This window comes from Patella vulgata, chromosome 3, assembly GCF_932274485.2.
Source record: "Patella vulgata chromosome 3, xgPatVulg1.2, whole genome shotgun sequence".
Classification (NCBI taxonomy): Eukaryota; Metazoa; Mollusca; class Gastropoda; family Patellidae; genus Patella; species Patella vulgata.
Window position 1 is genome coordinate 50,688,553 of NC_065881.2, and position 60,948 is coordinate 50,749,500.

At 34.5% G+C, this 60,948-nt stretch overlaps 1 protein-coding gene across 4 annotated transcripts; it reads left to right on the forward strand.

Moving 5' to 3' along the window:
- The first annotated feature begins 10,133 nt into the window (after positions 1-10,133).
- LOC126815550 (protogenin B) lies at positions 10,134-60,716 on the forward strand. 4 transcript variants are annotated; one of them, XM_050541245.2, is made up of 19 exons: positions 10,134-10,270; positions 17,519-17,830; positions 33,811-33,955; positions 34,322-34,491; positions 41,261-41,389; positions 41,763-41,909; positions 42,137-42,288; positions 44,829-45,072; positions 45,985-46,140; positions 47,856-48,047; positions 48,505-48,630; positions 48,913-49,101; positions 49,573-49,947; positions 50,899-51,066; positions 51,689-51,841; positions 52,408-52,522; positions 52,993-53,197; positions 54,260-54,400; positions 55,447-60,716. In XM_050541245.2, the coding sequence occupies exons 1-19, from the start codon at positions 10,204-10,206 to the stop codon at positions 55,987-55,989; spliced, it is 3,729 nt and encodes a 1,242-aa protein (XP_050397202.2). In that variant the 5' UTR covers positions 10,134-10,203; the 3' UTR covers positions 55,990-60,716. The 4 variants fall into 4 exon arrangements, with proteins under 4 accessions (XP_050397202.2, XP_050397203.2, XP_050397204.2 ...); XM_050541246.2 differs by having other exon boundaries at positions 55,450-60,716; XM_050541247.2 differs by having other exon boundaries at positions 53,011-53,197.
- Positions 60,717-60,948: the final 232 nt, after the last annotated feature.

Consider the following 60,948-nt stretch of genomic DNA (forward strand, 5'->3'; position numbering starts at 1 on the left):
CCGTACGCGTAAAAGAACCCTCAACGTTTTTGAAAATTGAATACAAATTGTGACTTCTAGCGGGTCCACAAGCTAAAAATTTGATTTTTCGAACAATCAGGGGCCATAATCCAGGAAGTTACGTTCGGATCTTCGCAATTATCGACAGGAACCAAGATCTTTATGATATAAATATAGATTTAAAGTTTCATCAAAATCGGATCGAAATTGTGGCCACTATAGGGTCCACAACCTCGATATACCATATATTTACACCACTTGCGTACGAGGGGCGGCCATTTTGTCCGGCAGTTTTGGTCCGATTTTCACGAAATTCGTACTCGCCCATCATTAGGGTGTAACAGTGATATATTCAAACTATTTTTAAATCGGATAAAAATTGTGACCTTTATAGAGGGACCAACACGTTAAAAATGCGATTTTTCGTACAAGCAAGGATCATAATTCAGGATGTTATGATCCGATATACGCGAATATCGAAAGGAACCAAGATCTGTTACTTATAAACATGTATTTCTATGCCATGACAAACAAAACCCATTGAAGCCACAATTGTGCAAATTAATTTTTAAGATAACAAAATCGAATCCAAGATCAATGGACGTACCTCGTTTTTTCGTGCCATCTGAACGACTAGACGCTTTTTCCTCAACACGCCCTCCGTCCTTGGTATGGTGAACTAGGGCTATCACTAAGCTTCCGCCTCAATAAACGTACCTTTACTGGACGTCTGTGTCCTTAAATTTCTACGAAGCTGCCCTTAAAGAAATAATGTTTGACATCGTATTAAATCTATGAACATTCATTTTTTAAAATAAATATTCACAATGAAGGGAGTGTAACGGAATAGCGAAAATCACATTTAAGGGAGTTAACTCCTGCTGGCTTACGTGTTACCGAGTCAATACCAATATAAGGACCGCAATTAATATCTCATTGACTACGAATAGTTAATTATGGTGGCTGATTGGTATCATGTCGTGATGTCGGGTTGTCGCGGTGTCGGGTTATCGGTCATATTCTTCTCAATACTATGATTATGTACACTGAAAGTTTCCCGGGATTTTGCAGCGTGGTTTCTCCATTGTAGATGGGACAAAAAAAAACCAAGCTCCTGTGTACACATTTGCGTGCACATAAAAGAATCCTTCACAGTTGAAATTCGATGAAGAAATGCCACGGTCCATTGAAAATTTCCGATATATCACTCTGCATAACGTATGCCTATCTTCAATAGTCCGATTGAAAAGTAGGAAAATGAAATGAAATGAAATGGGCTTTAACGTCCAACTGTTTTGCTCCGGTAGCCACAGTGGCTAAGTGAGTAAGACGCTGGTTCGCTAGCCGTCATATCACTCTGCGTAGCGTATGCCTATCTTCAATAGTCCGATTGGTCCGGAAAAGTAGGAAAATGAAATGGAATGAAATTGGGTTCAACGTCAAACTGTTTTGCTCCCGGAGCCACAGTGGCTAAGTGAGTAAGACGCTGGCTCGCTAGCCGGCGTGGTTCCCCCTTGTCATGGGTACAGGAAGGAGGGCCTGGCAGCTGTCTAGTCGTTCGGGTGGGACAAAAAACCGAGGTCCCGTGTATATATTTGCGTGCACGTAAAAGATCCCTTGGCAATTGGAATTCGTTATAAGAGTAGACCGTAGCGCCGCTGTCCGGGCAAAATGTCCCTAATTACACACTGGATGTTGTAAGCCCGTCGTCATTAACCCAGTCGGAGCAGAACACTAGGACGTTAAACTCCATTTCATTTCGTTCTGCCCCGACTGGGCTAATAAAGACGGATATGCCCTATACAGTGTACTATGAGGGAAACTTTACCCGGATAGCGGCGCTACGGCCTACTCTTATATATTGAATTCCAACGGTCAGGGGTCTTTTACGTGCACGCCAATGTGTAAATGAGGCCTCGGTTTTTCGTCCCATCCGAACGACTATACGTTAAAGAGGAATCATTCCGGAAATGGGGTTTAATGTCCTACTTTTCTGGTAGTCACGGTGACTCAGTGAGTAAGACGTTGGCTCGCTGCTAACGTTAGGGTCTCGTGTTCGATCACTACGTTGGCCGAGAAAGCTCATCGCGAATTTTCCGGCGTGATGCCTCTTTACAGTGGTACAGGACGGAAGACCTGGCAGGGGATAACGTATAATCTTTTAGTCGGGTAGACGGGACGAAAAATCGAGGTTCCGTGTACATGTTAGCGAGCATGTAAAAGATCCCCTGACAGTTGGATTCAATATAAAAGCAGGCCGTAAAGCGCCGCTATCCGGGCAAAGTTTCCCTCATAGTACACTGTATAGGGGATGCCCGTCTTCATTAGCCCAGTCAGAACAGAACAGTAGGACGTTAAACATAATTTCATTTCATTCAATTTTCCTACTTTTCTGCACCAATCGGGCTATTAAAAATAGGCATACGCTATGCAGAGTGCTATGACGGAAATGTTCAATGAACCGTGGTATTTCTTCACCGAAATTCAACTGTGAAGGATTCTTTTATGTGCACTCCAATTTGTCCCATCTACACAACTAGACACAATACATTGCCAGATCCTTTGCCCTGCACTACCGACAGGGAGAAACCACGCTGCAAAATCCCGGGCAACTTTCTTGACCAACACCAGGATCTGTGTATATAATCATAGTATTGAGAGGAATATGGCCGATAACCCGACACCGACAACCCGACATCACGACACCACGACATTTTCACCCGAAACTACGACAATTTTACGCGACATTACGATATTATTTATGTCGTGGTGTCGGGTGAAAATGTCGTAGTGTCGGGTTAAAAATGTCGTGATGTCGGGTTAAAATGTCGTGATGTCAGTGGTCGCCTTATGAAGCCACCATAGTTAATAGTATGCCCATTGAAGCGAAACTATTTCTAGCCATTTTAGTCACTTTTTATTATTTATTTGAAAAACCCTTTAGGTGGATAGTGCAGCACGGTGACACAATTTTTCCAGCGTCGCCAAATCACGATGGTCGCTTTTCATCCAACCCAATTCCGATGACTATGCATACGAACATAGTGTTGCCAGGATTTAATATGCGCCTTCCAACAGCATTGTGTGGGGCGGCAAAGAGATACTGTTAGTCGAGGGGCAATAATTCGAGTCAAATAAATGTTTACACGGGGTCTTCCCATATCGCCGACTCACCGAGTTTTGGAAAGTCGACCGCGGCACCCTTTGATTGACTTTTTTGCCGAAACAATTATTAAAATTCGTGAAAAGTTTATTGACTCCCCCCTTACACTGACATCAATGTCCCACCCCAGTGTAATATCTCTGCTTTTGAGCCATTGAATGTTTATGATGTAATATCAGTGGTGTGTCGAATGAAGTGTAAGTCATGTGCTCTGGACCCAATTCCTACAAAACTATTACTAAAGGAGTGTCTGGATGAAATAGCACCAGCTTTGACGATTATTATAAATGATGTGCTCTCCTCTGGTATTTTTCCGGATGATTGTAAGGAGGCCATTGTAAGACCTCTGATTAAAAAAACAAGTATTGACCGTAATGCACTCAAAAGTTATAGACCAGTGTCAAATATTTCATTTTTAGCAAAATTGCTTGAAAAGATCATTTTATCTCAAATAATAGATTATCACACGGTTTCGCAGAGTTGGAATAACGCTATGTGGACATCTATGACTGGCTATATAATCCCCAAAAAATTTGACCAGTTGAACATTTACAAGCTTTCTGTGATGGGGTGAATAACTGTGTAAAATCGATGCATGTAACATATTTTTTTAACAATCCGGCGATCTATATAGCCACGTGAGGCCTGCATATCATGTGCGCAATTATCTGATAAAATTTGGCTTCTTATATCTTCTAATGACCAATGCGCGTAGTCGAATTACTGAAATAAAATAAACCGCTACACGTCATGTCTTAGACTGCATGCACTCTCTGGGCTTTAACGTCTTGCTGCTTCGGCCAACCGGGATATAATGAAGACTGGCATACGTCATGAGGTGTGCTATGGGGGAAGTTTTTCTCTAACAGCAGCGATACAGTCTCGCGGTCCACTTTTACTCCGATTTCCAATTGTCAGGGGATCTTTAATGTGACCTCGGTTTTTACGTCACATCTGGACGAATGGCCGCTTTTCCATTTCCGACTGGGCTAATCAAGACGGGCATACGTAATACTGTATGCTATGACTACTATGAGGAAAACTTTGCCCGGACAGCGGAGCTAAAACCTACTCTTATATCAAATTCCAAATGTCAAGGGTTCTTTAAATTGTGTAGCAGGATTGGCGGACAGACTATCCACCTTTCCAGGTCGTGGGTTAAACCAAAAGAGACAAGACAGGAACACAGTTTATTTAAAATACACAGAACACGCACACAGGAACAAAACGGGCAGTTATTTACAGAAAGAAGAACAATTAGAAGAGCACTGAAATAATAAAATAACTATATTAGCAAATATATATACAGAAAAATATTGCTTAGATATTTCTTCTAATGATAAGTGTAACTAATACATAGAGATATATTGCCTATTACATGTAACAATAAAAGATTTAGGGCTATTATACACTATTATATACATGTACATATAATAATAAAATTAGAAACTAACTAGAAACATACCCTGAAAAAGGTACTCTTATTAAACGTGGATAATCGGGACTATGTTTTTATCGTACCGAAAATTCAATTGCTAAAATCTCGGTTCAGAGTGGATCAATTTGACTGAAATTTTCAGCAAATTCCCATTACATTATCTGGTTTTTAACTATTTATTATAGTGAGAACTGTCAGCTCTTTATCTAATCGCCAATACTGTATCTTTAATCGAAGAAATAGAGAACTATATTATGTCGTGAAAACCATATACGAAGTACAAAAGACCGGAACACCAAAAGATAAATCAAACACCAAATTAGACATACATTTTAAAATATAACTTATTACTTTTTTTAGATTGAATATATTATTTTGTTTGTAATTTATATCAGACTAAAACAGTGTTTAACTTAAAAAGGAATTGTCTGATATTATATATTGTCACGTCAATTTAAACAAATATAAACCTACCTGGCGTAGTGAATTCGATGTTGTGACTGAAAATGATGCATCCAAGATGGAGATTTAGGAAAAAGTGCCTCAAGGTGAAACATAATGTGAGGGATAGTAGCTAAGTTACGGATTTCTACTCACTGCTTGTATAAGGTAGAAACTGCAGATGACATGGAAAGGCAAGACCATGTGAAGAGAGAGAGAGAGAGAGAGAGGGGGTTTAACGTCCACTAGACACAAACTAGGTCATTTCGGGACTAACATATGATTTAATTTTATTTCAATAATTCGCTTGCGCGTAGAGGTCTTTAGCAGTGGGAGGAAACCGGAGGACCCGGAGAAAACCCACGAAGTTGGACAGGCGACCCAACTCCTTGCCACGTACAACCGGGGATTCGAAACCACGCCAGTTGACTCAATGACAGGCCTTATGGTACAGCACGCACGTGCTAACCATTCTGCCATCCAATCCCCCGTGAAGAGTCTGGTTGAACAAGACTATTTAAAGAACTGATTGACTAAATAAAGTAAGACCCAAAAAAGGATGAAAGAGGCTACTTCTAAAAGACTATTATATATATATAAAAACTGTAAACCAAATATACCCTACTACACTTGCAAGTCAACTTGTACACGGGAACCCGGTTTTTCGTCCAATCCGAAAGACTAGACCCTATCCTTGGCAAGCCCCCCGTCCTGCACCATTGTCAAGGGGAAACTCTGAAAATCCCGAGGAACTTTTTCGACCTACACCAGGATCGAACCTCGGACCAGCTCATAGATACATTGTCCAGCTGGTTATAGTGAACCAGTACCTTAATCAGTGAGCCACCACGGCCCCCACATTGTTTATAGAGAGAGAACGGTTATTGGCGACTTTTGTTGTATACGTAGTTTATATTATTTATTATAAACAGTACCGTTCCGAAAATATAAACGAATCTTGCGTTGCTTAAAGATTTATTGTTTTGAGAACCTAAGCTGTAATAGCGATATTATCTATGGAAGATTAGATAAAGAGTTGGCAGTTCTCACTATAATAGTAAAATGCTAGATAATGTAAAGGGAATATATTGAAGTCGGTATGATAAAAAAAACATAGTCTCATTATCCTTTTTTGTATTAAATCATCAATGAGCGTGGGGCAGCAAATCGGATTCAAATCCAGTGAAAATCCGACGCATTTATAAGATGGCATCGACAGTTTATTAAGGTCTTTTCGTGTTAATAAATGTCTAATTAATAGTTTGTAAAACATCTCTGGCCCAAAGAAAGGCCTGCAATAGGAAGATTTAGCTCTTGAAAAATGTATGTTTAAACTATACTAAAATAAATTTAATAGCTAGTGGGTAACAGTGGCGTGAATTTCAAATAAGTACGCCATTTGCCGTTTTCAAGGTCATAGCCGGCACAGTGCTGTAATTACGATAATAATATATCTAAACTACTAAAATAATAATTTCTATTGTCATAAATTTAATAGCTGGCGGGCAACAGTGGTGTGAATTTTAAATAAGCACACATTATTTGCAGTTTGCAAGATCATACACCGGCGCATTGTTATCTTTTTTTATCTCGCCGCTGTATTCAATTGGCTTCCATCTTTGACTGGTTGACAGAATGCTAATGTTAATTTCACTTGTTAACGACATAGTTTACACCGGGGTTAAGTAAGGAGGTGTCCTATAGGTAAATCCGGCACTAGAAATAAGAAACAAATGAAATGAAATGGGGTTTAACGTTCTACTGTTCTGCTCCGAACTGGGCTAATGAAGACGGGCATACGCCATACAGTGTGCTATGAGGGAAATTTTGCCCGGACAGCGGCACTACGGTCTACTCTTATATCGAATTCCAACTGTCAAAGGATCTGTTACGTGCACGCCAATGTGTACACGGGACATCGGTTTTCGTCCCATCCGAATGACTAGACAGCTGTCCGTGCCAGGCCCTCCGTCCTGCATCGCTGACAAGGGGGAATCACGCCGGAAAATCTGGATGAACTTTCTCGTTCAATGCCACCCCGTGACCCTCGACATCAGAAACATCCAATAGAAATATTATTAAACTCAATTAACCCAATACACAAACGATTTTTTAAAATTTTTCATGGCATTATATTGGTTGCTTAAGTTAGTGCTTGGGTGTGTCTGGTACAAAAAGACCGGAATAAGTGACAATGATATCTGTCATAGCGACGTCCGAGAAAAGGGTCTCCCCTCTCAGGGTTTAGGGGGTCCGGGGGTCCTTCCACGAGAATTTTTTTTTTTTTTTTTTGAAATTTCGACCTGAAATGGTGGCCTGTGGAGTATATCCCGTGTGTGGGGGGGGGGGCATATACTTAGTTCTAAGCAGAAAAAAACTATCGCAGAGAGCGAGGGGTCCAGTGGGAAAGGGGTTCGCGATTCTTGTCAAGCGAGCTGGTTGAGTGAAAAACGGGGGCCCGACGAAATATTGGACAATTAACAAGACCGCTACCTGTCAACCAGAAATAATATTTCGGGTTTTAGGTTATGGAGACATTTCTGATATCAACTTCTAGCTGCCAACCCAACCAATGTGGAATCCTTGATATCGTTTTTTTTTTCTTCTAACCGATGCCCCTTGGTGTCTCCCCTACCTAATAATATCAAAATTCATCGAAAAAAGGCCACTATGTTTCACGATTTTTGGGAAATTGGTCTTCATTATCTTTTCTACGAAATATAAAAACAAAAAATATTTTTTGTCACCAAACCGCCGGGCCCAAGGCATTTGCCTCTGTTGCCCTCGCCATGATCCGTCACTGCTCCTCCCCTGGAACATTTTGAAAATTGGACGACCGCAAACGCATTTTCTAGCTCAGAAAATCGTTCTCTCGCAAACTCTGAACATAAACATGGACCCCACGACAGTGGGCCATTGGGCAAGTCAGTACAAAATATATGGCAGATAGGTGTCAGAACAAAATATATGGCAGATAGATGTCAGAACCAATAATATGAGACTGGGTAACACGTCCCCAAATTAATACTCCACATGATGATCCCTGACTGCTGTCTATTACAAACAGTAGGTGTTTTAGAACTATGGACGGCTGGCTACAGGGCTGATACACGTAGGTCTCTATATTGCGATTTTGCCAGTGTGGAATTCACAATTATTAATTTGGAATGTTCGTAAAAATATGTGTATACAAAATACATGTCGCATTTCATCTCTTTATTATCTTCAAATTTACCTAAATTCATTTTTCATCCATTTCAAAACCGTACACGCATTATCAATGCTCTTCTTCCAAATACTCGTTAAATATTCGAATATAAAACTATTCTACAATGCTATTGTATATAGACTTTTTGGAGGATCACGGTGGCTAAGTGGGTAAGACGTTGGCTCGCTAGCCTGGAGGTCGGGTGTTCGATTCCTGCATTGGTGGAGAAAGTTCATCCAGATTTTCCGGCGTGGTTCTCCCTTGTCAGTCATGCAGGACGGGACGGGACGGGGCGGGGCGGGGCGGGGGGCTGACAAGGACAGTTGTCTAGTCTTTCGGATGGGACGAAAAACTGAGGTCCCGTGTACACATTGGCGTGACAGTTGGAAGTCGATATAAGAGTAGGCCGGTAGTGCCGCTGTCCGGGCAAAATTTCCTTCATAGCACACTGTATGGCGTATGCCCGTCTTCATTAACCCAGTCCGGAGCAGAATAGTAGGACGTTAAACCCCATTTAATTTCATTTTATAGAGACTTTGGGTTGTTTTTTTTTTGGGGGGTTGTTTTTTTTTTTGGGGGGGGGGGGGGCTATTTTATATAGTTTATGAAACCTATAAGTCATACTATTATAACGTCGTGGTTTATATGAATACAGGACTATTATTATGAAATCAGAGAGGCGCCTTCTGGTACACTCCGGAAATATTTTTAAACCAAGGAACAGTTAATGTCAATCGGACTCCCCAGTTCGCGTGTACCTCGATGTGATATATCGCTCAAGGAAGGGAAATTTTGATCAAGAATATAAAGTGTCATCCGACAATTACTGATTGATCGCCGAATGATCCATAACTCATTTAATGTGCCGGGTACAGTAATCTGGACAGAACATATAATATATGTTACATTTGTGGAATAATAATAAACCGTATTCTGTAGATAAAACCGCGTCAGTGCATCGCTAATTTGGTTTTAAAATATATCTACGGCAAATTGTCTCTTTAAAATTACTAAAAGACGAAGTTGTACAAAATATCACGCTTTAACACCCGCTGATGAGATATACTGTGCAATACCATTGATGTTCCACATTCGTCTTCTGTGCGATATTGTAGATGTGCGTGGCATATCGGACTGATAATACCCAGTTATGTAACAGAATTGAATGAGGAGAAGCGTTATGTAATTAAAGTGGCCATGGGTGTAAACGTTGGTCAATAAATCATCTCTTGCTTAACGCACAACGATCTGCAAACATTAAAATGCGAAATGAGAGATTTTAATCTGCTCCTTTCCCGAAATTAAATAAAATTCCAAATTTCTTTTTGATTCATCCAATAATTAAAATGGAATTTTTAACAGAAAAAAAGAATATATCTTTTGTAGTATTGTGTGTTTATTTCCTTAACAGATCCCACGTACATACTGTTTACAATAAAAAGAGATCGGCACAGAATATATATACATGTACGTAAACTGTTAACTTTTGTGTGATTCATTGTCAATTAATTGGTTATTAGAGCGTTTTTATTTATCATACGTCAACGGTGTCGCAATATTTCCGCGGGAATAAAAGTATACTTGACCTCATATAACCGCGGCCATTTCAAGGGTTGACCTTACTCCCCCGACATAAAAAAATCACAACATTGGAACTCACATGACAAGTAATGAAGATTAATAAACATCATGGTCCCAACATCACATATATTTGTGGATGTTTAGGTTTTTACTCTAACTACCCTAATTTTTCACTTCTGCTGCTTCTAGTGTCGTTATATTGACGGAATTACCCAAAAAGAGAGCGAACTTGAAGCAACAGCGTAAGGTTAAACAGATTACAGGATGCAATGCGGTTCAATGCATGTATTCATGCTCTAAGCTTTGCAGTGGGCAGGAGAATGGTGTTATTAATTGTACACATGTGAACTTTGTAGTTCAAAGTCCAAATATATGGCTTTTATACCAAAATACCTCAGTTTTCACCTTGCGATCGGGTTAATACTACATCTTGTGCAAGGTAAGTCTTTTACTCATTCTTCACCAAAATCACCAATGTTGAGTATAAAAAAAAACCCTCCGCGGTTCTCTAGAAAACATGGCGCATGCCCCGGACTATAACGAGGGCATTTAGTGGTCAGCTATAGTTTTGCCAAAGCTATTGTCCACGGTATTATTGTTGCAGTCGATTGTCTAATCACCGCTTAGTAATTTCATATCAGCTCACATAAAAGATTAGGTTATTTGTAGTGTGCTAGAAAACGAGAAAGCTGTCATTTTATTGCTGATATCTTTAGTGGGGGCGTGTTAAGAAAATATGCCTTTTTTAACAAACAAATTCTTTTTGGCCATTTTTACTGACCCAGATGAGCTGCCAAATAGTTCATAAATATTAAAATGTATTGTTGCTGTTACCAGTTGTTTTATATCATGCGTTGTTATTGATATTTACGTGGCAATCTTGAGCTGTCATCTCACTGAACATAATGATAATGTAATCGTTCGCATGTTTTGATTATATTATTCGGTAAAAACCTACAAATTATTCTACATTTTGTATAATAAATGGTAGCTACGTTTTATGGGACAGTTATTGAAGGACCTTTATATATTTAGTTGTTCTTGAAGGCGTTTTATGTGGAGAAACAACAGGATTATGTAGGTCGAGGCTGAAGCTTCAACATTGTTTTCGCTCTATTTCCTCTTATTCATTGATTTGTGCGTGACCTCGGGGAAGCCATGTTGGTTCCTGAACTGTTTTTTTTTATTCGTTGAAGACTTTAATAATCAGCTATATGAATTCTTCCATGGCTTGTCATTGAATGTGCTCTATCATTAATCACAACCCATTTTATTTGTACATATTGATGATTAATGAAAATAAAAAAAAAACGAAGCAGGGCTCCATTTCTGGTAAAACCAGCCTATAGAGTGCACGGCAAAGTTGCTGACCTCCGTTGCTCGGCGCACGGCCGTGAGGTCACTGTTCATCATAAATAACGAAGAAAATACTCGATAATTTTGGCAACCAAACAAGAGCTTAAGAAATACTACAAAATGTTTGTCATGAATTTAATAAAACGAACTATGCTTTGTAATTAACAGTAAATGTATCTCTTAAAAGCGAAATTATATTATGTCACGTTTGATTTAGGAAAAATGTGACCTTCACTTTGAGTGTGACCTAAATAATATAAGAATAAAAAAAAACCAGTTGATACCCAATACATTATTCTTTTCACATTTTACAGCACATATTTTATTTTCTGAAATTAAGAAACCATACATGCATCTCTGTAGATTTGAAAAGATTGATTTAGTTTTAATGAAATATAAAGGAGACAATAAATGAAAAATTGAGTGTGTTAAATTAACATATTCCCATCATAGAATAAACATTGTATAATAACATGTAAAAAAAATATTTATAGAATATCATTTCTATTGATAATAATATATTTAAATATAGTATAGTATTATGATGCATAATGCATGTCAATATTATGCGAAACATTTAAATCATTAGATTTGCACAGTATGGTGATAAGATTTATATACCATATTTATGTACATGTTTACTTTCATTTAATTGATCTACATGTATATATTTATATGCAACAGAACAACAGAAACCGTTAGTATGACAATTGTTGTCGTTAGTATGACAATTGTTATCGGGTGTTCTTAAAATAATTTTACCCTGCCAATAACACAACACCTGTTACTACATTAATTACATGTATAGCAACATAATACATGTAATATACAAGAAGTGTTTGAAAGTATATTATTGTATTGATTATGCATCTATGTTTTTTTCTGATATTCAATAAATTGTGTAATTTACAATTATATCTTGAACAGAAATCAGAATAGAGTTATGTAATAAAAGAGATTTCATCATATTATTATGTACATGTATGGTTATGATTTTCATATTCCATAAAGATACTGATTAAAAATTAGTAAATATTTATTATTAAACAATAAATGAAGTGATAAATTCCATAGGAGATTTTTAGGAAAATTGTTTACTTTGCAAAAGTATTAATGACTAAATACTGTATTAAAGATTTTTAGACATAATTTGATTGTGTTTTTGCTAATAGATACTACATGTATTAAACTTATACATGTAGTGAAATATAGTAAGGGCAGAGGATATTCGCCATTCGAATGGCAAAGATATTTGCCATTCGTTTACGTTATTTGCCATTCGTTTTCGTTATTTGCCATTTGTTTTCGTTATTTGCCATTCTTTTTTTTAATTCGATATTCTCTGTCCTATCACGATGTCTGGTCGAGGGGTAATGCTACCAACCACTAAAACTAGTTTAACTTCGTCATACAAAATGCACATACATCATTTTCGTTGCAGTAAAAATGCGAAAATTACTACTACAACAAACCTTGTTTGACACAGTGCCATTGGAGGTCTATTTATAGCCTAGCGGTGACTACCCGAAAAAGTACTGTACTTTATGACATGTCTTTGAAAGGTTTAAATAAGACAAAATAGTCTAAAGGCCCCTACGCGCAAGGGAATTATTCAATTAAAAAAAAATGGAACCCTATATGTTAGTCCCGAAATGACCTTCTCTCTCTCTCATTCCAGTTTCATATGAGGAAAATTTTGCCCGGATACGCCAATGTATACACGGGTCCTCGTTTTTTTCGTAACATCCGAGCGACTACACAGCTGTCTTTATCAGGCCCTCCGTCCTACACCACTGACAAGGGGAAATAGCCAAAACAAATTATGATCTTGCTTAAAAAATATATTGTTTAGAGTAGGCTACACAGCAGAGACGCTTAAACAAACATTCATGATTCCCGAAAAAAAAATGTCACTGTGTATTAAACTGACATTAAATGTTCTAAATTTTATGCCGAATTTTAATCCCTCAGTCAATTTTAAGAAATTACGATCTCATCCCTGGCTGGACGTACGCCTATGTGAGTAGATGTAAATGAATTATATGTTTGACAATAAAACACACGGTTGAAAAAGTAATGTAGGCTATGAGTAGCAAATGAATACGGGATGCCAATAAAGAAATGGCGGGGGGGGGGGGGGGGCAATGGTTAGCACGTGTGCGCTGTTTCAAAAGGTCTGTCATTGAGGTCTCTCTCTCTCTTTCTAAGGGGGGTTGGATGCCCGAATGATTAGCATGTGCGTGCTGAATCGTACGACCTGTCATTGAGTCAACTGGCGTGGTTTCGAATTCCCGGTTGTACGTGACAAGGAGTAGGGTCGCCTGTCCAATCTCGTGGTTTTCTCCGGGTCCTCCAGTTTCCTCCCACTGCTAAAGACCCCTACGCGAAAGCGAATTATTGAAATAAAATTAAACCGTATGTTAGTCCCGAAAAGACCAAGTTTGTGTCTAATGGACGTAAAACCCCATTTCTCTCTCTCTCTTTCTAGTTTGAAATGGAAGGTATAAATAGAAATATACGGGTGGCAAATATAACAGCAGTTGGAAATGAAATGAAATGGAGTTTAATGTCCTACGATTCTGCTCCTAACCTGGGCTAATGAAGACGGGCATATGCCATACAGTGTGCTATGAGGGAAATTTTGCCCGGGCAGCGGCGCTACGGCCTACTCTTATATCGAATTCCAACTGCCAAGGGATCTTTTACGTGCACGCCAATGTGTACACGGGATCTCGGTTTTTCGTAACATCCGAACGACTAGACAGCTGTCCTGGTCAGGCCCTCCATCCTGCATCACTGACAAGGGGAAACCACGCTGGAAGAAAAGTAAAGAGTGCCATCTACTAGTACATAGGGGACAACATAGATCAGTGAATTTTCAGTTCATTTTTAATATTGTCGTTCCCCTGTCCGTCGGTCGGTCCGGCTCTAGGGCTCAAGTTAATATCTGTTTGATTTTACATTTATACACAGTATTTAAGGTCATGAGACGAAGAAAATTGCTGCTAGAGTTATGACCCTTGATCACTTTGAAAAATCTTGTGGATGCTCTAGAGGCTAACTTTAATATCCGATTGACTTTAAATTTATACAATGTTTAAGGTCATCAGACGAAAAGTCCTGTTGATTTTCAAAAATTTCCGAAAATTGCTGCCAGAGTTATGGCCCTTGATCACTTTGAAAAATCTTGTGGATGATTCGATATAAGAGTAGGCCGTAGTGCTGCTGTCTGGGCAAAATTTCCCTCATAGCACACTATGGCGTACTGTATGCCCATCTTCATTAGCCCAGTTCAGAGCAGAACAGTAGGACGTTAAACTCATTTTCATTTCATTTCACTTTAGAGACCATAGTTACATGTACATTGTAGCCCAAAATGGAAATTTCTTGGATTCTGATTGGTCGAAAAGTGGCGTGGAATGAGTATAACAGTCCTCTAAATTTCCTGGGCGACTCACTGCGAATGAATATTTTCTGGGTGCTAGACTCGGTTTGCAGTGGCCAAAAATTCTACACCTTAAAACTTTATTCCAGGAAATCTTCATGATTTTTTTCTTGTATGTCATCAACAATGAAATTCAACCATTGGCTTATTGAAACACACACCTGAAACACACACAAAAAAAGTTAGTGAGTGTATTTGAAAGATAATAAGTAAATTTAATTTCAAGGCTGGTCTGACAATAATAATGGTTGCTATGGACAGTATGGTCACTCGATCATAATCAGACTGGTCAAAATCGAAGATTTTCAACAAGTGAATAAATATACTACAATTTATTGAACTCCCTATGGACCGTAATATATTTTTAATAATATACAAATCAGGCTGATACTACTGATATGAATAGGACAGAGACTAATTTTCATACAGATACACAGGCCAGGGTTTTTTTGCGAAGAAGAAGCATCATATTCACAGCGTCGAAATGACAACGTAAACAAGCATACATGTAGCAACCACATGCGTACGCTACACAGCATCTATCTACACTGTCACACGAGTTTATGGACATTTATCAAACATGATATGCAATTTATTTCGAACCTAGTCACTGCTGCAGTTTAAAATCATTTAAAAAGTACATAAAATACACTTACGTTTTCTGTTTAAATCTTTAAAATTATCGCAGAGTGACCTCCCTTTCCAAACAGACACACATATCCAGTCGCTTTGTGAACCAAATAGAATGGAAATGAGTGTTCATCTTATTACGTCACGGATATTTTCATTACGTCAAAATTGTTTTCCTTGGTATTTACGTCATTAAAACCAAAATACTACCATCAACTATCGCCAAAGAAAGAATTCCAAGAAAAATGTTAAATATTTTGGGCTACAATATCGATAAACACCTCCCGTTTAGAATTTATCGGACTGTTATTGTCCATTTGATACCACTTAAATTTTTCATGATTTAAGCGGTATCAAATGGACAATAACAGCCCTCTAAATTCTAAACAGTCGGTGTTTATCTCCTAATTGTATCATCTGATTGATTTTATATTTATACACCATGTTTACGCTGACATGTATATATAATTGTTTCAATTGACTTTAGGTTGATACACAGAGTTTAAGGTCTTGAGACGAACAAGTACATGTGTATTGATTTTCAATGATTTTTGATAACTTCAGCAGCTAAATCCATGATGTATACTGATGATTTTCGGATAATTACTTAATGAGTTGTTACTCTTAATCAGATTTTAGTGTATTGTAAATGTTTCATTACCGACAAAAGTAAAAATATGCAACAACTCTTGTTGACTGCCCGGGCGATTTAGCTGCTGTGGGCGTAGGTTTTGTTGCCTGGCAACCATCTTTGTAAATACTGAATAGTATTAACCATTTTTGGACGGATATTGCTATTAAATTATTGCAGGTTTCAAAGGATTCCTTTATCGCTCAAATCACGCTCAGGGAACTTAATAAAATCAACAAAGATAGTGAAAAAACGAAAAATCCCTGCCAGACAAAATGACAGGCACCAGACGGGATGGTTGTGACAGGTGCTTTATTGTCAGGCTTGGTTTTGTAGATTATATTTAATGAACAACTCAATTTTGTTATGTAATAAAAGTACATATATTAGTCAGTATAAAAAGATAGTTGCAATTTATTACATTACATCAGAACAAGGCTATTAGTCAGTGATATTTCATTTTCAACCTTTTTTTGTATACAAATAAAGTGACCATATCCTATTGTTTTCCTGATCATGAGCAACTGGGAATCTTTTTGCAATGGAGTCGATCTGTTCCTCGAATAAGAGGCCTGGCCATGAAACGCAGTCATCTGACAAATTAAAATCGTAGTAAAGAGAACTACAATGTACATCATGTTTGGAACCAAACCCGATATACATGTACATCAATAACTTACAAAATACATACATGTATGTCAGTATTTATGGAAACTTGAAATAAATGTCCAAGTTCCAATTAATGTTAGTAGCCTTGTTATCCAAATATTTCCTGTACTGGTTTGTTTATTTAAACAACATATGTATTATTCTAATTGGTAAAACAAAGTCACTTATTGAATTTCAACAAATCCTGTTAATTACTTCAAGAGTTATTGTCCTTGGCTTCACTTTGTAGGTTCTTGTGAACACTCTTTATGATCACTCTTTATGATTGCACTTGCTCACTTTGTAGAAAATAAAAGTCATCAGCTGATCTACAAGTACTTTAAATTTTTCTCTTGCTTTTGACTATTGCAATGAATAACAGTTGTAACAATTTCTGACAATTGTTTGTTACATTTCGAATGATATTATACATTATAAAGGTTTTACGTTTTATTTACATGAAGATTCACAATGTGACAGCCTTAATCTTGCTTGGACAACATAGCTGCTGTGGGTGTATATTTTGCTTTCTGGCAACCTTCTTTATATTGTATTGTTATGTATACACATATATACAAACATCCCAATGAGGAAAAGGTTTAGAATACAACTATAGCATTCTGCTTTACTCTCCTTCAGTTTAACGATGGGGGGAAAAATGGGTATGATGGGTTCAATCAAATTCTTCTTAAAGCGTTTTCTTGTACACCAGATTCAGCACTCGGGATGCAATTAAAAGTGACAGAGATTGAATCAAGTAAATGACGCTCAGTACATGTACTTCATGTCCTTCAGTTGCTTATCACAGAAATGAAGCACATGTAAAAGATTGTTGTTTTTTTTCGTGTTTGGTTGTAGTGATCCTGGAGTATTTTCAGTTTTGAAATTGATAACTCTGCAAAAGAAATTTTTCAAGATGGTTTTCCAGAAACGTACATGTCATGCATTCCAATAATTGTTTCTGTGTATAATTTCAGGAAACGAAGAAATCAGTCTTGGTGTTGACTTTCATCCAAGCAAATATGTAGAAATAGCTGTACAAAAAAGTTCCTTCACTTTAAACTGTTCAGTGACTTCGACGGACAAAAATCGTCCGCTAACATATATTTGGCATAAAGATGGAGTACCCCTGACCTCACAGCAACGGCCAGTGATATTAAACAATGGATCTCTGTATATTAAAAGGATCCGTAAAAATAAAAAGTGGAATGATGAGGGGAAATATCAGTGTATTGCCAGTAATAGTATTGGTAAAATTTTAGCTCCTGTGATTCTGTTAAAAATCAGAAGTAAGTATAGTGTTTTTATATATTTTTAAAAAATAAAACATTACAGTGTGCAATATACATAACATCTATGTACAGTATTTGTTGAATTCAAAGATGATTCCAACTAATGATATTGACTGCATTTTATTTATCCACAATATGAATATCATTCTTCCATTTAAGTGTATCAGAACTTCCTATGATTGCCATCATTGGGGATTGCTTGGTAATTATGCGTATCAGAGGATTAATAACATGTTATTGTATAATAAACAGTATAATAATCAAAAAGACTGACCGATGTATAATCCAATATTGTATATTTACACACCACATCAAGGGTATTGACCTTAAATCAGTGAATACAGTGGGAGTTTTATCCAACATTCCTAGTATAAAAAACATTACTCTTTTAGAAGCTGTAGTGATATTCTAAGAGATTATTTAAGATGTACATTTACATGAAATGTACAGTGTACATCTATACAGTACATTGTTCTTAAAGATGTGTGTCATTGCTTTAACTTTGGTACAATTATTTAGTATGTAAACTATACAGTGTACATATGTAGAATTAAAGGACAATATTGGTGCCAGTCATTATCACATATGTGTTAGAGCTGGTTAAACACATTCCAAATATATTTTTAACACAGAGATCATTGCTACGATAGCTGAGTAATACAGGTTTCCCGTATCGGAAGTGACGAACGTCAAAGGAAAACACGAGTCGCTGCTCTATATAACTGACTGAAGCGACGAGTGATAACAGATACACGGCCGAATTTCTACTCACTAATAATTCCTTCCAAGACCAAAAGTTGTTATATGGGACTGTAAGAGGATACATGTATCTGACAATTCATTACAGTAATTGAATGTCATTAGATAAGAGAACACGAGAAAAATAGAAATGGTCCGTACATTTCCTTGTTTATATTCATTCTATACCTTATAAAAACATGGTAATGCACAGACTTTTTCTGTTTTTATTACGTGTTCTCTTATCTAGTGGCAGTCAATTCTTTTTATGAATTGTCAGATATCCTCTCGCAGTCTCACACAACAACTTTTGGTCTTCGAATGAATTATTAGTGAGCAGAAATTCGGACGTGTATATGTTATCACTCATCGCTTCAGTCAGTTAGATAGAGCGGTGACTCGTGTTTTCCTTTGGCGTTCGTCACTTCCAATACGGGAAACCTGTATTACTCAGCTATCGTAGCAATGATCTCTGTGTTAAAAGTATATTTGGAATGTGTTTAACCAGCTCTAACACATATGTGATAATGATTGGCACCAATATTGTCCTTTAAAGACATTTATATATCATTGCTTAATCTGACAATACATCATTAATTTCTTTGGAATGCTCATTATGATAACATATACAGTGGACTCTGTCACTTCCAACATCAATACTATGGAATTCTGTGAAATCCCTCATTTTCATGTCCCAATTTATTTCCTTATTACTTCAACCCAAGAAATTTTGAGTAATCCAGATTCTGAATATTCCAAATTACGACATCAATTGGCGGTCCCATCACACGATTTGCGTACAATTAACATTGGATAATCCGGCCTTCAATCAGTGGGAATTAACGGACAAGCAGTCACCAATCAATTAACTGTGAGCATAAAACACCTGTCGGTCTTTGTTGATTACCTTGATGATTTTATTTTATAATCTCTTGGTAAAAGTATTCAATTGGCCGTACTGCAGTATCCAACATTTTAAAGCGAAAAGATGAATGGTTTAAGGGCATGTACAAACACAACCTGTCGGTCAATTACATGTAGTTGGCCAATTGTAAGGCTTGGATGAAAAGTGCTATTTAGTCAACTTTAGATGATTATATATATTCAAAGTAAATTGTTACGCAATTGTTTGATATAATGTAATAAAATTTTGAATGTACAGAAAGCGTTATCAAATTTTAAGTGCTGTGTATACGAGCGTGCATAATAATAATACTTAGGTATTCGAAGTTACAATAATAATTCCAGTATAATTAATCCGGCATACATGTATTGTATCGATCCTGTACAATGTCGGAATTGACAGTCCACTGTACACGGAAAACTGGTACAAAGTTGTTAAAATGCTATGCGAGGAAAATACACATCAATGTCCATAACCCCCAAAATCATAAATAATGATTTTTAGCAATCAAAATTCACATTATGATACTTAAGGGTACTTACATGTACAATGTACATGTTTGTCTGAATCTTGTGTGAGAGAGAGACAGACACACACACACACTGAACACAAACTGTACAAGTACAAGTACAATTAAAAAAAATGTACATGTATCTGTATAATTATTTATTTCAATAATTCACATGGGTGCAGTGATCTTAAAAAATTGAGGGAAACTGGAGAAATCCAAGAGATTAGAAAGGCAATCCTGCAACTTTGCATATTACATACATGTACCAGCATGATATTAAAATCACATTCACATGGATTGATGACTGGTCTTTTGATCTAAAATGCACGGGGGTTGGATGGCTGAATGGTTAGCGTGCGCGCGCTGTATCATAAAGTCTGTCATTGAGTCAACTGGCGTGGTTTCGAATCCCCGGTTGTACGTGACAAGGAGTAGGGTCGCCTGTCCAACCTCGTGGGTTTTCTCCGGGTCCTCCGGTTTCCTCCCACTGCTAAAGACCCCTACGCGCAAGCGAATTAATGAAATAAAATTAACCATATGTTAGTCCCGAAATGACCTAGTTTGTGTTGAGTGGACGTTAAACCCCATTTCTCTCTCTCTCTCTCTAAAATGCACATACACAATGTATCAGACCACTCGATCATTGAAACCCCTTGTTATTTAAGACAAAGCACTTAATGCAGTTATCATTCAATGGGATATATATTTATAAACTGAGTAACTAACCATGTCTATAACTCTGGTCTGTTCTTGAGGTTTCATCAAAAATATTTTTACTGTATAATATTAAAGTAGTAGTCTAGGTTATACAGTGGAGTACAAACTGCCCAACAAAAATAACAAAACAGCATGTACATGTACATGTGATATACAGTATGTTGCATCAAACTACTGAATTTAGATCCATATTGTAATGATTGAATTTGTGATCAGATTTACTAATTATAGAATAATTAAAGGAATAGACGTTTCAGAGGGGAATTAACATGAATATTGCCCAAAACCTTGGACCCTGGTCACTATCTTATAGTTTGGAAAACTGTTAAGAACAACGGTGGGTACAATGCCATATGGTCAGAGCCCTACACTGGCTACCAGACATACATGTAATAGACATATGAAATGGTGTTTAACGATTTTCAACTGTCAGGGGATCTTAAACGTGCTGGCAATGCCAGTGGTATACAAAAGATCTCGGTGTTTCATACCATCCTTGCCTTTAAAAGAGTTTATTTTTAGTAATTTGAACTTAGTACATGTACTCATCTTAAAAAAAATTTATGTACATGCATCAAGGAAAAATAGTGATGTCAAGATAGTGAAGTACAGTGTTCCAGAATAAAAAAGCCCAATCAATTGTACGACTAAGCTAGTAGGATACAAAATTCACTGTTTTTATCATACTACATGTACATGTATCTACAAAACCCATATTAAAGAGTTTATTTGTAGTATGAAATTGGTACTCCACTTGAAAAAAATTGAAATGTATGCACCAATGAAAATATGAGAGGGTCAAGACACTGGAAAAAGATACCAGAATGAAAAAAAACAACAATTGTTCGACTAAACTAGAAAGTTGTAGAGTTTCCCTGTGTTTATCATACTCTCTACAATATAATACACACATTGAGAGTCTTTGGAAATTGAATTGCTTGTAGGTTTGAGTTATAAATAGTATCTGGTTCAGGCCAACAGCTTACTCATGAAGGATTGCTGGGATGAGTTGGCAGAATGCCAAATGACCACAGCACTGACCAATAAATGATGGTCTTAGATTATAAATGAAATCCCATATGAGATCTTGACCATTATTCCAGCCAGTATTTGGATTCAGTAGATGTAGATTGAGATAATAAATATTGTTAGGATGTTGTTTGAAAGGGGGTAGAGAATCCCAGATATAAATAAATGTAGGGCAACTTTGTTCGGACTTAGTTTGAGTTCACATAGTCAACATATTTTAGATGTAATTTTATGTTAAGAAGAATTTGTAATATTATATATCTGTATCAAACAAATATTGAATTGACAGGTTGTTGGCTTATTTGAATCTGAAGAAGACTGGGACTTGGGAGGTCTATGTTGGGGCAGTTTAATCCTGATTCAGTTGCATATTTACAAAAGACGATTTTATCAACCCCCAAAATTTTTTATACACACACATTTAAATTTGGTTATCTATGGTTGTGACCCATTGTGGGTGCTCTGCGGGTTAAAGTTATCATCCAATTGACTTCATTCAATTTATGCAGTGTTTTTGTTCATCAGATAATTACTGTCACAGTTATGCCCTTGATCAATTTCTTTTTTTTAAAACCTACTGTCAGAGTTATCACCCTTGATCAATTTGAAAAATCTTTTGCACACGCTAAGAGTATACATGTACATTCTCATATTGATACACTGCGATGAAGTTGTCTTTCGATTTTTATACGCCTACAATGAAATGTGGTTGTATATTGTCGTCACCCCCGCCAGCCAGTGGTCTGACATCCACAATTGCTTGTGAACGTTCTAGAGGCTAAAGTTAATATCCGATCGACTTTAAATTTATACACAGTGTTAAAGCCTATTGATTTTCATTGATTTCCGATAATAATTGCCAGAGTTATGGCCCTTGATCAGTTAGGAAAACATTGTGGATGCTCTCGAGGCTAAAGTTAATATCCAATTGACATTAGATTTATACACAGTGATTAAGGTCATGAGATGAAGACGCCTATTGATTTTCAACTATTTTCAATAATTACTGCCAGAGTTATAGCCCTTGACCTCTTTGAAAAATCTCGTAGAAGCTCTTGAGGCTAAAGTTAATTGTCCCCCGCAGGGGACCATTAAAATGGGTTCGTCCATCTGTCTGTCAGTCACACTTTTTTGGACACAAAATCTGAATTGAACTAGAATGTTCAAATTGGTGTAGGTGTTTATTGGGTCAATGCCTTGATGGAGTTCGAAGATGAGCATTTTCTGCTTAGAGTAAGCAGAGATAAAGAATTTGATTGGTTGATGCTTTGGGACACGATAACTTTAATTCTAATTAAGTGAGAGTCAGACACTTTGTGTATAGTTTTCACATCAATTCAATACCTTGACTAAATTCAATAATGAACATTTTCTGCTGATGGTAAGAAGAGCAATAAGCAATTTGAATTGTCAAGACTTTGGAACACAATATAACTATCCTTCTAATTGAGGCAGAATGTTCAAACTTTGTGTAGGCGTTAATTAGGTGAATGCCTTGATGGAGTTCGATGATGAACATTGTCTGCTTACGGTAAGCAGAGATAAGCAATCTGATTGGTTGATGCTTTTGGGAACGATAACTTTGGTTATAATGAAGTGAGAGCGATGAAACTCTGAGTATAGATTCATTATATCATTACCTCGACTAAGTTCGATGATTAGAATTTCCGCTTAGGCTAAGGAGCGATAAGCAATTTGATTGGTCAAGACTTTTAACATAACAACTCTGCTTTTAATTTAGGTAGAATATTTAAACTTAATTTTTGATTTTCATTAGGTGAATGACTTGACTGAGTTCAATGATTAACTGCTTTTAAATGAGGTAGAATATTTAAACTTAATGTACTGTAGATGTTCATTAGGTGAATGTCTTGACTGAGTTCAATGATTAACTGCTTTTAAATGAGGTAGAATGTTTAAACTTGATGTAGATGTTCATTAGGTGAATGTCTTGACTGCGTTCAATGATTAACATTTCGAGCTGAAGCTAAGCAGAGATAAGCAATTTCAGCAATTTCATTGGTCAATGCTTTAGAACAAGATAACACTAGAGAGTGATGAAACTTAGTGTAGACCTATAGTCGATAATCAGTTTTATTGCTTGCAACTTTTGAAAAAAATAAATGTGCAATAAATTAATGTGTCATATATTTATTTTGGGGTTTCGACTGGGGAAATCAGTCTCACTGTTGGATTGTATCTGATTGTCTTGAAACTTATACACAGTGTTTAAGGTCATGAGACAAAGAATCCTATTCATTTTCAACGATTTCTGATAATTACTGCCAGAGGTAAGGCCCTTGATCACTTTGAAAAATTTTGTGGACGTGCTTAAGACTAAAACTCCATTTCATTCATTCATTCACTCTAGAGGCTAAAGTTAATATAAATTGTTTAAGGTCATGAGACAAACAATCAAAACAAATTCTAATATTTTCTGATAATTACTTCATGGTTTATTACTCAAAATCAGATTTTCATGTGTTGTAAGTAAATGTTCTCATTACTGACGAAAGAAAAAATATGTGACAACACTTGTTGACGACTTACATGTACATGTAGCTGCTGTGGGGGTATGTTTCATTGCCTGGAACCTATCTTTAGTTTACTATTGATCAATTTTTGATATCTACATGTATGCTTTTACTATTAAAATGCCCCTCATTACCTACAAAAGGATAAATATGTGACAAACTTTGTTGTCTGAATGACTTACATGTAGTTGTTGTCTGTCCGGCAGGATTTTCTAGTGTGGATTACCGTTGTGTGTCTGGCAGAATTTTCCAGCTTGGATTCCCTTTTCTGTGGTGCAGGACAGGGGGGACCTGGTAAGGATTAAAAACCAATGTCCTGTATATGTGGTATGCTTGTAAAAGAAGCTTTGACACTTAGAAAAAGGAATAAGCCATATTTGACATTCATGTACATGTACGTGTAGCACACTGCATTACAAATATCTGTCTTCATTAGCCCAGAGGATACAAAAAATACGGGCTTAAACCACATTTCATTCATTGAATGGCAAACTATCTTTGGGACACTTAATGATATAACAAAATAAATTTTTTAAAATCTATATGTGTACATGTATATACAGTTTTGAAGTAAAGAGCATTATTATGTACATGTACATAATTAAGCATATTAGGGTATAAAAATTTGGGACCCTACCATACCTCTTTTTGGATATCCTGCACGTCCCTGTCCTGATTTACTTTTGAAATAACATCAATTATTATGGTACATTTGGTAAATGTACATGTACTATGTGCATGTACATGTAACTCATCATTACTCACAGATTGTACATTTTGTACAAGCATGTACATAAATCCATTTCCTAACAGTATCCATATTTGGCTTGACAACAACAAAAAAATCATTGTTGCTCCTTTTAAATTCAGTAATTGTTTTCCATAATAAGTTTTGTGTTTAATATAATACATGTGTACTTACCAAAATTGTTTGATGTTTAGAAAAAAACCCAAACATACTGGTACATGTAGAATATCGTGTTACATGTAATATATAGAGGATATTTGTCGTTTTGTCGTGAATAACATATTTTATTTCATCTCTAAGCAAGAAAACTTATATTTTCAGGAACAACAAAAAAATCATTGTTGCTCCTTTTAAATTCAGTAATTGTTTTCCATAATAAGTTTTGTGTTTAATATAATACATGTGTACTTACCAAAATTGTTTGATGTTTAGAAAAAACCCCAAACATACTGGTACATGTAGAATATCGTGTTACATGTAATATATAGAGGATATTTGTCGTTTTGTCGTGAATAACATATTTTATTTCATCTCTAAGCAAGAAAACTTATATAGCATGAGTGAAAATATAAACGTTTTCTTGCTTAGAGATGAAATGAAATATGTTATTCACGACAAAACGACAAATGTTCTATTTATTTTTTTGATTTTACAATCATTTTAGGTAAAAACAACATGGACTACTGCTAGCCAGTGGAATAACACTTTTATTTCACTGATAAAACGCGGTATTCCACTACTGTTCATAAAATAAATGTTTATACATGTATAGTTATTTATAATATTATTGATTCTTGAAGTTACATGTACATACATGTACATGTACATGTATAGTACAGGTAGTTATAATGGAATTCATTATGTATGAAATATTAAACTTGCTGTGGTTTTGTTGACATCGTGCATGTTTTTGCTTGTGACTGACATAGTATAGCCTTTGGCATTAAAACATCCCAATAAAACATTTATTATACAGTCACTCTGTGTTTATTAGTGTTTGATGTGAAAAGTGTTCAAAATGGCTGTATCAAATCACAAATACAACTATATTTTTGAATCCATTTATATCCATTATATTTCAATGAAGATTAAAAATCTTGAGAATTATAATATTCTAGCAGTAATTATAGGAAATCATTGAAAATCAATAGGATTCTGCGTCTCATGACCTAAAACACTGTGCATAATTTTAATCGGATATTAACTTTAGGCTCTAGAACGTCAACAAGATATTTCAAAGAGATCAAGAGCCATAACTCTGGCAGCAACTATCGGAAATCACTGCAAATTGATAGGCTTCTTTGTCTCATGACCTTAAACACTGTATAAATTCAAAGTCAATCGGATATTAACTTTTTAGCCTCTTGAATGTCAACAAGATATTTCAAAGTGTTTAAGGGCCATAATTTTCTCTGGAGTTATTGCCCTTGTTTCAGTTTGTTAAACCTAACGACAAAAGTTATTATCCAATCTGTATGAAATTTATATGCATCATTAAAATTAGAGAAATGAAGAATCCTATTGAATTTCAGAAATTTTCGTTATTTCTTCTGGAGTTATGGCCCTTGTTTCACTTTGGTGCACCTTGTGAAAACTCCAATGACAAAAGTTATCATCCAATCAGTATGAAATTTATAAACGCATCAAGAAGATAAGTGAAACGAAGAATCCTATTGAATTTCAACAATTTCCAATATTGTCTTGCTAATATTAAAGAATAAATATACGACAACCCTTGTTAACCTCTGAAACCATTTAGCTGCTATGGACGTATTGTTTCGTTGCCTGGCACCCTAACTTAATTGAGGTACATGTAGAATGTTTAAACAAACTTGGTGTAGATGTTCATTAGGTGAATGTCCTGACTGAATCCAATGATCAACAGTTTCTGCTAAAGCATAGCAGAGCTTAGCAATTTCATTGGTCAGTGCTTTGTGACAAGATGGAGAGTGATGCAACTTAATGTGTAGTTTCACTATTAGGTAATTCAAAAGTTGAAGAGAGTGAACTTTTTCTGCTCGGATGAAGTATAGACGATCAGTTTGATTGCTCAATACATTTCAAAAACTAAAAGATAAATTTTTTATTTAGGATAGGTGTCCTCCAATTATTTGGGGATTGTGAGGGGGGACATAAGCCTCACTGTTAACTTGTTTTATCATGCAAGCAGTCAATGTTAATGGTAATACATGTACATGTATATAGAAAATGATATCCTGACCACTGCAGAAACATGTTAGTTCATCTTTGAATATATTTACACACATAATACAAACAATGAATGATAACATACATGTAAAGGGTTTTTGAGCTTGACATCTTATGTACATGTTACATGATTGTATAATATTTCTTGTACATGTAAATTCTAGATATTATTTCAGTTAAATCTATTTGGTATTTACTGAAAAATGCATTTTTCTACGCCTACATTGAAATGCCATCCTATTTTGAAGTGGCCCCTGGCCTAACTTATGAACTTAGTGAAAAGACTCACATAAGGAAATGAAATTAGATAAATGGGGTTTAAAGTCCTACATTTCTGCACCAAATGGGCTAATGAAGACAAGCATACGCCATACAGCAACTAACGCTACAGCCTACTCTTATTTTGAAGAGTTTTTTTTATGTAATAATGAACATGTCTGCTTGGGCAGGAGATACATGTACTTTCTTAAAACACTTTACACCACTTTATGATTTTCTTCACTAGTATATTTTTCCTTGTTAATTACATTTTAGCCCATCATTAGAATGTAATGGCTTGTTAGTAATAACAGTATTGATAATGTATCTTTGAAAGGAATTTATACTTGTAAAATAAAAGAAATATATTTCAGTGTACAAAAATGTATGTTTGTTTACTGGTACATTGTACTTAAAAAATAATATTCTTGTATTCATGCATGAGCTATACCACATGAAAATCAGATTATTATTAGGCCTCTATACACAGAAGTCAGATTTACTATGTTCTATTTTTGAAAAAAAAATGCAAAATGATTTATTTAATTCAAGAATATATTTCTTGTACGTTTGAAGATTAAAGGAATTATTTTTTTAATATTTTATTATGTCATGATAAAAAAACTATCCATTTAATCAAGGTTAGAGATAATATTAGATTGAAAACAACAATGATTTTTTTTTTGCACTTATGATCCAAAGTAAGTTAAGAAGTGGGCTCTACATGTATTTCACCCCAAATAAATTGAGCAAAGGTATACAACACTAAACTAAAGTTGTTGAAAAGTTCACCCTCGTACACAAAGATGCATTGATTGTAGATCTAATGTGTATAATACAAATCACATTGAAGGATCGTAATTTCCTATCTTCAGGCTTTATTTACTATTGGTCACTTCAAACGTGGCTTATGTATTCTGTGTGCTTAACACAGTTAACCTCTGGATGGTTTGGCCACAGGCCAGCAATGTTGATTGTAAACAGCTTGTATAAATGACTCATACCTGTAGCTCAACAAACTAACTCATTGGTCAATGACAAATCATTAGGGGTTATCTCCCCTTTGTCTTTGATTGATAATACACCTGTAGATTGTTTTGATGGAGAAAATGATGAAGGCTTTTTTCTTATTTTGCTCTAAGAAAGCTTTTGTTAACATTAAATGTATTTTCTTACAACAAAAAATAGTTTGCTTTTTTTGTCAAATTGAGGCTCACATTTTTTCTTTCAGGTAGATAGATCAATTTAGGTTATAAAATAGACGTTTTACTTGCTCTATACAACACGTTGCAATTTAGGTTATAAAATAGACATTTTACTTGCTCTATACAACACGTTGCCTGGAGGAATGTTAAACATTTCATGTACATGTAGCTTGCTAATAATAATTTGGTATTGATAATTTAAATTTGAGCTGTTGTAATGCCCTCAGGGACATATCAAATTTTATCCAATTATTGAAAAGCAAAACAATTTGACACATTCGTATGCAATGCTTTTAAATCAAGTTGCATAGTTTGTGTTGTAGTATGTTGAGCACTAGAACTGTATTGATTCTGATAACATCAGTAATAATCGTAAAAACATAGCGATAACCATCTTATGAAAATTTAGATCATATAAGGTTAATTTTATTTAGTAATTATTGTAAATAACCATTTTCACAACGTCAAAATAAATGAAGTGGTATCATATGTTTAACAAATTCTCACCATTAGTGGTTAATTAAATTTAAAGGAAGCTTTATATTCATGTATACATGAAAAATAAAATATCATTTATTGTAGATGAAAGGAATAAAATATTTAGGTTGCCTTACTTAATGTATTTTGACATGAATATATACTTTTTCTGGTGGTATTTAAATAAGAGCTTAAATGCAACTACATTATGTTTAGGGTGACCACCCATCCTGCATTTCGCGGGACAGTCCTGCAAAATGTTTCCAAGTCCCGCGTCCCAAAAACCAACCAAACTGTCCCGCAATTGCTCACATGGAAGATTTCTATACAGTAATATGCGTGAATCTACTCTCGCTATGGTCTATTTGAGTATTAGTCTAGTCAAAATACTGAAAGACCCACCACAAATTCCTTTATAAGGTATTTTGGTACCAACATGTAGATGACCTTTCCCTGTACATCATTCTGAAAATCCACCGAAATCCACCGGCGTGGTTCCCCCTGTCACTGGTGATGGACAGAGCGCTTTGGTCAACGTATACTCATTCGGATGAGACGTAAAAGAATCCTTGGCAGTTGGAATCGATATAAGAGTATAGGCCGTCGCACCGGTCCCGGGCACAATTTCGATCATAGGACACAATCTGGAGTATGCCCGTCTTCATTAGCCCAGTCGGGCGTTAAATGCCATTTCAATTACGTTTAACTCAAAGAAATATATATTTTAATGTAATAAACATAAGAAATGGAAAATATTGACAAAAATCAACGAATATAATTTATATAACATTGACACCCCACACTACAACTACAACCACTATCAGCAGCTCAATCGACAACACCACGACCGTCACCATACTCAAAGAAAATTAAATTAAATTAAATGAATATAATTAATTCACATATTATATTTTTTAAAATATTGTAAAGACCTGCACTACCAGTAGAAATCTCAGTTCTCAGACAGTACATCTTCTAAAATCTCCAAATATTAACTTACAACTTGGAAACGTGCTTTGTCCTATGCTAGACCTTTTCTATGCAATAAACTACCAAAGTCAATTATTGTCAAAACAGTCCAGGGAGAGAGAGAAGAGAGAGAAAAAGATAAATGGAATTTTACGCCCACTCGAAACAAACTATAATTTGCTTGATACTCGAGATTTAACTAGATTAGAACGGTTCGCCATTTAAAAATTTAATTTAAAAATGGGAAAGCGAGGCTTAGTCTCGAATATACCAGAGAGAAGGAGAGATGGCTTTTAAGTCCACTCGACACAAACTAGGTCATTTTGGGACTAACACATGATTTAATTTTATTTCAATCATTCGCTTGCGAAGTACGGGTCTTTAGCAGTGGGAGGAAACCAGAAGACCCAGAGAAAACCCACGAGGTTGAACAAGCGACCGCGACACTCCTTGTCACGTACAACCAGGGAATCGAAACCACGCCAGTTGACTCAATGACAGACCTTATGATACAGCTCGCACATGCTAACCATTCGGCCATCCAGCCCCCCCAGCTCTCAAATCATGCATCTTTAACCAGCATAACATCCTTTATCAGTTTCACAACATTTAGCATGATTGAACTTAAGCGATAAAATCTCAAAACGTTTCACTATACCTTGGGCATGATTTGATTTTAGCGATAAACGATTAATGTACATGGATAATAATTCGGCAGTCATTTGATTGTAACTTAAAAATTTAATTCAACGCCAACACACCCTTTCAAACGGTTCTGTCGCACAAATTAATAATCTATATATTTTGTTTGAAATGAAAGATATAAATATTATGACTTGAATTTATATTGTTGCTATCTATTATTATCCTAAAAGATTCGTGGTAAATATCATATGACACACGAATACAAACCAGGCTTGTGTGAATATTTCATAGGTTGATTTTCTATTGTTGCAATGACGAAAAGTGAAGTGACTAGATCAACATTGTTATGCATACTACCTCGGTTTTTTTTTTAAAAAAAAGATGATGTCCCGCAATATGATCAAGCAAAGGTGGTCACCCTAATTATGTTATACCCTGTTCTAGCCAATTTGGACTTTTTTCCCAAATATACATACACGTACATGTACGTATAATAGTTATGTTAAACCGATATGTTGAATTTGTTAAAACTTCAATAACTTTGCCATATCTTCTTAATAGAATTTTGTGAAACTTGAATGGAGGCTTCTGTATGGACTTAAAGTGTAGTGCCTACATGAACATACCAGTATACAAATGACATTCAAAAATTCATAATACTAGAGGTCCTCAATATTTTAAGAAGTGATCAAGAGCAGTAACTAGATATTGTTTCTTCATAATATTATTGTTTGCACATAGACATTGTGTATAACTTTGTAGGTAGTCTTATGAATTAACAATTAATATTAATTTTAAGTCTATTGGATGTTGATTAGAGCGTGAAAAGTATTTGCTAGTTTGTTACAAAAAAAATTGACATGGCACATGATTTGAATATTCTGTACTGTACAATTACATCATGCATGTACAAATTTGTTTGTTTGGAATATTTGAGACATACAATGTACATGTATGCCTAGCCATTAATGACATAGACATTTTAACCTGTATACATGTATGCCTAGCCATTAATGACATACATGTATAGACATTTTAACCTGTACCAAGTCATACATAATTGTTTAGAGATTTTCAAGGAGTTGAAACAAATGTTTTTCAAAAAATATGTTACTTTTATGATAATCAGTGCATGGATTTCAATAATTACATGTACATGTAAATTTTGACATTATTCCAAATTAATTCTATTTTTCTAATGTAATGTACATGTAAATGTATGTCATATGTACAGTGTATAGTACTATATGCCCGTCTTCATTAGCCCAGTCATTTCAATTCATTTCAGTAGCCATATTTGATTTAAAGGTCCTCACATGGATGACAAATCTACTAGACAACAACCGTTAAGCCGAAATATTAAGTTCTTGACTTTTAAGACATTAATGTTGATGCATGTAGATACATCTAAGCTGCTATGTTATCAAGAAATTTGAAATAGTTGTGAACAATCAATCATGACAAATACTTAGGTATTTAATGTTGTAGACTAACATGTGGTGATTGTCAATTCAATTGTTAAGTGTATGATGCTATTAGAAAATTTTGCCTGGACATTCACATTTCTGGCTACTCTACCATTTGACCAATGTGACCCTCTTGTTTGCTTAAGGTTTGCATGAAAATAAAATGAGGGTTTAATGTCCTACTTGTTCGTAATGAAAATGAAATGAAATGAAATGGGGTTTAACGTCCTACTGTTCTGCTTCTAACCTGGGCTAATGACGACGGGCATACGCCATACAGTGTGCTATGAGGGAAATTTTGCCCGGGCAGCCTACTCTTTATATCGAATTCCAACTGCCAAGGGATCTTTTATGTGCACGCCAATGTGTACACGGGACCTCGGTTTTTCGTCTCATCTGAACGACTAGACAGCTGTCCTTGTCAGGCCCTCCATCCTGCATCACTGACATGGGGAATCCACGCCGGAATATCTCGGTGAACTTTCTCGGCCAATACAGGGATCGAACACCCGACCTCCAGGCTAGCAAGCCAGCATCTTACCCACTTAACCACGTGATTCCCCCCGAATTTGTTCGTACAAACCAAGCAATGAAGTTGGGCATTTACCATGCAGTGTGCTAGGAGTGAAATTTTGCTCAGAGAGTGGAGTTTCGACATAGTCTTCATCGAAGTCCAACTGGCAAGTATTCTTGTACACAACCCCAGTTTTTCACTCTGTCAAAACCAGACCCCTTGCTCCTTACAGCAGACTTATGAGGCAGTGACTAACTACATGTAACTGAACTACCGTGGCTCCCTGTGCTCAAAAATTAGAATAAAGGTTTTTGTTTTATGCTCACCTTACCAATCTCCATGATGAAGATATTCTGTACCAGAATATTGGTCATTTTAACTTGTTAGTTGTTGGGAAATTAACCTACTATTTCTATTTTAGTACTTATCAGTATCAACTAATCTATTTCTGTCCTTCTAAGGAAATGTTTGAGAAATATGCATGATTGTACATGTACTTTGATTAAACTGCCAAACCAAATGCCTGGATAAGAAAAAATTTTTTATATCAGGATGAATTGGAGTGAACAATTAATAAAATGAGTGGCCCGTTGATAGAAGTTAACTTTGGAAGTATATGTAATTGAAGATCTGCAATTAGTACCAATAATAATTTTTAAAGGGCATTTAGTAACTGGAAAATGGAAAACAGCTACTAGTGTATTTAAGACGACGTTTCAAAGAGTTTTCGGTTATGTTGTTATAGTTGGTATTTTTCTCATATCTGTATTGTTGTATTAGCTTGATAACGTTGAGAAAGTACTCTTCGAAATATCACATTTAATACACTAGTAACTGTTTTCCATAAATATGTCCTTTTGATTTTCAGTACCTATATGTTATAGACGGGTCTTCTAATCAGCATCAGAATAGTTCTAAATAAATGTGTCCATGTTATTCATCTGTAGCTCTATGGGAAGATGTGATTAATTGAGCTCCATTTTGATTTGTGTAAGCTTATTTTTCTGGTTGCTATTTTACTTTACGATAAAAGTTCAATTACTGTATTTTTCAGGCATAGAAAAATTTTTTACAAAAGAGCCTTCACCATGGCAGGGATATTTAGGTGGTGTGGCGCGATTTGAATGCAATATCAACTCTGTACCTCCTCCGTCATATGTATGGCAAAAAGATAAAAAAAATATACCTCAAAATGATCGGTATGTATACATGTATATTTATAAATAGCACTGCTTTTACTCTCTAGTTGATGTAATCTATATATATATATATATAAATATCACTTTTAAAAAAACATAATATGATTTGTAAATATTGATTATATTCATGTTTAAATCACTAGAGTAGGAAATTAAAATGAAAAATAATTTACAATGTAATTGAATTTCATGAAAGTTTTCTTGGTAAAGGAATTGATAAGAGACCTTTGACCTTTAGATACAGTCTATTAATAGGCTATACAGTGCAATAATGTGGATGTTACAAGTTGTTTGTACTTTTCAACACACCAGTCCTTGTATTTCTATGTCTTGTGAATAGAATGGAGTTTTTATTATTAATTTCAGATACACAACATTCTCCTCAGGTGTTTTACAAATCACAAACCTCAAATATGAAGATGCAGGAATGTATCGCTGCATTGCATATTCTTCCGGGTCTGTACTGGGACGTACCGAAGTTACAAGTAACTTCAAAAACAAAAACAGCAAGGAAGGACAATTAACAGTTTTAAATCGTAAGAATATTTTTCTGTAGCCTTTTTGAAGCCCATTTCATCCCAGAAGTTGAACAATTTGTTATTCAGGTGATATTTATTTAAAAGGTCTGTCTTCATTAGCCCAGTCAGAGCAGAACAGTAGGACGTTAAACCTCATTTCATTTATTTAAAATGAATACTTTTCATAGACTATTAAATAGGCCCTATTATTAAACATCTGAAATTGACAGTGAGTGCTTTCTTGTGACTTAAAATATACATTAAAATAAAATATGGTGTGTTTTGAAAAATTATGTAAATACCTACAGGTACATGTATGTGGTAATAAAATTAGCAGTGTTGAAAATATTGTTTACATGTTAGAGGTGCCGAAATATACATGTATTGCATATTTAGTCCCCCACATATTAGTATACAGGGGGCATGAATACATTGGAATTTGAATATGAGTAGGTCTAATTTTCTCTCATACATGTAAGTGTAGCACACTTTATTTTATGATCAGTAGTGGAATACTGCGTTATATCAGTGAAATAAAAGTGTTATTCCACTGGCTAAAGTAGTCCATGTTGTTTTTACCTAAAATGATTGTAAAATCATAAAATAAATAGAACATTTGCCGTTTTGTCGTGAATAACATATTTTATTTCAACTCTAATAAAATATGTTATTCACTCTAAAACGACAAATATCCTCTATGTATGGCATATGCCTGTCTTCATTAGCCCAGTCGGTGCAGAAAATTGCATGTGGGACATTAAACCCCATTTCATTTTTTCTAAATGGCATGTATAACCTGTAATAATACATTTGACAGTGCATGCCAAAACCTAGAATGGACTACAAAGAAACCAATGTAAATGGTGTAATATAATGTGACTTATATGAATCGGAAATCTTTTATTAAAATTTACTTCATTGAGACTCGAATGTACTCTATTTATGACAACAGCTGATAACGAAAAACTTCAGATACAGAATTAGATATTGGGTTGCAATTTGACATTGTTGGCTTTTGTATGAATATAATATGTAAATGTGTGTGTATGTATAATAACTTTTTTTTTATTAACATCTCTTTGATGAAGATACCTAAATCATATGACTGGGTTATGTGATTTATCTACCAATTCATGAACTTTTCATAAATCTTTGTAAAAATGAATAGCTAAACCATATGCTAGAGTTGTGTTATCTAACTCCTTTTAATTTAGACATCTTAGTAAAAATAAATACCTAAACCATATGATGGGGTCAGATTAACTTCTTTCATTAATTAACCACCTTCATTAATAATTCTTTGTATAAAATGAATACCGGTAGCTAAACCGTATGATGCAGTGCTTCACATTTGAAGAGAGAGATCGTTTTTATACGCCCACATTGAAATGTGGTCGTATATTGTCGTCGCCCCCGTCCGTCCGTCCGGCGTCCACAATTGCTTGTGAGCACTCTAGAGGCTAAAGTTAATATCTGATTGACTTTAAATTTATACACAGTGTTTAAGGTCTTGAAACGAAGAAGCCTATTGATTTTCAGCGATTTCCGATAATTACTGCCAGAGTTATGGCCCTTGATCACTTTGAAAAATCTTGTGGATGCTCTAGAGGCCAAAGTTAATATCGAATTGACCTTAAATTTATACACAGTGTTTGAGGTCATGAGACGAAGAAGCCTATTGATTTTCAACGATTTCCGATAATTACTGCCAGAGTTATGGCCCTTGATCACTTCAAAAAATCTTGTGGACGCTCTAAAGGCCAAAGTTAATATCCGATTGACTTTAAATTTATACACAGTGTTTAAGGTCATGAGACGAAGAAGCCTAATGATTTTCAGCGATTTCCGATAATTACTGCCAGAGTTATGGCCCTTGATCACTTCAAAAAATCTTGTGGAGGCTCTAAAAGCCAAAGTTAATATCCGATTGACTTTAAATTTATACACAATGTTTAAGGTCGTGAGACGAAGAAACCTATTGATTTTCAACGATTTCCAATAATTACTGCCAGAGTTATGGCCCTTGATCACTTCAAAAAATCTTGTGGATGCTCTAGAGGCTAAAGTTAACATCCGATTGACATTGAATTTATACACAGTGTTTAAGGTCATAAGATGATGAAGCCTATTGGTTTTCAGCGATTTCTGATAATTACTGCCAGAGTTATGGCCCTTGATCACTTCAAAAAATCTTGTGGATGCTCTAGAAGCGAAAGTTAATATTCGATTGACTTTAAATTTATACACAGTGTTTAAGGTCATGAGACGAAGAAGCCTATTGATTTTCAGCGATTTCCAATATTTGCTGCCAGATTTATGGCCCTTGATCACTTTGAAAAATCTTGTGGACGCTCTAGAGGCCAAAGTTAATATCCGATTGACTTTCAATTTATACACAGTGTTTAAGGTCATGAGACAAAGAAGCCTATTGATTTTCAGCGATTTCCGATAATTACTGCCAGAGTTATGGCCCTTGATCACTTCAAAAAATCTTGTGGATGCTCTAGAGGCTAAAGTTAATATCCGATTGAGTTTAAATTTATACACAGTGTTTGAGGTCATGAGACGAAGATTCCTATTGATTTTCAACGATTTCCCATAATTACTGCCAAAGTTATGGCCCTTGATCACTTTGCAAAATCTTGTGATGCTCTAAAGGCTAAAGTCATAATCCGATTGACTTCAGATTGATACACAGAGTTTAAGATCTTGAGACGAACAAGTATATTGATTTTCAATGAATTTTTATGACTTGAACAGTTAAATCCATGATATTAAAAGCTTTGCATACAAAACGTTAGCATGGGGCAGAACTTTATAAAAACCAAACAAATTCTAATAGCTTTCGTGAGTTGTTGCTCTGATACAGATTTTAGTGTATTATAAATGTTTCATTACCGAAAAAAGTAAAAATATGCGACAACCCTTGTTGACTGCCCGGACGATTTAGTTGCTGTGGGCGTATGTTTCGTTGCCTGGCAACCTATCTTTGCTCTTTTCTGCTCGTGCAAACGTTAAAATAGAAGAGTTCTCCTAGGATAAAATCACTCTTGTCATATTTTACTGATTTGTCAAAAAAATGAACCCCTGATTTGCAAATAAAACCCATGTAAACGAATCCTCGAATATTGTCCAATGGGAATTTTGTTTCTGGCCCGCAGAAAAATACCACTGAATTCAATTCTTGGTGCTGGAAACATGATCATTTGTGTGTGTTATTTTTTTTATTTTTTATTTTTTTAAAAAAGATTTACATAGATAAATAAATATAGAGTTTAATCAGGCAGGCGTCGAAAAGTCACTTTGGTAACTAACCTGTCATTTATGCTTTAAATTTAAAATATAAAGGCCAATAATCCCGCTGTTGAGAAATGTGTAGAATTCATTCAGATCCGAAAATATCTTTTTAAAATTGAATATCAAACACAATTTCGCACCTCTACATGGCCCTATTATTAATGGTCACTAAATGGCCCCATCTATGCTCAAAGTATGAAATACATAAATAGCTCTTCTAAATAATAGATTACCGGTACTCCTCTGTTTTAAGTTACTGTTTTGTGGGAGCGATTTTCAGCTTTTCAAGCATGAAGCACTGATGATAGAGTTAGGTTATCTAGATACTTTCATTAATAATTCTTTGGAAAAATGAATAGCTAAACCATCTGATAGGGTTAGGTTATAAACCACGTTCGCAAGAGCTACATGTAATGTAAATCTGCCTATTGCAAGTCATTCGCTAATATCTTGTTCAGAGTGATCCAGTTTGACTGAAATTTTCGGCATATTCTGCTTTCATTATCTATTTTTATACGCCCACATTTTCATGTGAACTTAAATTGTCGGTGCACCTGTCCGTCCGTCCGTCCGTCCATCCACAATTGTTTGTGAACACTCTACAGGTCACAGTTTTTATCCGATTTCAATGAAACTTGAAATATAGGTTTATCTCCCCAAGATCTCGGTCCCTTTTGATATTGGCATGTATCGGACTGTAATTTCGTGGATTATGGCCCCTGATTGTACAAAAATTAAGTTTTTAACTTGTGAACACTGTAGAGGTCGCAATTTTTATTCGATTTTGTTTAAACTTGAAATATATGTTTATAACCCACAGATCTCGGTTCCTTTCGATATTTGCACATATCGGACCATAACTTACTGAATTATGGCCCCTGACTGTACGAAAAATCGCGTTTTTAGCTTGTGGACCCTATAGAGATCACACTTTTTATCCCATTTAAAAAAACGTTTAAATATATCACCGTTACACCCTAAGGATGGTTGAGTTTGAATTTTGTAAAAATCGGACTGAAACTGAAGGACAAAATGGCCGCCCCTCGTTCGCAAATAGTGTCAAAATATAATGTATCCGGGTTGTGGTCACAATTTTCATCTGATTTTGATGAAACTTGATATGTATGTTTATAACCCAAATATCTTGGTTCCGTTTTTAGCTTGTGTTCCCTCAATAGGTCACAATTATTATCCGAATTAAAAAAACGTTCGAATATGTCACCGTTACACCGTAATTTGTCTGAGTTTGAATTTCATGAAAATCGGACCAAACTGCCAGACCAAATGGATGCCTACGTACGCAAATAGTTTAAACATCTGGTATATCAAGGTTGTGGACCCTCTAGAGGCCACAATTTTGATCCGATTTTGATGAAACTTGAAATGCAAGTTTATAACCCAAAGATCTCGGTTCCTTTTGATATTAGCGCATATCGGATTGTAACCTCCTGAATCATGGCCTCTCATTGTACGAAAAATCACGTTTTTAGCTTGTGATCCCTCCAGAGATCATAAGTATTATCCAATTTAAATAACCGTTCGAATATATTACCATTACACCATGAGTTTTGTAGAAATCGAATTCCTAGAAAATCGGGCCAAAACTGCCGGAGAAAATTGCTGCCCTTCATAGTCAAATAGTATAAACATCTGGTAAATCAAGGTTGTGGACCCTCTAGAGGTCACAATTTTGATCCGATTTCGATGACACTTGAAATCCATGTTTATAACGCAAGGATATTGGTTCCTTTTGATATTCGCGCATATCGGATTGTAACTTCCTGAATCATTGCCCTTGATTAAACAAAAAATCATGTTTTAGCTTGTGGTCCCCGTAGAGGTCACAATTTTTATCCGATTTAAAAAAACAAACGTGTGAATATATCACCATTACACACTAAGATCTTGGTTCCTTTTGATAATCATGGATACCCGAACTTAACTTCCTGGATTATGGCCCCTGATTTTTCGAAAAATCACATTTTTAGCTTGCTGATTCTCTAGAGGTCACAATTTTTTTCCGATTTTATAATATCTGATTTTGATGAAACTTAAAACATATCTTTACATTCCGAAGATCTCAGTCCGTTTTGATATTTGCACATTTCAGACAATAACTTTCTGGACTATTGCCCGTGATTGTACAAAAAATCGTGTTTGTTTTTAACTTGTTCTCTATCCATCTCTTGCAAAATGTGGGTGTATCCTGCCTGGCAGCCGCTTGTTTAACTATTATAGCGAGAACTGTCAGCTCTTTATCTAATCTAACATCCCTTTAATAACTCTTTGTAAAAATAAATGCCTAAACCATATAATAGGGTTAGGTTATTAACTACTTCCACTTATAACTCTTGGTAAAAATACATGTAAATATCTAAACCATAAAATAGGGTTAGATTAACTACTTTATTAATAAATACATAAACCATATGATAGGGTAAGATCACATTCATAGAGCTACAAACATGTACTATTTTTTAGAACTCTTTGTAAATAAGATAAAAAAAACTAAGGGATAAGTAGGTTATTCAGCTACTGTTATTTTTATGTTGATATAAACCATGTGGTAATTGACTTCCATGCAATTTTTTCAACCTTGCATAACACCCCTTTTCACACAATAAAACTAAATATTATTTGTGTATGTTTGGTTTTTTGCCTCACCTTTGACACACAGTTGTCAAAAATTACTTATATTAACATCCTACTATGTATATGTAAACAAATAGAGTGACCAAAATATGGTTTATTATTTCCATATTGTGGCCTCGTGTAGTAAAGGTCAGCTACTTGTAGATGTGGAATGATAATAGAAAAATGGTGTGTATTTTTTAACATCTGTAAGGCCTGTCAGTGATGTAGATTATACATGTACATGTAGGTCGATAACAGTATATGTATGCTGAAGGAATATAGATATCTGGTTCAAAAACATTGTTTTGATTCAAGTTTGTCAATATTAAACATGCATTATGCAAGAGCTAAATCTGCCTATAGCAGGTCTTTCTTTGGACCTGAAATGTTATCAAAATGTTAGATAATTTAACGTAAAAATTGTTAATCAAGACTTTTTTTATTATACCAACATTAGTAAAGACGACCAAGACTAGGCTAAAATTGAATCACTAATATCCCGGTTTAGAGCGGAGTAATTTGATTGAAATTTGCAGCATTTTTGTTTGTTTTTATGAAATATATTTTTTTAACTATTATAACGAGAACTGTCAGTTGTTTCACTAATCTTACCCAATGTCCTGTTAAGATTTGTAATTTGCTCTACCTACACATAACATACATTTTCAATAGCATCTACATATTTTTTAAAGAATTTTATGTAATATATCAACAGGGACAAAATTGATACTATTTTCAGCTATTGAAAATCAAGCCTGACTAACTCTAAACATGAACATGTCTCAGTGATATCTTGGCATACATCAATTTTTTGTAGCCCTCTTAATTATATTATTGATTTATTATTTTTTTAAAGGTAAAGATAGGCAGGGTCCGAGGATGCTTGCTCCACCTCAAAATAATACGGGTATTATTGGTGAATCGACTGTATTGGAATGTCTGATTGGAGGCAAACCTTTACCAGGTGTTATTTGGACACGTAAAGGTAAGATTAACCTTAATCATCTATGTACAAAACTTGTTTGGAATTCTCGTGTCAATCTATAAACCTTTTGTGTTACTATGGATTGTAAGATTTATAGTTATGTATTTTAACTTTTATTTTTCAAGATATTATACTAATACCTTGAAGTGCAGTAATGGCGTAAAATACAAAAGAGCTACCAAACCAAATGGTCCATGCATATATCATTTCACACAGAAAAACCTTTTAATTTAAACTAATAATGTAGTTTAGTAAGAGAACATTTTGATTATACTCATTGACCACATATTTGACATACTGGCATGCTTCCCTTTAAACCAATGTTATAGATCAACTTAAAGTGTTTTAAAATTATTGCCGTTTTGTGTTTCAGATAAACTGTCAGTATCTGGAGTCAGATATGGTTCTACCAATCTCAAGTTTGATAAGTTAAAAGCAACTGATGAAGGCATTTATATCTGTACATCAAATTCTACAGCTTATCCTAATGTACACTCTGAAGCTGTTCTCACTGTGTTAAGTAAGTATTGAATAATTTCTGTGTAAAAACCCTCCAAGCCTAGAACAATAAGATAATATATGTAATTAGAATTGATTGCCTTTATTCTTCCTGTCTACCACCCATTTTCAAATGATATATAAAAAATACATTTACTATTTAAATTTTTGCTGGAAATGCCATAAAAATTTTTTATATATACCCTATCTCATGTACAGTTTTAATTCTCATTAAATTTCTTTTGTTAGGTCCACCTAAGGTAGTTACTGCTCTCAAATCCCAGAAGTGGCCTGTAGCAAGAAATGTAATATTTGATTGTGTTATTAGCGGAGTTCCTAAACCAGACATCAAATGGTTTTTAAATGGACAGCCAGTTGATAAAACAAATGAAAGACTAGATGTAAGTGAATTAATTGAATTTGACCAGTAAGATAATATATAGATTTCCGCAAGACTGGTGTGGGTGGAATCTGAACTTACTGTATTGAATCAGTCATGGTAATGATTCTTTAATTTCAAAGATAAAATGTCAAAGCTGAGGAAGTATTTTGAATGAAGAAATTCTGTAGCATTGTATTGTTTTCTATGTCTCTGAATTTAAAGATAAATTTCGAAAATCCAGCATGGCAACAATTCAAAATGGCCTAAAAAAATGGCATATTTCAAGTTAATCATCATTTTTTCCTGATGGATATGACTTGTGGCATGTCATTTATGTGGATGGGGATGTTGCTGGGTTAAATTCTGATCTCAAAAATCAATTTCGAGAATCCATGACGACAGAAATTCAAAATAAAATCCAAAATAGCCGAATTTTATTTAATCGTCATTTGTTTCCGTTTGATATTTCTTGTAATATGTCTTATGTAAGGGTTTTGAGATTGCTGAGTTATGTTTCTACCTAATAACCTAGCCAAGATGATGTAATCAAAATAGAATCAAAATTGTGATTTTTGTTCTGTTTGACATTGCTTGTAAAATAACGTTTTCAGGGTTATTGAATTCAATGTTGGGCTCAAAAATTAATTTGAGATTGTTGCACATCAAATTTGTGCATAAGCTAGAAACCTCAACACATACTATAGAAAACATCATTTACAGTCAGTTTTTCAAAAAAGAATTTGTGACAAGGAGAGAACCACACCGGTACACCTTGATATCATCTAGACCGATAGTAAACACAGGTTCATTTCTGGCTGTTATTCATTTCACAACAAGTTCTTGCAATTGCCATGGTAATACTGAACACAAGACAATATCAATGATGGGCTGATCTTTGCACCATGAGGGGAATGACAGGGTTATCTCCAAATAGGTTCGAAATTTCTTTTGAAAAAGCATAAACATTAACTTGTTTAGAGACCTTTAAAACTACCATACCCCTTTACAGTCCATCTCTATAATTGATACCACAATAGCTGTAAACACAGATCGCATAACCCTTTCTGATCCAATATTAGAGCACAAATTCTTAACTAGATATATTGAAACAACTTTTATCCCCAGCGAAAAAGATGTAATACAAGCCATATCCAATGGAAGAAAATGACAATCAAAAATCCGACATTTCGAAATTAATTTTTTGCTATCAGAATTCAACCAAATGAGATCTAAAGCCATGTGAAAGACATGTTACAAGTCGTATCAAAAAGAGAAAAATAACGATTAATTTAAAATCCACCATTTTGGCAGCCATTTTAAATTTCGAAAACCATATAAAAGACATAGTAATAGTGATGTCTTACAAGATAGAGACTGGTTATATGCCATTTTAATACCAAATTTGGCAGCCATTTTGACAAAATGGCCAGTACCATGTGAAAAATAAATTTCTTAAAATTGATTTGGTCAAATTTGTTATTTGCTTAACATTTCGCCTCAATTACCACTTTGTATTGTAAGACTTATTACCACTTTGTATTGTAAGACTTGTTACCACTTTGTATTGTAAGACTTGTTACCACTTTGTATTGTAAGGCTTGTTACCACTTTGTATTGTAAGGTTTGTTACCACTTTGTATTGTAAGGCTTGTTACCACTTTGTATTGTAATATGATATATCATAAGTCGTATTCAAAAGGAAAAAATAACAATTAATTTAAAATCTGCCATTCTGGCAGCCATTTTGAACTTCTACAATTTTGGATTTGGCCCGTCTATAAATAGATGTCTAGGGCGGTTTGAGGCACTAGAGGAATGAGGGATCTGTAATTGCGGTTGAACCTGCTGCTAAATGTTAATGTAAAAGCCTTGTCTATAAATTAGGTAGTCTTACAGCAATTAATTAAATTGCAAGATTTTTCACCTGAATTACATTTCAGTCTGAATTGGCAAAAATATGTATGCCTAAAATTGGCACCTTTGCTATATCAAGAATAAAAAAATTATAGTATTTGTAGTGTACAGTATTAAAGCGAGAATTTCATATTTTTAAGGTATATTTTTAAAATGTATTAAAATAAAGCCTTAAAATAGATGGTATCTATGAACAGTCCTACCTTGTTAAAGAATAATCCTATTAATCCTATAATTCACTATTGCCAGTTGAGAAATTGGCAAAAATATCATTTTCAACTTCAAATTCGAATGTTTGAAGATAGCTATTCCATGGGCGAATAGAAAAACAAGAGAGGTGATTGTGTTATTGCCGGTGTGAATGATTTTATAAGTGTGATAATGATACCTATGATCGTATAATAGTGAGTTGACAACCTATTGAGCAAAAGACATAGAAATAATTATGTTTTTACTTTCTTAGAAAATATGATTGTGTTATTTTCGGTGTGAATGATTTTATAAGTGTGATAATGATACCTATGATCGTATAATAGTGAGTTGACAACCTATTGAGCAAAAGACATAGAAATAATTATGTTTTGACTTTCTTAGAAAATATGAAATTCTCGCTTTAATGAATGTATTTTATTGTCTTATTGTTAGGTAAGATCAGACAAGTTGGTGGTTTTATCTGCTGATCCAACTCACTCAGGTTATTATCAGTGTGTAGGAGAAAACAGTGTAGGACAAAATATGTCCACAGCTTACCTGGAAATATTTAAAACAGATGGTGCTCCTGAACCGCCTAATGATGTCAATGGCTCTGCTGTCTCGAGTTCAGAAATACTGTTGAAATGGTCTCCAACAGATAGTCAACTTCTTACTTACATGGTTTTGTACTCGAAAGGTATGTTATTCTATATATACCGTGGACTCTGTCACTTTCAACATCTGAATACTATGGCATTCTGTGAAATCTGTCATCATTTTCATGTCCCGATTTATTTCCTTATTACTTAACCCAAAAAAGTTTGGGTAGTCCATATTCTGAATATTCCGAATTACGACATCAATCAGCGGTCCAGTCATTAACATTGGATAATCCAGCCTTCAATCAATTATCGGTGATTACTATGATAATTTTATAATCTCTTCTTGGTATTCCATTTCTGATTTTAAAAAAAATGTTTAGATACATCACTATTCCACCATAATGAAGGTTTAATTCAAATTTCGGGAAAATAGAAATGAAACTGCCCGACAAAATGGCTGCTCTTTGTATGCAAATTGTGTATAAATATGTAATACAAAGGTTATGGACCCTCTAGAGGTCACAATTTTTATCCAATTTTGATGAAACTTAAAACATATCTTTATATTCCAAAAATCTCTGTCCCTTTTGATATTTGCGTATTTTAGACCATAACTTTCTTGATTATGGCCCCTGATTGTACAAAAAATCGTTTTTGTTTTTAGCTTGTTCTCTATCCATCTCTTGCAAAATGTGGGCAAATCCTGCCTGGCAGCCGCTATTACCTCTAATATATACAATTCACGGTGGCATCAATGTTGGCCAGGAGAACATTCTGGATTTTTCATGTCCTGATTCTCACTTGTCAGAGAAGGTTTGATAAGGAAACTATGACTAGTCATTAAATCGTATATTGGTAGTTGGTTAAAATGCGGCTGTCTCAGCTAATTTCTCACCCTCACAATAAAAATAAACATTACCATATTTTATTCCAAAAAAGGACCGAAGTAAAATATGATTAAGATGTTAAACCATTTCTCTTGCATTGCTTTATATATTCCATTACAGCATTAGGACAACTTGATACTACATTTGTTCAAATACCAGAATGTAGAGTAAAAGAACTCGATGCTCACACAAACTATACATTATTTGTCAAGAGTGTCAATAAGATGGGTGTTAGTCCAGCTTCAAAGAGTGTTACAATTCTTACAAAAGAAGATGGTGAGTACTATACATCGGTAGAAAATTAAATACATTTAGAAATTTCATTATTTCATAACACTCAAACATTGTAGTTTGACATCTTTAGGCACACAAAACAATGTCATCAGAGTATTTTTTGCAGGATTTTTTTTAAATCATATTTTTATTGTCACCACAATAAAACTTCAATGTGATCAATATCTGTTAATTTTTTATGCAGACATTTTTTGGTTCAAATTATTATAGTTCCGCTTGTCAAGTAGTGTAATTGTATGAGACAACATTTAATTCAAGTTTTTATGGGACTTTGACCGTTGCTTATTTTTAGACTATAAATATTTTTCAATGATCGATTGGGTGGTATAAACAGTTATGTGTATAGAAGTGCAAGGTTACATTTATTCATTCCAGTTTGTTTTGGGGGTTTGTTTGACATACAAACCTAGAGGGATAAGATACAGGGTATAGTAAATATCAACTTTATTAATGAACTGTGAACATAGTAACTGAGAAAGATATTTTTTTTATACACTCACATGGAAATGTGATCGTATATTGCCAACGCCTTCATCCATACGTTGGTCCATTAATTCTCTATAATTTATTGTGACACTCTACAGGCTACATTTATTATCTGATCAGTTTGAAATTTATATATATTGTTTACATCAGTAAGGTGAAGAATCCTATTCAATTTCCATCAATTACATCCAGAGTTATGGTCCTTGTTTTACTTTGTTGAACCTTGTGAGCAGTTATCATCCGATCTGTATTAAATTCACATTTATATTTAATTTAGTAATACGAAAAAGCTTATTGAATTTCAGTTATCGTCCAATCTGTATTAGATTTACATGCATTATTTAAATTAGTAAACCAAAGAAGCCTTGTGAATTGCAGCAATTTCTGTTTATAACTTCTAGAATTATGGCCGATGTTTCACTTTGTTGAATCGTGGGAATGCTCTATTGACAAAAGTAATCATCTGTTCTGTATGAAATTTACATGCATTATTTAGATCCCCAGATCCAAGAAGCCTATTGAATTTCAAGTTTCCATTAGTTTCTTCTAGAGTTATGACCCTTGTTTCACTTTGTTGAACCTTGTGATTTCTCAGTCAACAAAATTTATCATCCGATCTGTATGAAATTTATATGCACTGTTTAATTTCCATTAATTTCTTCTAAGAGTTATTGTTCTTGTTTCACTTTGTTGAACCTTGTGAATGCTCTTGACAAAAGTTATCATCCGATCTGTATGAAATTTATATGCATTATTCTGTAGATAACTTTTACATTTATGGCCCTTGTAAATGCTCCCATTACCTACAAAAGAATACGACAAACCTTGTCGACTGCTCGAACAATTTAGCTACTCTGGGCGTATGTTTTGTTGCCTGGCAACCCAATTTGATTATTAGATAAACATTTGCAAATGTCAGTAAACCACAAAAAATGAACATTAAGACAGATTGTAAGATGCACTGATTGGCTGTTCCTGTTGACAGGAAGTGTTTTCTTTAAACCTTAATAAAAATGTTAATGAGGCAAAAAAGATTTTCGTTAGCCCACATTTTCATCACCCCAGCCGTTGGTCCATCTGTCGCCCACTATAGTTACGACCTGATTAAATTTATAGACACTGTTTAACATCATGCGTGGAGGGGCCTGTTGATTTTCAACAATTTGCGATAACTACTGTGAAAAAAACTAAAATTTGTATTTTGATTTCAGTACCTGTGGTTGCTCCAAAGATAACTATGTATAGTACACAAGCTAATAATATAGAGGTATCTTGGGATGAGTTAAAACCTGAGGAAGCCAGAGGTGTCATTGCTAAATATAAGATCTATTTTCGTAAAACTTCTGATTTAATTCAGTATGATGATGAAATTGATGGAAATCGTAAATCATATCTGATCACAGGTTAGTAGCAATACAATATTTCAGTTCTTTTTATAAACTAAAATTACCATGTCAAATAACTTGAATATTTCTGGATAAAGAAGAACTCTTTAAGTTACTGGAGCTGACTAAGGAAATGTGTAATCAATTTGAAAAAAGCAACATACTGTATACAAATTGGTAGTGGCTAGGAATAAGTTTACCAGTTATATCTCAAGGGTTTCTTGGAACATTACTGTTAAAGACCCTTGTGCACATGAACATTATTTTAATTAAGATATACCATGTTAGTCCCAAAATGCAATAATTTTATGCTTGCTGTATCTGAGGGTAATATAAGTTTATACTAGTATATTTGACAGTAGTTATAAGTTTATACTGGTAACATTTAAATTTATACTAGTGTATTTTACAGCAATATACAAGGTTATACTATATATTTGACAATAATATATAAATATATTTTATGTATTTGCAGGATTAGAACCAGACACTGATTATGAAGTGCGCGTAAAGGCAGCTACTAGTGTAGGTTATCCTGATCTACCAGACACAAATTGGCCCTGGGTTAAATATCAAACACCAGAATATTATGGTGCTCACAGTAAGTTTTAATAAGTAGAATAGTTTATGATTATTGAGGCATGTTAAAATATTAAATACCAAACTGGGCATTTGATGCATGTAATGGAAGAACAGGATAGATTCTGTGGTTGGTTGCATTGTAATTCATTTTGATTCTAAAACAATGTTCGTTTCAAAATGTTTATTAGAACACAGTAGCGATAAACAAGAACTTGGGATATGTTTCAAATTCAAACACGACCCATGCCTCATTTTTCAGACAGAATGTAGTGTTTGTCATTCTTGTTTTTGTTTTTTTCAGTCCCTTTACCACCAAAACTTCGCTTTACTTTTGTCAATTCTACCAGTGCTTCCTTTACTTGGGAACAGAAAGGTTCAGATGAAAATACGTCTTTTGAACTAACATTCAGAAATCTAAAAACTGACACAACAATTCTGGACAAAGTTGTTCTCAAGGCACCCGAATCGTCCTATGTTCTTTCTAATCTAGGTGAGTAGGAGGCTTTGGTTAAATAATTTTCTGGGGATATATATGAGAGAGAGCACACACACAAACTAGGTCATTTCAGGACTAACACATGGTTCGCTACGCGTGCCTGTTCGTTATCCATTATCAGCAGTAAAATATCGCTGGAGAATTTCAATCGCAGCAATCAGGCAAAAATATAAGCTCGTCTTTCCATAGCATCAAGTCTATGAAACATCCTTCCCAGAGCCAAAAATAAGTTGAATTTCCTAATTTTGCCAACAAAATTTCCCAATAGTCTCCTATCCTTTTGTAATTGTAAAATATGTTGCAAATCAACGTGTTTTCTTCTTATTGAAGTGTTTGGGTGTCAGTTGGCAGTAATTATTTTGATTAGCCTCACTGATTGACAGGTAATCCACGTGATCGAATATTTAATATTGTACATCAAGTTTTGATTATCCTTTGACAGGCTATATACCCTTTTTATTCCAGAGAACAATACAGCTTATGAGGTAACCATGGTGGCAACAAATGCACAAGGGTCATCTTCTCCTGCTTCTAAGGAATTTTCTACCTCCGACAATGGCGTTCCAGAACCACCAGACAATGTTGATTCTGAGGCAATATCATCTAATACAGTGTTGTTGAGTTGGAGTTCAGGTCGTAGGGAATATGATACTATGTATGAAGTGTGTTACTATCCTACCAACAGTGAGAATTCTCTGAAATGCCAGGAAAGTGTCACCAATAATGCCAGAATTACAAATCTGAAGCCTTTCACTGATTACAGTTTTAAAATACGTACTAAGATAGTCAATCAAGACAGCATGTTTAGCAGAATTGTTAGTATACAGACTAAACAAGATGGTAGGTATTAGCCTATAATAGTCAATTTGCTTTCATCTTGTTGGTCGATACTTTGTGTCGAATGAACCTTCTCATGTTGTTAACTACATTTTCTGCCACCAGTTATTTGAATCTTTAAAATGCATGGTTAGATGGAAATTCTAATCTTTATAATGCAGATGTGAGGAAACTGAATGTTGGAGAAAGCACTTGTCCACATTTATCCTTGGATAAGATAAACACAATATTTATTCACTGATTTATCAATGAAGCCAAGAAAAAAAAATTCTTCTGGACTTCTAAAAATACATAGTAATGTACTTGATAAAAACTTTGGCCAAAACTCAGCGATTTTATTTTTAATTTATTTAATTGTAACCAATGACGTATATATTGTAATGTTTCTTGGTTCAGAGTCACCTCAAGGAGTTTCATCCCTTTTCTTTTTACTGTAAGACTATGAGATCTACTTTTATTTAACCACATTGGCAGTTGGAATTCAATATATGAGTGGGCTGTAGAAGTTAAACCCCATTTCATTTCATGTTATATGTTAAATTTAATCGTCCCATAGTGTATTCTGTAGCTAGTAAATAAACGATGATTCCAAAGTGACAAATAGGCATTTGTTCCAGGGTAAATGTTGAAATTTTGATGTGACCAAGGTGGTTAACTTGTTTGGTTCATAAGAGTTATCTGCCTTGCATGGAAGCCGGTCAGATTTCGAGCCATTTAAAAAAAAATAAAATAAAATGCCCAAATAGTTATATACTCAGAAATCAAACGCAGTCAGACTTCGCTTGTTGATGAATGAAGTTTTTATGGTCTTATCATATTATTTTAAAATAAGCCTCAAATATTGACTATTTGTTGGATTTTTTTCTGACGATGAATCAACCAACTGATTATTAGTTTTACCATGAAGCCCACTTGTTAATTTCTGATTGTAAATATGAATATTTGTTCTTTCAGTACCCAGTGCGCCTACTAATATAACATGGGAAATAGTCTCGACTGGTATTGTTGAGATAAAATGGGATCCACCATCAGAACCTAATGGTGTCATAACTTCTTACATTATCTTCTACAACCATGACAATTCACTACCAGATAAAAAATGGAATAATGTCACAAAGAAAGGTAGGAATTAAGTTATCATTTCACTTATTACTTACACAATTTTTGTAAATTTAGTTCAAACCACTTACTTTTATACACTCATATTGCAGTGTGGTAGTATATTGTTATTGCTCAAGGTATGATTAAAAAGAAAAATACAAGTTTTAATCAGTAAAATAGAAGACAAACGTATAATCAAACAGCTTTGCCATCTATCAACTTAATAAATTACACACAGCATGAACCTAAACTAAACTGTAAGGATAAAACATAGCATTGTAGGTATATAACTATGAGTTAAAAAGTGGCAGTAAAAGGGTTGGTTATTGAGAGATTAATGATTTTCTTTGTATTGTTGAGTCATTGAGTCAGATGTTGGCTCGCTAGCCTGGAGGTCCTGTGTTCGATAGATGTGTTGACCGAGAAAGTTCATCCAGGTTTCTGGCATGGTTCCCCCTTTGTCAGTGGTGTAAGACGGAGGACCTGGCAAGGGACAACATATAGTCGGTCGGATAGGACAAAAAAATTGAAGTCTCATGTAGGCCTACACATTGGATGCACATAAAAGAACCCCTGTCAGTTGGAGTTTGATATAAATGTAGTGCCCCTGTCTGTGCAAAATTTTCTGTATTGTATATTTTAGGTGTTATTACAACAGCTAGAGTTGATGAACTAACAGCAGCATCGTATTATGTTAAATTAAGTGCATGTACTGAAGCTGGACAAGGTAACCCATCACCAGTTATAACAGTTTATCCTGGAAGTTGTGTTGACGGCCATCATGACACTTGTAAAGGTAAGTTCAAGTTCCTGATCATCATTTGTATTTTTAGAAAATATCAAATTTTGGTGGGGGGAGGGGGGCTTAATCCATTCAAAAATAAACTCAAATTGATAATTGAACATTTAATTAAAGATGCATTATATTAGAGCTTAATCTACCTTTTTTTTCACTTCAAATGTTATATAAATTATTATTTAGACATCTATTCACATGACAAGTCTATAATCAACTCTCTAGATCAATGGATGGCACAGGTGTAAACGAATGGTATCTCCATTTAATGATTTAATTTAAAAATGGAGAACATTGCTACGATAACAAACAATCTATGTCAAAACTTCAAACAGTGACTGATAACGTCGCACAGAATAAAGTAATTTGAATGAAATTTTCTAGTTAATAATTTTGAATTATCTATTTTTGGAACAATTATATCAAGAACAGCCAGCTCTTTATATAAATCTTACATAATGCATCTTTAAGACAACAAAACCAAACTATCAAAGGTAGATAATCTCCCAGTTTGGATTCAATCGGATTAAAAAGATAGTAAAACAGTGTTTAATATTTAATTGTAGATGCTAGTATGATAGGATCATTTCTTACTAGACAAGAAGTTGGAATTATCATTGGAGTTACTATTGGGGTTCTATGTATAATCATCTGTATACTTGTTATTGTATTTCGGCGAAAGTAAGTATCAAATTATTATGTCATTATACAATTAAATGATTAATCCAATATAAAGTTTTATTTGTCATGACACACTATTCCAGACTAGAAGACAAATGTAGACTTTCAGACCATACACATTAGAAAAGAGTCTTATCCAAAGATATTGTTATCCAAATATGATTGAAATTTATTAATTCTAACCTAAGTTCTCACATTACGTTTATTGATTTCATGTCACATTCTTTATTGTCATGGACATGTTGGATAACTCATTTCAATCCATCAGGCTCTCCATATTTTGTTTTATTGTTCTAAATTTCTGGCTAAAGAGCACTATGAATTATAGAACACTATACATATCTTTCTGATGAACACTATAAATCATTATTCAACTTAGTCTAATTGATGTAAATATGTACAGTAGATTTGATATATTTATTATTTGCCTTGAAGACATACTAAAAACAGTTTTAATGTTAATGAAACAGGTTTAAAATGTTATTCAGATGTTTCTATAACGAGGATCATCTAACTTTACCACCGCCAACTTACCATGGTAACGGACATCTTCCTAGAACTGGTAACGGTCATGTCAACAGAAGTTCAGAACACATACCCATGGATCAACATGATGCAGATGCATTTACTCCCATGTTAACCAAACTACCAGAGAATGAACAATCAGACTCAAAGGTAAATCAAAAACTGACATCTGGTAATGAACTCCAGTATTTTGAATTGAAATAGTGTGGCATGTTGCCATTAGCTAAATTTATCAGTCTTGTCCATCCGTTCGTCCCTAATTCCTTATGGACACTCTAGGGGGAAGGGTTGTCACTCGATTAAAATTTTTAAAAATTGCTTATGTTCATGAGACAAATAAAAGCTATTGATTTTCTAAGATTGAAGATAATTACTTTCAAATTTATAGCTTTAGATCATTTTGAATTTCTTGTGGATGCCGTAGCTACTTATGTTATTGCAAGGAAGAAGTTTGTCAAATTTTTATTGATTTACGATAATTACTTTATGACATTATCTTGCAAATGCTCAACTGACCCTAAAGCAACAACCATTATGGACTGCTAGAATGATTTGCTGCTGTGGGCTTATGTTTTGTTCCTTGGCAACCTATCTTTGCAATTCTAATTTTCGCTTTCTAAATGCAAAGGGTGAAGTCATTTCCCAGCTTGGTATAGGGTACAAAATATGCTCCTTTGGAATGGTGACTTTTTCTTATGCATCCTTTTGAGCCACATTTAGTTTTGTTTAATTCTGTGGTTGCAATCTGTAACAGGGACTATCTTTTTACTGAGTTGACAATAAAAGTAATACATTCTATGAGAAATATTCCTGCATTTAATTGTATGAATTGTAATTTCACCATTGATATGACTGGATGTGCTGGCAAGACAGAAGGCATCTGAAATGATTTTTAGCCGTCTTGACACATGACGCATTCTCAATAAAATCCACATTCTATAACCCATGTCTGCTCCACCAAATTGTGATTTTCAGTATTCCCATGGAGTCAAATTCAATTATCTTTTGAGAAAGAATAGATCATTGGTGTGTTTACACGATTATGAAAACAGTATTCTCACTTGATATCGTGGTCCTCTGATCAGGTTTCATTTAGAATTGCAAGTATTTTTTTATGGGTATAGCATACCATACATGCACATCTTTAGTGGTATTCCTTTCACTTAAATGTCTCTCACTGCTCTATCTTCATGAACATTTTAATTTCTTCAGGGTGGAGGTAATATGATAGTCACTCCAAATGGTGTGAGAACACGAGGCTTCAATTGTCAAAATGGACACATAGCCAATGGGCATGTACCCACGTTTCCTAGCAGCAACAATAGTCATCTTGATGTCAGCAGCAATAGAGAGGTGATATATATATATTTTATTTTTAATTCTATACTACACACCTTGTTTGGTAATTTGAAAAATAGGAATGAATTGTAAAATGTTATATTTTTATCATGGTTATTTAGATAAAACCTTCATAATTAACAAATTTGTAAACATTTCTGCTCGATCTATGCAGTATTATAATAGTAAGTACTAGCAGAAACGTAGAAAACAAACATGTGGACAAGAATAAAACACATACATTGTAAGCCATGATCCAGTGATCAACCAGCCAGCTGTAAGTGTCCACTACTTTCAGTGGAGATTGCATTAGTTTAGCAGTAGAGGCAGTGTACCGGTTTCAAAACTCGGCACGTGTCCCAGAAGAATGTATATATATCATGCCTTGGTCTCACTTGTAGGTTAGTGCCTGCCCGATTGACCAGTAAAATCATGTTTGATCACCCCATTTACACCTTGGTATGTAAAAGACCTGTTGACAATTGCAACAATATACAAAAATTTATATTTTCATAAAATTTCGTCATTTCTCATAAAATGGAAAAATATTATAAAAAGAAAATATAAAATTCCACTATTTCTCATCAAATTTTTCAAAATATAAAATGAACCATAAATCGCTACTTCCAATGATAGATTTCTATACTAATGATGTGAATAAGAAAGTCACCCAGGCATTTTATATCTGCCAGCTTGCTGCTCTTTCATTTTCTATTTAACATAGTTCAATCACTTTTATGTGGGTATATGAACACAGTGCCCTCACAGAGGACTTTTGCCCTGTATGAGGGCCCTGTATGAATATAGAAGATGACTGCGACCTTTAATACCACAAGTGCTACTGGCAGGACGTTCTATTTATTTTCAAGAAATAATAATAATAGAACATTCTTATTTCTACAATGTTATTTATGTTTCTACAATAGAATACACACACATATTATAGAATATTCATTTCTACAATAGAATATTCATGTCTTACTATGGTTTTTCAGATTTACACAAAAATAAAATGTTAAAATTAGAACCTAGGTTAAACATGTTAAAATTTTATATATTAGCAGGAACATCATGGTTTGATGGCTGCTATGCTTGCCGCCACAGATGGCAGTGTGACTGGAGAGGGCAGTGAATCGGCCGCCAATAGCAGTAGTGTGATGGAAGGAGATAGTGGCTCCCTAGAAGATATAGATCGAAGTGTAGGAAGTGTAGGGGAGAATTTTGGAACAGCCACTCCACAACTGGCTTCTCCAAACAGTTTAGTTGATGGTGATCCATGTGTAATAGAGGCAGCAACTCTGGCAGTTATTACTGATACAGGACAGCCAACACCCAACATTTCACCTCAACACAAACAGCATGGCTCTTTACTCAGGAACAAATACCACCAGTCAACATCTACCTCACCTTCTAGGGTCAACAAGGAGCTGCCACCCCCTCCTCCAGATCCTCCTCGCTGCTCTAATACCACCCATCCTGACCTCACACTGAACTCTATACCTGCCAGAGTCCATGAGAACTCTTTGGCACCTCACCAAATACAAACAACGGTCCGTGATGGGAGAACCGTTTCTGCAGCTAAAAACTCTCACTCTGTTGTGTGATTTTTAATAATTTTTTTTTCTTTACAAATATATGAAAACGACTGACCTCAATTATCATGTGCGGGTGTAGCCGGATTATCTTACGGCTGATCGAAGCTGTGCTTCAATATGGATATTCACAACAAACTGAACATGCGGGTATTATACAAACTCTTTTATACTTTTCTTTTTGATCAATCAGCAGGAATTTTTGTGGTCAAAATACCTCATTGATTATATTATAACTGACTGAAGCTAGCCAACGGATTTCTATCAAAATAAGGACATTTTGTTTTGTGGAGGCTTGAGAGGTATCTTGTGTTGTTATTACAATAACAGTCTAGAAACATAGTAAATGAGGATCGCATTTTGTATTTGGTGTGAGGTGAAGTCAAAGGTTGGAGTTGAAGCTATGGCAGTCAATGTTTTAATGATATTGTTTACCTCAAAATATAAAAAGACTTAGTGTTTGGAGAGAGTGTGAGAGAGAAAGAGAGAGCTCAGGGTAGTACACCTTTGCTTACAAAAAGACAACAATTATGTTATATCTCAGTTACTGTATTTATATATATATAGTGACTGGACCACTTCAATTTTCATTTATATAACTGTACAGTTTCAATATAACTATTAGATTAGTTTATTACCAGTGTAATACTGGAGTTTGTGTACCATATGATCTTTGAGGTGAAATTAGCGTGGTGAATATTACAGGCAGCTTATCCCAATATTTGCAGCCAAAAACTTTACATACACCACTACATATAGGTGTTTCCCCGGTGAAAAATTTCCACGTCAATCGAACCTCAATTTATTTTTTTGTTTATTCATTGGTCTCATTCTGTTCTTTTCACGGACAATTAAAGTACAGTGCTGCACATAATTAACTTGTATAGGCCTATATGCTGACAGTTAATCAGTTGTGAAAACAAGTATTGTACAAAATGATAGACACGTTAATTTTGTAATATACTGAACTTGCTTTCTTTTCAAGGAAAAGGCTAGCCATTGCAGGTTCTGCAATGTTATTCATTATCTAGTATTGAAATAGTCTAAACTATGCTCAACACAAAGAAGTAGTTTTGTTTTGATTTTGACTTCATAGGGGTAACTGTCATAAACAAGCATATGATCGTGTTTATAAACAGTTAATGGTAATTACCCTTATGTGGCCACAGCCGGTATCTTATTCTGTTTATTAAAGGGAAATGTGTTTTATTTCGAGTTCTGCATTGGTGAAACTGTTTAAAATCAGGTAATAAATAAAAGAATCTGCAGCAGCTGGATTTCCCTTGTCTCTATTAACTTACAGTCAGTATATTAGAATGAGATCAATGAATGAACGTCTAGTTACTGAATGGTTTTGTATTTATGTATAGTTTGCCATCAATAACTGGACTTATTTAATACATGTAGTATAAACACTGTCTGTCCCTTACTCTGGGCAGCTGATATTATTATTATTAATCCTCTTTTATGTCCGACTATTCCTCTCGTAATTTTGTCAGTATTTATAGTAACTAATGACCTGAATGCCAGGATAACATTTTGCCTGTTTGATTTCCGCCCTGACTTTTCGCGTCGGGATTGTTACCTCAGTGTCGAATCTACCTCAGGTCACCACCCCTGAAATCGTCTCAGGGAGTTAAAGTCACTATTAAACTAGGGGTGGTGATGGGGCATGCTAAATTCCGGGTCATGTTGTGGTGGCTAGATGCAACAAAACCACGACATCAATTAACAGTACACCCCGCCTATGTTTTATAAGTACCGTGTGTGTGTGTACAGTTTATATATATGTATGATATAGCAGTGCTGTTGTAAATACTCATTGAACTTGATATGTTGAAGTAGAGTGATGTAGTTATATTAAGGTACGTCAAGTTCAGTTGGTATTTGACTGTAGATGTTGTATTGGAGCAATCATTTTATATTTTACTCTCTAGTAGACTCTCTATATAGCATCAGAGCAGGGGGTGAGAAGTAGTGGGCATTTCTTTATATGTTTTACATTTACTGGTTTTCTTTAAGGTCATTATTAATCGTCGTATATATTATTTTGATGTTATTATCATTATCAGAAAGTCTAACTGTTAAAATACCTCTTTTTTATTATGAAATTGTTTGAGTTTTAACTCTAAAACTTGCCAATACATGTTTTCATTAAGAAATGAAATTGCAATCGTGTCATGATTTTTCTAAAATGGTTTAAACCTTTAATCATTGATGTTTACAAAAATGAAATTAGTCTAAATCTTTATGAGCTCATTGCAAATTCAACTGATTTCTAGCAATTGTATAAAAAAACCTTTGATCCTTTTTGGGTTTACACCAACTATTAAAATGGGTCAGTCCGTCGCCGATCGTCTGTAACAATTTCTGAGACACAATAACTCTCCTTCTAATTGAGGTAGAATGTTCAAACTTGGTGTAGGTGTTTATTAGGTGAAGGCCTTGACAGTGTTCGATCATGCAGGTTTTCCACTAAGGCTGAGCAGAGATAAGCAATTTGATTGGTTAAGACTCTTTTAGAACATGATAACTTTGGGTCTAATTGGGTGAAAGTGAAGAACATAACAACTCTGCTTTTAATTGAGGTAGAGTGTTTAAACTTGAGAATGTCTTGACTGAGTTCAATGATTAACATTTTCCACTAAAACTAAGCAATTTCATTGGTCAATGCTTTGGTACAAGATCGCTTTGAGAGATGAAACTTAAACTACCAGGTACTCTAAAACCTTGACTTGAGTTGATGATGAAAATTTTCTGCTTAGACCATGAATGTGCAATTAATTAGTATGTGTCATCTATTTTGGGATTGCGGTGGGGAACATCAGCCTCACGTTTGGCTTGTTATTTTTATTATGGGTTTCTGTAGGAATTTTTTTTTCTTGGTCTTGTAGGCTAAGATCTTGATGCGTTCAGGATGTTATCACCTCATATTGTATTATATAGCATTGTTATGTGTATGATAATTATATTAATGTTTTGTTAACTTATTATATACCCTTATTGATAAGGTTAAACAGTTAAAAATATTAAATATAAATTATTAGTTAATTATTTTTATCATTAGCATATTTTGGTCTGTTGTGGAAATTATTTATGATTTTAAGTTCTTTTAACATTTGGTTGTTGTATTTATGTACACATGATTTTAATTATTGTTTCATTTTTATTTTTTGGGGAAAGAAATGAGTATCTTGAAAAGATTTATTTAATTTGTTCCAAAATTTTTATCATTCTTTTAAGTTTGTTCTTTTTGTTTATTTCATGTTTTGTTAGTTATTATTAAAATTTAATCAAAAACCACATGGACACTGTCAAAAAAATTAATTTGAAAATTGAACACATGAATGACTTTGAAATAAGGTTTCAGCAAAATTTGTGCAATTTTTCATCACTGCTATTTGTGTAGATGTTTATATGTGAACATTTATTATAGAACAATATCAGTTGTAGAGAATTTTCTTATATTTTTCGGTGTAATATTTGAATACCTCTAAACTAGATTTTATATTAACAATATACCTCATTTCAATACTGGTAAACATTGACTACAAGATATAAGCACATCTTCTCTTGTATCCAGTACAGGTACAAGTAAATATCCATAGGATATTTTAGCTACTGGTTATATCTCTATATTCAACAATGACTATTTTGTATATTGGTTACCATACCTCATATCCTTTAAATTTTCATTATGTAATTAATTGTATTATTATTTTCGATGATATGTTATAAAAAAGTCAATCAAAACTGTTCTAAGCGTTTAATTCATGAGATTTAAACATTCTTTTTCAGATTTCTTTATGAAATCAAGTTAATCAACAGAAATTGAAATGTATATTCTATATATACACATATATAGCAGAATAAACCACTTTCTATGATATACATTTAGTAATTTTTAATTTCATCAAATATATCATCATCAATATGCATTTATATTCATTTGTTTTCTCATTTGTTGTATTAATGAAATCATTGCCCTGGAATGATATATATTATAAATGCATGGTGAAACCCTGCTCTGAGAATGCTCTAGTTTCTGTATGTTACCATTGTATAATGGTATTATCATTCATGTACCTTCTGTATCGCATGTAAATTTCAAAATGGTACATGTTCATTTGTTTGTTAGCTAATGTAATTTTGTCGTCTGTCATGTACATTTTTTTGTCTGATGTATTTTCGTAACATACTCTCGCCACCTTTGTAAGTTCTATGGTTTAAATAGTGTATAATTTGTATAACTTAAGTAACAATGTTCTCGGCTAATAATTAGAAACATTTCAATCAAGGCAACAATTTATGCAAATTTTTATCTACATGTGTATTGCCTCAAATTTTTCGAAGGTCTATCGGGCTCCATTTAATATATGAATCTCTGTTAAATTAGCGATATTTCGACTGGTAGCAAGGTCTGATTTTATGACATAGTTTTATTTTGTTGATCGATTTTAAATTATATTGTTTTTCACTGTTGGCAAAGAAAGTGCTAAAGTCATAATGGTGACAAAATTTTATATTAAAACAGAAAAAAATAATATTTAGCAAGACCTTGGTTTTGCAGTAAGTCAATATTTATTTTAACTTGTTGTTCTAAAGACTTTTGGTATGAATGTATACAATATAATGTAGAATTTGACTGTGTTGTTTCTACTTTTAATGTAAACACTCTGTTCAGTGAGGGAGGGGGGCTGTTTATTCCTGTTATAAAGAAGGAATATTCACATATTTAATCAGTTGTTTGTTGTTATTTTATGATCATGAGATCGAGTTTTCTGAAGTAAAGAAAAATTAATAGAAGATAGGTTTGCCAGGCAACGGTACATACGCCCACAGCAGCTAAATCGTCCAAGCGGTCGACAAGGGTTGTCACATATTTATTCCTTTGTAGGTAATTGGGGGTCTTTACAAGACAGTGCCATACAGATCAGATTATAATTTTTGCCATTTGAGGGTTCACAAGGT

Bases quoted from the DNA above. Each gene is read 5' to 3' on its own strand.
- LOC126815550 (XM_050541245.2), top strand. From the start codon at position 10,204: ATGGCTTTTATACCAAAATACCTCAGTTTTCACCTTGCGATCGGGTTA. The intron at 10,271-17,518 runs GTAAGTCTTTTA...GTATAATTTCAG, and splicing joins AATACTACATCTTGTGCAAG to GAAACGAAGAAATCAGTCTT. The intron at 48,631-48,912 runs GTAAGTTTTAAT...TGTTTTTTTCAG, and splicing joins AGAATATTATGGTGCTCACA to TCCCTTTACCACCAAAACTT.